General features: G+C 32.5%; 1 protein-coding gene and 1 non-coding gene across 9 annotated transcripts; both read left to right on the top strand.

Annotated features, from left to right (window-relative positions):
* Positions 1 to 1,271: 1,271 nt before the first annotated feature.
* LOC144366416 (U6 spliceosomal RNA) lies at positions 1,272 to 1,378 on the top strand. The gene has a single exon (XR_013425519.1). It is a non-coding gene; the product is annotated as a U6 spliceosomal RNA (small nuclear RNA).
* A 19,964-nt stretch (positions 1,379 to 21,342) lies between these two features.
* On the top strand, positions 21,343 to 52,869 carry Manea (mannosidase endo-alpha). 8 transcript variants are annotated; one of them, XM_005338012.5, is made up of 5 exons: positions 21,343 to 21,524; positions 26,138 to 26,719; positions 38,546 to 38,655; positions 48,032 to 48,108; positions 49,137 to 52,869. In XM_005338012.5, exons 2-5 carry the CDS (start codon positions 26,176 to 26,178, stop codon positions 49,786 to 49,788), a joined length of 1,383 nt encoding a protein of 460 aa, XP_005338069.2. In that variant the 5' UTR covers positions 21,343 to 21,524; positions 26,138 to 26,175; the 3' UTR covers positions 49,789 to 52,869. The 8 variants fall into 8 exon arrangements, 7 of the variants coding, with proteins under 7 accessions (XP_005338069.2, XP_077875726.1, XP_077875724.1 ...); XM_078019597.1 differs by lacking the exon at positions 21,343 to 21,524 and adding an exon at positions 21,540 to 21,713; XM_013364125.4 differs by lacking the exon at positions 21,343 to 21,524 and adding an exon at positions 21,541 to 21,750.
* The last annotated feature ends 19,220 nt before the right edge of the window (positions 52,870 to 72,089 follow it).

The raw sequence follows: 72,089 nt of genomic DNA, 5'->3' as shown, positions 1-72,089 counted from the left end.
ATATATTTGTATCTGGCAATTGGAAATCTCTCTGTTTTCTGATCATCATGTGAGCCACTTACTTCCACACTCTCCTGCCATGATGTTTATCCTTACCTGGAGCCCTGGGGAAATGGAGCTGGCTGTACATGGACTGAGACCTCTGAAACTACAAGCCCTCATATAAACCTTTCCTTCTCTGCAGTTCTTGTCAGGTCTTTTAGTCACAGCAGTAAAAAAGCTGACTAAAACAGTGCTCCACAATGGAAATTATAGAAAACCAAAGAAAGAAATTGAAGACCTTAGAAGATGGAAAGAGATCTATGTTCTTGAATAGGTGGAATTAATACTGTCAAAATGGCCATTCTACCAAAAGCAATGTACAGACAGATTCATTGCAATCCCATCAAAATTACAAAATGACATTCATCACACAATTAGAAAAATAAGAAAGACTCATTTAATTCATTTGGAAAAGCCAGATACCCTGAATAGCTAAAACAATACTAAGCAAGAATATGAAGCAGGAGGCATCACAATACCTGATCTGAAACGATGCTACAGAGCTGTAGTAACAAAAACAGTGTGGTGTTTGCATCAGAATAGGCATGAAGACCAGTGGAACAGAATATAAGACCTGAAGAAAATTACACATATCTACAGTCTTCTGATATTTGACGAAGACAACAAGAATATATTTTGAAGAAAAGACTAATTTTTTTGGCTAAAAAAGAAAGAAAAAATACAGTTGATTTAAATACATCAATGATATTGGGGAAGCTAGATACCTGTATATAGAAAAATAAAACTAGACCCCCAGCTCTCACACTGCACAAAAGTCAAATCAAAATGAATCAAAGACATAGGAATTAGACTAGAAACTTTTCCACTGCTAGAAGGAAACATACAATCAACTTCTACCATATAGATACTGGCACCGACTTTCTTAGCAAGAACTTCAAAGTATAAGAAATTAAATCAGAAATCAATAAATGGGATACCATCAAATTAAAAAGCTTCTGCACAGCAAAGGAAATGGTTAAAAGCATGAAGAGAGAGCCTATGGAATGGGAAAAAATCTTACCCAGCTACTACCCAAATAGGATATTAATATCCAAAATAAACAAAGCACCCTAAAATTTTAACACCAAAAAAAGTAAACAAATTAATAAATGGGCAAAACAACTAGACAGAAACTTCTCAAAAGAGGAAACACAAATGGCCAATAAATGTATGAAAAAATGATCAACATCTGTAGCAACCAGAGAAATTCAAATCAAAACTACACTAAGGTGCTCACTTTGGCAGCACATATACTAAAGTTGGAACCATACAGGGAATATTAGCATGGCCCCTGCGCAAGGATGGCATGCAAATTCGTGAAGCATTCCATATTTTTTACAGAGCCACATCCACATAATTACAGTTATGTCATATTAGGAAAAGGCACCAAAAACACATTGGAGAAAAAGATAGCCTCTTCAACAAATGCTGCTTGGAAATCTGGAAATCCACATGTGACAAAATGAAGTTAAACCTTTATCTCTCACCATGCACAAAACTCAATTCAAAGTGGATCAAGGACCTATGAATCAAATCAGAGACCTTGAGCCTAATGCAAGAAAAAGTAGGCCAAAATCTCTGTCATGTCAGATTAGGCCCCAACTTCCTTAATAAGACAGCTATAGTGCAAAAATTAAAACATTTTTAAAATCTATTTATTGCCTTTTGCCTAGTGTTTTTCATAAATATTCTGGAATTGTCTCATTTGCCAAGAATAATGAAATAAAAATAAATACCTTGGTCAGGGAGGGCTACACCAAGATCTCATCTCATTCCAGTCTGAATGGCAATGATCAAGAAAATGAACAATAAATGCTGGTGAGGTAGTGGGAAGAAAGGTACACTTGTATATTGTTGGTGGGACGGCAGACTAGTACAACCAGTCTGGAAAGCAGTGAGGAGATTCCTCAAAAAAATTAGGGATGGAACCACCTTATAACCCAGTATCCCACGCCTTAGTATTTTCCCAAAATATCTAATTCAGTTTTTAAAAAGTAAATTTTAACAGCTCAAACACAACAGATAAAATTTGACTTTCATATTGTCCTGGATTGCCTTGAAGAGACCCCTTTTCAATAAAAATGATGATAGAAATGTGATATTTCATATCAGACTCTTGACTAAAATATCTCTAATCATCAGACTTCAGAGAATCACACTGCAGGTGGTCTTGCATTTATTTTAGATGCCTGCTATTTTCCTCCATTTTAAATCTCTTTCAAGTAAAACAACTTAAAGGAATATCAGGAAGCAATTTATTGGAGATTATGTATTTATTTTAATCAACAGAGAATCAGCTCTACAACTGTAACACATCATCTGGATTCAGCTACATTCTCTGTGTTCTTCTTTCAGATGAAATACCAAAACTTTCTACAGTTTACAAAGTATGGTATGATTTTCTCTCCAATTAAGTTTGAATCCAAATAAATTATTTTGGATTCATTAAGTTCTGTTCTTCACTTTAGTTTCAGATATATTACCTTGTTTTTATATCAAATCAGGTACTAATATAATATTTCATATTTCTCAGAATCTTCATAAACTACCTCCTTTATGGTTTGCAAAACCAAATGAAACCCTATACTCTATTTCTCTAATCATGTACATGAGAGCTGAAATCAGTATACATTTATTTGTTCCTTTCTTGAGAAAATCAGTATGCTTTTACTTCCACTTCCCAGCTTTTAGGTGCATTACTTGCAAGCTTGAAATAACTTAAAACTTTTTTTTTAAAGAGAGAGAGAGAGAGAGAGAGAGAGAGAGAGAGAGAGAATTTTTTAATATTTATTTTTTAGTTTTCGGCGGACACAACATCTTTGTTTATATATGGTGCTGAGGATCGAACCTGGGCCGCATGCTTGCCAGGCGAGCACGCTACGACTTGAGCCATATCCCCAGCCCCAACTTAAAACTTTTTATATTGCTTATTTCAAAATTTTTGCAAAGTTTAGTTTATCTTGCATTTTACCAAACTTAAATTATTTTTTCAATTATTTATTTAAATATTGTAATTGTAAAATCTCACAATTTTTATTTATTGATATTCAATTTGCTGATCTTAACATAAATAAAAGCTCATTGTCAAAGGATTATTTAAAAATGTAACAAAAAAATGAAAATTTCCTGTAATTCCAAAGAAAACTATCTTTACACTTTTGTTTTTCAAACATTTGTATGTGTATGTATAAAATTCTTCTAGGGCTACCTACAGCATTTCATTCTTCTTTGCTGTTACGCAGCCTGATTCTTTCTTAACCATGAATCATGGATATCTCTCCATAACCTATTCATCTTTACATTCCATTTTTTTTGTATGTGTATACAATTTATTGAGGTCTTGACACTGAAATATAAAATCACATAAATGTGTCCTTCAATTCATAAACAATATTTATGGACACTTACATTGGTTTATTATTTTTTGTAATCATGACCATTTTGTATATGTGTTTAATTAGTTCCCACAGATATATTCCTGGACAGAAACTGGGTAGGGCAAAAATATTTGTTCTAAATTTTGATATATGGTGTTTGCAATTACTTGAACTAAGTATGAGAGTGTTCCTTGATCTATACTCTTGATGTAATATCTTCAGGGTTTTTTAAATGAAATTTTAACTTGTACAGTCAGGTACTTTTGTTCAAAAATTATTTAAATTTCAAGAATGTGACATCAGAGGATTAATAAAACATGGGGCCTTTATCTACTTGGGGCCCTGTGTGACTCTATAGGTTGCTCATTCATGAAACTGATCCTGAATTTAGTATTTTTGTTGCATATTGGTCCTTTGAATTTTATGTCTGGCTACTCTTTATGAGTGTCTTTCATCCATTTAAAAAATACTCTAGTTTATCCCTTTTTTTCCACTGTTAAAGTATTTTTAATTGAGATGAATAGAAGATATTTTTATTCTTTAACTTTTTACATTTAAATTTTTAATTACAACTTTTCCAATTTCAGAACTAATTTTTTAAAAAAATCATTGCTAATTTTACAAAAAAAAATTTATTGGTTCTTTTTAGTTATACATGACAATATAATTCACTTTGACATAATTATAAAAGCATGGAATGTACCTGTTCTAATTCAGTCCCCAGTACCTCCCCTCCCAGCCTTCTACCCGCTGCTCTCTTCCCTCTATTCTACTATCTTTCTACCATATGCCCATAGTTAGTTTTTTTGTAATTAATTTCTTGTGGATGTAAATGATAGTGAGATTCACTATATATTCATATATGTACATAGAAAAATTATGTCAGATTCATTCCACTGTCTTTTCATTTTAGTTTGCCTTTTTTTTTTTGGTCTATTAAAAAATATTTTATAAACTTCACACTCAAGTAAATTGGATAATTACATTTATCCAATTGTAATTTTGTATTTGAAGTTTTTGGTTTACATTTAAAATACACTGAAATATTAATCTAATTGCAATGTTCTTACTTGAGATAAGATATTAACTGCATTTTCTTTTTCCCAAATTGATTACTCAATTTACATAGCATCATTTATCTGTAATCTATATTTTCCCAAATGATTAGAAATGTTACATTTTCCCTAAGAATATAGAAGTCAATTTCTGTATTCTCTGTTCAGTTTCATTGATCTAACTGACTGATATTTCCCCCCCGAAAAAAAAAAAAAACTATTTTGAATACTGTACTTTTAGGATTATATTAATTCTTCTTCTTTCAGAATATTTCTAGTTATTTTCTTACCAGTTAATATTCTAACCTGTATGTGTGTGTTATATCATTCAGTTGTGAAATGGAGCCCTTGAGATTTTAATTGCAAAAATAATGAATGTTTGTATTCAGCTGGACAAATTGATGTATTCAACACTAATTTTTCAAATTTCAAAACAAGACAAACCTCCATTTTTGTTTTCTTTAAAAAATAGCCTCAGTAGAATATAGCTTTCTTTTTTAAAATTTGTTTTAATTAGTTACACATGACAGCACAATGATCTTGACATATCATACATTTGAATCAAATGGGGTATAATTACTCCTTTTTTCTGAGTGTACAGGTTGCTGAATCACATTGGTCGTTCAGTCATGTATATACATACAGCAATACTAGTGTCTATTTTATTCTGCTCTCCTTCCTATCCCCCATTCTCCTCCCCTCCTCTCACTTCTCTCTACCCAATCTAATGTGACACACTAATTTTTTTTTATCCCTCACATCCTCATACATATAATCTGTATAACGATGAGGGTCTCCTTCCATCTTCCATGCAATTCCCCTTCTCCCTCCCTTTCCCTCCTACCTCTCTTCCCTATCTAAAGGTAATTTTCTTCTCATGCTCTTCCTCCCTATCCCATTTTGAATCACCTCCCTTGTATCAGAGAAAACGTTTGGCATTTGTTTTTTGGGGATTAGCTAACTTCACTTAGCATAATCTGCTCTAATGCCATCCATTTCCCTGCAAATGCCATGATCTTGTTATTTTTAAGTGCTGAGTAATATTCCATTGTGTATAAATGCCACATTTTTTTTATCCATTCATCCATTGAAGGACATCTAGGTTGACTCCACAGTCTAGCTATTGTGAATTGTGGTTCTATAAATGGCATACTATAGTTTTCTTTATATTCCTGCATATTCAGATGTTTATTCTGCATTTTTACGCTTGATTTAAAATAATTGTTAATTGTGTGAATTAATCATGTTACTGGTTACTAGACTGCTTTCTTTAGATGTACTTTCCACCTCTTCCCACTCTGCTCTTGCCATAGGAAGAGGTCCTCTGGGGGCTGAATCAAGCAGATTAAGGAAAATTGCTTCTGGTTTCTGATTGAATTTAGTCAATGGGAGACTTCAACACAAAATTGGGGGACAAGATAAAAGGAGAGTGAGGTCAGATGAAAGCCTGAATTAGTCCAGAGGAATGAATTTCCTTTAATATCATATCAGTCCAGAGAGCAGAGCATTTCTAATTTGCAGAAAAATGACTTTGTCCTAAAATATATTGGTTAAATTATCTTTAATACTTCCATTGGCTAGAACCCATTTAATCACTCACTTAGAATACAGTTGAATATATGGCAGAGTTTAAGGCTTTATTACCTATCCAATCGTTTAATTTCCTGAGGAGAGTGAGACCTAATATCTAAGACCACCAGAGCAAAGGAATTTTTATTATTAAAATGACTTCATCAGGTACTATATCTACTGTTTATTGCAGGGATGTGTAATTTGCCTTTCTCTTCTGTTTAGGGTAAATTTTTCACACACCTAAGAAATTTGGAGAAGTGAAATCATAATAATAATAATAATAATAATAATAATAATTTTCTCTTTGGTGCCTAACTGCCTTTTCCCTTTAATCGTGAACCTTTTCACCCATAAGTCCCCATTGCTGGGTTCCGGTCTTAGCAATTTGGGTTTCTTGTTTTATTCTTGGTTTACACATTCCTTAGTTCAGTGAGTGAAACTCCCTATTATTAACTGCTCACTAGCTCAGAGGAAAATAACCATAGGAGTCCCCTGGAGAATTTTCCTCTCTTGTCACTTATATAGTAGTGAACAAGGCTTCAATTAAATATATTCAGTCCAAATCTCCCAAGACTAAGAGATATTAAGAGAGTTTTATAGAGTTAGAATTTATCATTTTAATTGTCATTTCATATTGTATCTCTTTTTTCAAGAGTCCTTATTGAAAGGAAAGTGACCACAACACTCAGAGCAACTAAGAGATCTTTACTGCAGCAGTGCAACAGAGGAGAAAAGAAAGAAAGAGAGAGAGAGAGAGACAGAGAGAGAGCAAAAGAGAGACAGAGAAAGCAAGAGAGAGAGGGGCCCCACAGGAGGGAGTTTTTATAGCCCAAATATAATGAGGTCTCTGGTCTGCAAGCTGCCTTGTTGACACAAGGGGGGTTATGTGTTCCGCCTTGAGCAGGGGGGCGAAGCGCTCAGCCTTGAGGGGAGGCTTGGGTGTTTGGGCTTGAAGCAAACAGGTGATAAAGAGCCAGACACAAGTTTTGAGTCACCACGTCATCCTGCAGCTAACTTTGTTTGGCATGCCCTGCAGACAACTTACTCAGCCTGTCCTGCACCTAACACTTATGAATTTTTTTACAACATAAGATAGATTTTTTTTATACTTTCATTGGTTTCTCAAGAAATTTTTTAAATTTTTCTTCAAGAATATCTTTAAGCAGTTGTGCTCTAGTACTTTTATTAAAAAGTATATTTCTGTTTATTTTTTCTCATGTTGATTTCTCCTTCTTGAATGCAGAGAGGTCATTTATGGATGGTATGTGCCTAGATATCACATGGGAATAGACAAATGTCTTTATTGACACCTCAGTATATGTATCAAACTATTTCTCTAATATTTTAAATTAAAAAGACAATTGGCTTATGCTTAATAATCTGTCATTACAGAAAGAATTGGAAGGAGGTTAGGGCATGAGCATGGATAATGGAATAATTTAATCTATGCATGAGTTTCTTTCCATAGTTTAAAAATAAGAATTTTGGTGGAGGCTACTAAGGATTGAACTCAGGAACACTCAACCACTGAGCCATATCCCCAGCCCTTTTTTTGTATTTTATTTAGAGACAGGATCTCACTGAGTTTTTAGCGCCTTGCTTTTCGCTGAGGCTGGCTTTGAACTCTTTTCTGTCTCAGGCTCCAGAGCCTAGGGGATTACCACCATGTGTCTCTGTGCCCAGCTAAAATAAGTATTTTAATGAGAACTTCTCTGTGTCTCATTTCCATTTTTCCCAGCCTTCAGTCTTGGTGCACCATATACCTACTTGTGTTTCTAGAGTTACTGCCTGATTTAGTATTTTGTCGCTGTGACTAAAGTAGCTTATAAGAACAACTTAGAGGAGGGAAATTTATTTGGAACTTATAGTTTCAGAGGTCTCAGTCCATAGAAGGCTAAGAGCCTTCTAAGACCTTATGTTGGGCCAAGACTAATGAGTCTTGGCCCAACATAAGGTAGAACATCATGGTAGAAGGGCATGGTTATCATTGCCTCTTTGTCATTGCTCCCAAAAGAGTCACTCCTGTTAATTCCTGAATTTATACTCCCACACCACTCAAGGACTTGTTCAGAGAAAATCACAGCATTGCTATCATCTAAGACCCAGTTCAAATACTACTTGTTTGACATGAACTCTCACTTCATGACAACAATAAAGTAGACAGGTGAGGAAGGGGCTACAGGGAAAAATGTACCCTTCCAAGACACACCCCAGTGATACACCTCCTCCAGCCATGCCCCATTGGCCTACATTTCCCACTCAGGCACTTAAATTAGGATGTGCTGAGATGAAGTTACGGCTTCCACAATCCAATTATTTTACATCTGAGCATTCCTAAATTAACTCAGGAGATTTGGAGGCACCTGTTACCCAAAATATATAACTGCCCAAATCAACAAGAAAGTCACTATTTGCTGGTTTCCTCTTTGAGTATCTTTCTTTCTTACATATCCCTTAATGCAGATAACTCTGACTGATGGTTTTCAGAGGAAATAAAGGGATTTAGAGAAGTACCTCCCATTTGTTCTGCTTTGTGTATGTGATTGCCTTTATCGTTCTCTACTGGAAATTATAAAGTGCCAGAATTTCTTATTTATTTCTATAATGACACACTACTCTTAGGAAGAAGCAATATACCTTTCCTATTTTATTCCAAGTAAATTCCTTCATAGTCAAAGAAGACTGAGTGGCCATGTTTCCTAACACTTTGCAGGTTTTTCATTGTTTTCATATTTTTTTGGACAGCATTATCATTGATTATTAGGTAATTAAGAGCACTGGGTTTTCAAAGTGACCAGATATACCAAAGATCAAGTTTTTTATTTATCTGGAAGTCACCATCAACAATTTCTCATTCGCAGTCATAAACTTTTATCACTTTTTATTAGTCTGAAGTCCTTCATAGAGTTTTTTACTCACATGATTTATGGCTCACTATATTTTTACTTTAAAAATGGACATATGGCCAGGTGCGATGGCGCATGCCTATAATCCCAGCAGCTTGGGAGGCTGAGGCAGGAGAATCTTGAGTTCAAAGCCAGCCTCTGCAATGGCAAGGCGCTAAGCAACTTAGTGAGCCTCTATCTCTAAATAAAATACAAAATAGGACTGGAGATGTGGCTCAGTGGCCGAATGCCCCTGAGTTCAATCCCTGGTAACCACCCCCCCAATAAAATGGACATAGGTAGGTTTTAACTAATATTTCACCCTTAGTTCTCCTTTTCTTAAATATATATTTCTTATACCCAATTTCATCCAGTCTTGTGACTTCAATCATCTCTACTCTGTGGACAACTGTCAGATCCACATCCCAGCTTTTGCATTTCACATAAGCTCTGGTTCAACCATTCCCATGATTGCCTGCTCCTGCCTTGAAAATTCTGATGATGCCTCAAGTCATAGATATATGTCCAACACTAAACTCAATCATTTTTTTACCTTCTCAAATATTTCTACTTGTTCCTTCTTATTTTCCTTTGTTCAGCCATTTTTTTATTATATTCATTGAATATCTGCTTTTGTATCAGTTGTTATTATATGAAGTAATTAATGAATATGGAAGATAAGGTCATTTTCTTGAGGAAATATACATAGAATTATGAGACACTCATGATGAGTTTGGGAATGAACAACATGAGGAACGTATTGTCAACTTGAGTGTCAGAAAAATCTTCTTAAAAGGAATTAATGTTTAGAGTGATTGATGCAATTTGAAATTAATTAGCATTGTAAAGGGAGAAAGAGAGGGTTTAGGCAAAGAGAACAGTAGTGTGGAAATAAGAAAGAACATGTTACACAAGCAAGTCTGGGAATAGAAAACAGTTCATGACAGCTAGATGAAGGGGGTATTATGTTGTGAGTTTTGAGACTAAAAGAGGTAATCACCAGCCAAATCCTAAAGGGCTCTTTAAGTTGTGTTACAGAGTCTGGATTCTATCCTCAGGGACAGAGAATGTATCAGAGGGTTATAAAGATGGTAATTACATGCAAATTTGAATTTAGATCATTTTGACTGCAGTGTACAGGTTGAATTGAAAGGCCAAAGGCATGTAAAAAATAAATTAGGATCAAATGAGAAGTGGTAAAATCTTTAATTGGAGTAGTGAGTGGTGTCTTACCCTATTTTCTATTGCCATAGTAAAATACTTGAGGCTTTTATTTTATAAAGACATTTATTTAGTTCACATTTTTGGAAGCTGAATGTCCCCTGAGTGGTTCCATCTTGTCATTCTCTGGTGAAGCCCTCCTGACTGCATGACAAGATGCTGAGGGGGATGGCAGAAAAGGAATCAGCTGGGTACAGAGAGAATAAGTTTGTGCAGTGTCCTCATTTTACAACATGCTACTCTCTGGAGAATTAATTCACTCTGTGACCAGCATTAATTCTATTTGAGGGGGATGTCCCACCTCATAAAAATCTCACCATTTCTCAACATCACCACACTAGATATCAAAGCTCTCAGCACATGATTTTGGAGAGAGCACGTTCAAATTCTATGCAAAACAAAGAAAGTGGTGATATTAGATATTAAGAAGATAAAAAATAAATGTTATTTTGAAATACTTGGTAATTTATTTTATTATGACTCAAGGGGGGGAAAAGACCAAAATTTATGTCTTAGGCAATGGGATATGTAATTCTTTACACTGTGGTATGGAACATAAGAAAAGGGACAGATTTAGGAGGAAACATAAATTTAATCTTTTACATGATGCATTTGTGGTTCTATGGTACTTATAACTATTTAAAAGAAAGTTAATGGTTTAGAGGACAAAAGAAAAGCCTAAACTGGAAAATTCAATTTGGTAATCCTCAGGGCTTAGATAGTTACTGAAGCTATGAAACTGAATAGAGATAGCCAACAGTGAGTATATAACATAAGAAGATAAAGTACCAAGACAGAAAATGATCTATTTAGATGCTAGAATGAAAACAAAAACCTACAAAAGAAATTGTGGTGTCATCAGAAAAGTAGGTGTACTAATAGCAGAACTAATGCAAATACATTCAGAGTATGTGTTTGCAGCAAACATCAAGTGCAGTAGGCATTTTATATAGATTGCCTAGTGTCAAATCAGAGAGTGTAGGATCAAGAAAATCAAAGAAAGTGTTCAAGACAGATGGAGCCAACAAACTACAAAGCTAAATGTAGCCAAAACATGAAATATGAACTGAACTGGACTTACTATGTTGAGTGAAAAGAAATCACTGGAGACATGGAACAAAGCAATTTCTGAGGAGTGTTAGGGGCAGTTAGAGGTAGAGTAAGCTTAGGCAGTAATGGAAGGTGAGGAAATATTTACCATGCCTAAGGTTAGCAATCCCACTTTTCCATGTATATGAAAAAGAAAATATGCAATAACCTTTGATTCTTTTTTTCATTTGTCCTCTGATATTAAGTCAGACTATCCAATGCCTCTTGCTTTGCCATTGCCTCCCAAAGAGTCACTCCTGTTTAATCCTGAATTTATACTCCACACTACTCAAGGATTTGTTCAGAGAAAACCACAGCATTGCTATCATCTAAGACTCAGTTCAAATACTACTTGTTTGACATGAACCTGACAAGAACAATTTTAGAGGCTAAAAAGTTTATTTTGGGGCCATGGTTTCAGAGGTCTCAGTCTACAGATAGCCAACTCCATTACTCAGGTCCTGGCATGAAGCCAAACAGCATGGCAGAAAAGTGTGATGGAGGAAAGCAGTTCAGGACTTTACCACCAAGGGAGATCAGGTATGGAGGGAAGGGAGAGGAACTTCTTTCACCACTGACAAAATATATACTCCAAAGATAAGTTCTCAATGACCCACCTCTTCCAGCCACACTCAGGTGTCACCCAGTTAATCCTCATTGGTCAACTAATGTACTGATTAGATTAAAGCTATTATAACCCAATATGTCACCTCTAAACTTTCTCAGATTGTCTCACACATGAGCTTTTGGAGGACACCTCACATCCAAACCATACCATTTCCCTAATAATTTCACACCCAAGCAATTTTATTTCCTTTCAATTGATAACACTTCATTTCACCCTGTTTAATAATACTTATGACTTTGCCTTTATGGCTAAACATATATATATATATATATATATATATATATATATATATATATCTGATCTCCTTTCCTATACCATCAACTTCATAAGGGCATAAATTTTGTGTATTTTTTATATTTTATATATTTCTTAAAACTAACATAAATACATATTTTGGTTTTGTATTTTTTTTTATTTCACAAAATTTTGAGCTACTGAACCTGGATGAAATCTTATGTAGTACCTCCGAATACTCTTTCTTTTAAAGTGATGAAAATATTTTCTATTCTGTCAATTTAGTATTCACGGTGGTCTTAACAATTTAGAAAATGCATTTGAACATGCTTGGAAAATTATAAAATATAAATCAGCAGAATATAAATCAGCCTATTATTTGTATTTTTATAAGGTTGGAGAAGTTTCTATTAGTAGTAGCAGTATTATGATTATTCTTTGCTAAGTATTAGCACTCTATTTAGACATTCAGCATTTCAACCAATCAGTAATTTAAAAGTTAATTTCTTCAGTTCAGACCATATGACACCTGTGGTGAAGTATCTCTAATTTATTTTGATGAATAATTCAAAGAACATATATTTTACTCAGACTGATTCTTTCCCTAAGTGATTTTATGAAGAAACATGGCAAGTGAATTAGATCAAGCATATGAGCTTAATTGATCAATTTATTGTTCCTGTACTTTAAGTGCTGAATGAATCATATTTATCACACATATACAAACCATTCTTATAGTACTTACAAAACTGAAATCTTAATCCTAGAAATAGAAGTTTTAAATTGTTTGATATATTTATACAAATTTATGCCACACACATACTTGGTTTGGTTATTAATATCTTCTCATTTTTCTTAACACTTTTATGTATGCATTTTTATTTGCATCAAATAATTTAGGTATTTAAATGCACATACAGATACTGTGGTTGGCAGAACAATGGGCACCCAAAGATGTTCACAACCCACTAATGATTACCTGTATGCTATCTTACAAGACAATGGGGCTTTGCAAATGCAGTTAAAGTTAAGGGTCTTGAGATAGGGTGATTATCTTTAAGTTTTCAATACAGTCTTATATTCTTAAAAATGGAAGAGGAAAGCAGAAAAATCATATGAAAAGAACTTGAAAAGAACTGTCGTTTATGACTGTGAAAATGGAAGAGAAGACTCACCAGCTAGAGAATGTCCAGGTTTCTGGAACCTAGGAACTGTCCTCAATTACAGCCATCAAAAAAACATAGACCTCTGTTTAAAAACTTCAAGGCAGTGAATTAAGCCAATAACTTGAATTAACAAGGAAGCAGAATCTCTCCTAAAGCCTTCAATAAGGCAACTAATGTGATGCTCTGATTTTAGTCTCAGGAGACCCATATCTGACATATAACCTATAGAATTGTGAGATAATAAAGTTGTGTTTTAGAAGCTTAAGCTACTAAATTTATGGTAATTTATGGGGCCAGCAGTGGAAAACTAATACAACTATAAATATCTTTATATAGCTATCCATATAGTTTTGTAACTTCCTTTTCCCTAAATATTACATGGATACCTTTTCATGCCATTTCTAAAGAGAGTTAATTTACTTGCACAATTTACATATTATGGGTGTAGCTATATAGAAGAGATTGCTAAAAATAGAATAGCTTACTCAAACAGTAGACATGATACTTGTTTCCACTGTCAATCCAATAACTTTAGATTAAAAGATATAGTTTTATTGTTTAGCTAGCAAAGAAGAAACTCAGGGTTCTCGTCTCACAGAGGCTGTGATTCTTGCTGTGAGGGGGAATACAAGGCTTTTAAAAGAGGAATACAATGACTCGGGTAAAATATCATCAGTAAATATAATTAATTAGTGTCCATCAGGTATCATTGTGAGACCTATCACATGCTCCAATTTCCAGGTTTGGAGTTTCTTTATTCTTGTGGGCAGTGAAAATCTTCCAGGCAGTGAAAGACATAATAGCTTAGCCTAGAACAGGAAAAATGTTAGTCTTGTTTCCCCCTCACTCTTAGGGAACAGGAGAGAGGAAAGAGGAAGAAAAGAAGAAAAAGAAAGTTTTTTAGTAAAGTTCCATCAGGAAGGTTATACTGGGAGTATAAAATGGACCCCCATTACAGATACAATTTATCAGATTCAGCCCATATGTCCTTCAAGAAGATCCCACCAATTAATATACCCACTGTAATATGTGAGAATGCCTATATTCCACATCCTTTCCCAGACTGAAAATAATACCTGTTTTTATGTCATGGTCTGTCCCCTTTCCAGGAGGCAAAATTGCTTTTATATTGAATGTCATTATTTTTTCTGGCCTTGATCCTCACATGTACCCAATAAAACACATTAGGGATCAAATAGGGTTTTATAAATCTTCTCTTTATCTATTAGATTTTCTTAGCATCTATAATGAATTGGCGGCATAAAAAATCATTAATTCAGAAAATATTTAACTAAAATTTTGAATTAAAAATCCATACTCCTGAGTTTCAAAACTTTGTACTCAGAATTAAATGCCTGGGCTGTTACCTATACAGGTTCAGCATAACACTTACCATTCCACCGTTGATGTTACTGACACTTACCCAAGAGTTCAGTTTCACTCTTCAGTCTATTTCTGCAACCACTCTACCTATTTTATGTTCTGAGAGTATCAGTTCCTAAACAATTTGAGTGAAAACATGGAGGTATCTGCCTTCCCATATTTTATAAAACACAAAAGCAATATGCAGTAAGTGAGTCAAAGTCATCCTTTAAACAAATCTGACTCATGGAACCTTTTCAGGGAGAATTTAAAATTACATTTGCTTACTAAATGTCCCCAAATTTATCTTAGATTTTTAAAAATATTTTAAATTAAAAATATTTTAATATATTAATAGAAAATTATAAAATTCTTGTATTCACAAGTCAATTAAAATTTAGTAATAATTGCTGAGATGTAAGAGGTTTTTTGTTTGTTTGTTTGTTTTGTTTTGTACTTTGAATACTTTATTACCACTTCTAAAACTTTTTATTCCTAATGATTTTTACTATTTGTATATTTACTAATGTTTAGATATTGGCTTTATAACTAATGGTACTATAATTACTATTTTGATTATTGTGAGTATATTTTTTATTAATAATCTAAAATTTTAATAATGATTCATTTGTTCAGGTTACCCACCCTTGAACATATTTTGATAATTTAAAAACTATTAATTCTGACCTAAATTTTAAAATGTGCTGGCACTTAGTTATTCTTTGATGACTATTTACTTATTAGTACTGGGTATTGAACTCAGGGCACTCTCCAAATGAGCTACATCCCCACATCAACTTTTTTTTTTTTTTTTTTTTTGGTTCCAGGTATTGAACCTGGTATTGTGGCTTAACCACTGAGCCACATCCCCAGCCCTTCTTATGTTGTATTTTGAAACAGGTCTCGATTAGTTGCTTAAGGCCTCACTAAATTGCAAGCCTTGCTTTGAACTTGGGATCCTCCTGTCTCAGGTCCCAGAGTCTATGGAATTACTGGTGTGAATACTATATTTTTCCCTAATTCACAAATTAGGTACAGTAAAGAGATCAACAATAAGCAATTACAAAATGGAATGACTATAAAATATAGTATAATAAAATTCATGTGTCACAGTTTGTGAGTTTGTGTAGGATAGATTTACAATAGATCCCATGCTGACAGAATTCTGGTAGATCTTTAGCTCTCTGGCTGCATATGACAAAAGGATGAGGGCATTAGGGAGAACAGTGTTGCTCTCAGAGGGTGGAAACTTTCCTGTTCTACTCAGGGGAATACTTGGAGTTACATTGTTTGAATGTCAAACTGTGTCAAGGGATGCTCTAGCCACACTTTCATAAAGCAAGATGTGATACAGAGAAAAACTTTAAATATTGAAGAAATTATAAATGTAATTGGGATGAAAAGAATAAAACAGTGTGTAATAGAACTGCCATGGTGAAAGCAGATCAGACATGGACAATGCAGCATACTATAATGAATAAATGCAACTTATTTATGGATTTATTTTTGTTCAGTGGTTTTGTTGATACTAAGCATCCAGAAAAACAAACAAACAAAACACCCTCTGAGTTTGGAAGAATGCTCTATTGTGTTTCACATTGTGTCTTCCTTTAAAGAAGAAAAAAAGTGCCAGTACCCATTTAAAGGTAGCCAAGGAGGCTTAGAAATACAGTGTAGGTTTAGGCAGCAAAATTATCTCAATAAAAAATATGGATTTTGAAGGAGACTGATAATATGGTCAGAGTTGAGAAATTATTCTTGGTGGATCACAGTGTTAGAAAGAGTTCAGTGAAACCAAGAATATAGCAGTGCCCTAATCCATACTGTTGTGTGAGGTTATGCTCCCAATTTTCCAGGCCCTTTTGGTTCCTCATTATTGCTATGACCTAATGTACTATCCTTCACCCTCATGCTGCATCCAACTCTGTAACCTTTGGTGCATTTTGTTTGTGCACAGGTTTGCCAGATTCGGTTTCTATTATTTAACAAAAGGACTCTGATTAATGCAAATGTAGATGATATGAATAAATAATTAAATTAAATAGTAAGGCCCACTGAAATAGAGGCTAGAAAAAATACTAAAAGTATAAACATTCGCCTATGTTTGAGAAATAAGGAAACACATTTTCATTTCTAAGGGCAAAAGAAAAATACAAGACTGCTGCTTTCTAGTAGCAAGATGAAAACATATCTAACGAAGCCTGTGTAGTGGGAGCTATTATAATAATAAATGGTACTTAGGAGACAGCAAAGGTTGCTAGTTTGTTGTTAGAATTTGATGAGAAAAATTTGTAGCTTTCCCTGTAGAATCTTCCCATTTCAAATTATTATCCTTTGCATTCAGTGACTGATCACCTTTGATGCAACATATTTAAGGTATCTATTTAATAAAAATCAATTTACACACAGCTCTATTTACTTCTAAGAACTCCTTTATTAAATGAATGGCATATTTCTCCAGTGCTATATTTTTAATTAAACACATAAATATGTGCTAACAGAAAAAAATCCTATAGAATTACAGTAAACAGAAATCCCTTCTTAATCCCCTTTTCCACAGATTATAAGTCACAGTGCATGTATCCTTTCAGATATTTTATGTATAAGATGTATACATATGTAGACATAGATATTTTAAATGTATGCAAATGGACTTCTCTTTTAAGCATTAGCTTGCAAAGTATTCACTCATCTTGAAGACTTTTCTAATCAGTACTTACATACCTTCCAAATCCTAAACTGTGTTTATTCAGAAAACTATTTAGCCAGTTAAAAAATGAGAAATAGAAAACTAGATTATAATAGAAAACTAGACTATAAAAGAAAACTTGTCATTAATTATGGCTACCACATATTTGAAAAATGGCAAGACTAATCATGTAATATTACATATGTGAAAATAACAACACAACATTGCTTTGCTATCTACCAGGGATGTTGAAGGAGAAAAAATACATAAACACATATAATCTATGCTAAAAACTATGTGGAATAGGGGCTGGGGTTGTGGCTCAGTGGTAGAATGCTAGCCTCAAAAGTGTGGGACCCTGGGTTTGATCCTCCGCACCACATAAAAATAAATAAGTGAAATAAAGGTATTGTGTCCAACTACAACTAAAAAATAAATATTAAAAAAAACTTTGTGAAATATAAAACAATATTGTAAACATTGTCTCTGTCAATGCCATGTCAAAATTCCTGGACAACAACAGGATATATGAGCAGAACAGTCAAATTTAGAGGCTAGAGCATTAGCTGCAATCCCAACTCAGTTTAGAAACAATACTGTGCAACATATCTGACTTTCTAAGATGATGCAATGAGAATCTACTTAGTCTATTTACACTGATAGTAATAATCGATACAGTTTTTAAGCGAGTGGGCATGAATTAACATATTTATAAAGTGATATAACCTTCCTCTTATTAAACATCAGAATATTCACTGAGTTCCCAAATGGCATTAAAATAGGAAAAAAATTATTTTCTCAATAGAACAGAGAAAACATTTCATCAAGTAAACAGTCACTTGTGGTTAAAAAAATTAAGTAAATAAAGCACTTAGGAATTGGAAATAAAACAATTAATAATCTTTATAAGGTTGCTAGCAAAAACCACAGAAATCATTGTATTTCATGACAAAATTTAAACAGTAATGAAATCAAGTAAAAATAACAATTCTATCAATACTTCCATTAAACACTATACTGAGGTAATGTTAATGAACAGGAGAAAATGAATAAGTGATTTTAAACGTGAAGAAGTAGGAAAAATTCTCATTTACAAATGATAGAAATGTCTATATAGACTCTAGAGATATAATAAAAATAAAGCAAAAAAATCATCACAGCTTTTTCATATGAGTCCAATGTGTAAAACTTAGTGCTCTTTTAATAGAATACCATAACAAATTAGAAAATGTAATTTTTTTTTTGTGGTTCTGGGGATTGAATCCAGGGCCCTGCACATGCTACCACTGAGCAATGCCCTCTAGAAAATGCAATTTAAAGAACGCTCTTCAATTTTAGCAATAAAAAGGTCACTTTATAATGATAAACATTCAAATTTTAATAAAAGGGATTACAAAGAGTTATGGAACATAAAAGACCTGAACATAAATCAACAAATATAAATATTCATGAATAAGAAGATATTTTTCTAAATTAATTTATAAATTCAAAGTTTGAATTAATCAAAAAAGTCAAATAGAAACCCAAATAGGTGTCCTGCTGCAGTTACAGGAAAGTGATTTTCAATTTGCCTGTAATTCAAGCATACATGGAGCTAAAGCAGGAGGATCTCAAGTTTGAGGTCAGCCTCTTTATCTTAATGAGACCTTGTGCCTCAATGATAGACCTGCCCTAAGTTCAATGCCCCCTACCATGCAAGTATGCATTAGTGTGTGTGCATGTGTGCATGTGCATGTGCACATGCACACATACACATACACACACAAACACAGACTTTTAATACATCCTGGATGGCCATAATAAAATTTATATGAAAGAGAAGATTGAAATCTAGCTAAAGTAAAATTGTTTAACATATTTTCATTAGTGCATTAAAATTATACATAACAGTGGGATTCATTATACCACATTTGTACAAGCACAAAATTTGCTCAATCACATTCCCCACTATCTCTGATTTCCCTCTCCTCTTTTCTCCTCTAATATTGGCTACTCTACTGGTCTCCCTTCTATTAGTATTATTTTTAATTATTGTTTTGCAATTATATATGAAGGTGGGATTCATTATGGTGTATTTGTATACATGGACACAGCATAATTTAGTAGATTTTCTTCCCAGTTTTTCCCCATCCCTTTCCTCCTCCTTCCCTTTTGATCCCTTTCCTCTACTTGATTGTAATGGATATGAAATCTCTGTGCAATTTTGATTTGCATTTCTGATCTGCTAAGGATGTTGAACAAATGTTTCAAGTATTTGTTGGAAATTTGTATTTCTTCTTTTGAAAAATGTCTGCTTAGATCACTTTCTCATTTACTGATTGGATTTTTCTTTTAGTTTATTATAAGCAATATCCCTTGTTGAAAGGGTAGCTGGATAAGATTTTCTCCCATTTCATAGGCTCTCACTTCATGCTTTCACTTCCCTTGCTCTGCAGAAGGTTCTTAATTAATTCCATCCCACTTATTGATTCTTAGTTATATTCCTTGAGCTTAAAGAATCTCATTAAGAAAGTCAGTGCCTATGCCAATAAGTTAGAGTGCTGACCCTATGTTTTCTCTTAGTACTTGCAGAAATTCTGGTCTAATCCCTAGGTCCTTAATCCACTCTGAGTTTCATTTTGTTCAGGGTGAGAGAGAGGGATCTAGTTTCATTCTAGTTTCATATATATATATATATATATATATATATATATATATATATATATATATCCAGTTTTCTTGCACCATTTGTTAAAAATGCTACCTTTTCTTTAGTGTGTTTTTGGTACTTTTATCAAGTTATCAGATGGCAGTGTCTGTGTAGATCTGTTTTTGTATCGTCCCAGAAAATTTATTACCCATAGAATACAAAAAGATCAATATCTTCAATAGGAAGGGAGAAAATGCAAATTAAAAGAAATGTAATTAGATGCTATTTTCAGGTGAAAAATTAAGGTTGACAATAGCAGATGCTATGGATAAGGATGCACCAAAGTAGCTGATGTGAAACATATCTGTGTATTGTTGAATTTCAAAATCTGAATGTGCAGTGAGACAAAAAAGGTTACAAGTGGGATGGATGGAGTGTTTCAGTAACATAAAATGCAAAACCAGGAAAATTATTTTTTATGGAATTACATGTATATAACTACTTTATTAAAGAAATGGAATGACAAATACAAAATTCACCATAATGGTGATGTAAAGTCTAAGTACGCTTTCTGAGAAGACTACTTAGAAGGCTTCAAAACTACAGATATTTTTGAATTTCTTAAGCTTTGTAGTGGGTTATGTAAAAAAAAAAATATATATATATATATATATAACATATATATGTATATATATATTCTTTAAAATGTGCAATTATATGATACACGCATTTGTGTATGCTTCACAAGTATAGTTGTTTTTTAAAAAGCCAGTGAGTTTTACGGAGAGCCCTTAGAAAAGTTTTCATATCATAGTTACAATCTGTGAGTTAAAATTACCCCGTTACTATGTAACCAAAACAAAACATTGAATTCTCTTGGCTTTTGAGGCTGATGCAAGATGGAAACCCTCTGCTGTAACATTTATTCCAAAAATTTCTGTTCTTTATATTGCCTTATTTTCAACTGTTTCAATTGATTTCACTACAAATGTGATTTAGATAATTGATTTGCAAGTTTAAAAATGTCATTTTTATCTGTCTACTTTGGCTTTCAAGTAAAGAGCATTTAAAAAAAAAAAGAGGTAAAACCATTTCTCAAGTTAAAACTTTGAAAACAAGCAGTATACTCGAGTTAAAAGTTGAATGCCTCATACTGGAAAACAAAAATCCAAACCAAAACAACAACAAAAAATCAAAACGGCTCTCCGAGCTGAGCCATAGAAGACAATTTCTAATTGCCATCTCTACTTGCTGAAACTGTCTGGGAGTTCAGCCTCACTCAACTTCTTCCCTTTCCTTTACTTGCAGGGGTCGCCCTTTAAAACACCGGAGCCTCTTTTTATCTAGGCCCCTCCCACAGACGGACTCCAGACTCGCGCTGGGAGAACTGAGCCCCGCCCACCCTCGTGCGCCCCGCCCCGCCGGCCCAGCCCGCAGGGCTCCCGGAACGCCCTGCGCCAGCCTTTTGGGCCGTGGCACTGGCTGCGCTGTCAGGAGGAAGCTGTCAGCTTTCTCAGTCTTGTGGGCTACCGCTTTTCCAGCTAAGTCCCCACTGGTGGGCGAACCTAGACCTTGGTGAGTAGCTGCAAGAGTTCCGGACCCAGTGACGCGGCTGCGGCGGGCGCGGGGTCCACAGTGGGCGCCTGCGCACGCTTACGGCAGCCAATCTGCTCGCGGCTTTCCTGCCGAAGCCCTTTGACCCCGCGTCCCTCGGCCGGCAGCGGGAGGCTCTGAGCGTTGAACCCGGGCCCTCGGCCACCTGAGGTCTGCCCTGTCACTCTCACCCCCGATTCTTGTTTAGGTTAGTTACTTTCATTGCTTCTGATCCTGTTTGATCTGGACCCCACCTGCTTTCTCTCCAGTCTTTTCGCAGGGGAATCCTTCTGTCGCCTTGGTTTTCTCTTCTCTTCCCAGAAAGTTGGAAATTTCGGTTTAGGTGGAACTTTTCTCAGTCCCTTGCCCTTATAACTCTCATACCGCATCTTGGCCTTGAAGCGACTGAGAGGACAAGCCTCAAGTCCTAAAGTCCTGGGGTTCAGCAGGAAGGTCGCCCTACTGTCTCCTGGCGCCCTTGGGCATCTGGAGAGGCTAGCAGGATGGGGAGGCCACCGTGCAGATGTTTTTTTTTTTTTTTTCCCCCAGGTCTATTAAAGTGTTTGGCGCTGCCATTGTAGACTTTATCCTTTGCTAAGACTCAGAGACCAACTATGGAGCATGAATACCTTTGTTTTTCTCTTCAGTGAAGAGAACTTGAAATATAGGCAGTTATATCAGTTTGTTTCGTTTTATTGTTACGAAACCCTACAGATAACCATTAAGGGAACCTGGAAAGACTCCAAAAAAAAAAAAAAAAAAAAAAACAAGTGCAAGGGAAAGACTGTTTATTAGATGAGAATGGGGATGAGGGGTTGTTTACATTGAAGGGTGTAGGCAGTAGGCTGAAAGAAAAATACGAAACCAAATCTAGGTATTGCAAGTTGTTTGCAAATCACTTTCATGACAGTCAAGTTGGTTACTCCACTCTCATTGTGGTATATGTAAACCTGACAAAAAAACTGGCGTTGCTGTAAATTTTGTGGATTTTCAGACTCTATGCTTAACACATTTGCAAAGCTGCTTCTCTTATTCATGTGAGTAAATAGTGTATGCTCAGAATAAATAAAAATACGCTGTCTTCAGATTGTGTGCTACAGTTCATGAAGCAGGTAACAGTCATTGTTTCTTAAAACCGTAATTTTAAATGAACACATGACTATGTTTTTCATCCATGTCTTAAAAAGTGATAATTCTCTAAACTTGATATCTGTAATACCTTGTAGAAAGGCAAAATAGTATGGGAGCAAGAGCTTAACTACTAGGTCAGAACTTGCTCTTCTTGATCTAGTAAGTTGCTTACTCTGAAGCAGATTGCTTAGCCATAGACTATCCTAGACCATAGACTTTGAAAAAGTTAGTAGTGTTAAAATGAAGTTCTAATTCACAGATTGGAAGGATGAGATTATGCATAACTGAATTTCTGTTGACCAAAAGGTATGAATGTTTACGGTAGAACTGATCTGAGCAAGGAAGCCTTAGTACAGAAACTGATTCTGAGAGTTCCAGATGTGTCTTATTAGTTGTATTTATCTCCACGGATTTCCTACAGAATAACATTAGAAGCAAACAATAGCAGGAAAAAAACATCCCTCCACCAAGAGAAAGCATGAAGAGTTTGTATAAATTAATTTGATAACAATAACTAAAAGAGACTTTGGCTTTTCTGAGTTATGTGATTATTAGCAAATATTTTTAAAATAATGACAGTATAGTGCTTCAAGATCTGATTTCTTAGCTGTCTGAATGTGGGACCTCCAAGTAAACTAACATTTTAAGAGATTGAAAGCATAACAAAAACATAAAACAAATTCAAAAGAACCTATTATGTATAACTTTAGAATAATGTAAATTGTCCTTTCATGAGAACACATTATCAGTAGCCAATACCTGCTTTGAGAACTTGTGCATCTGCAATTAACTTGTTTTTTTATTCTCAAATAATGTCTGAAACTTATTATTATTATTTTTTTGGTTGAAATTGAATAAGTAGTTCTCCTTTCCTGCAAGATTAGCAAATATTTTAGGTATCTCAAGAGTCACTATAGTGTTACAATTTTGAAGGTGATAATTTTTTTGAAAATGGGTTTATAAAATTATTGAATCTTTATAATTCTTCCTGTATAGTATGATCAATATAGACTATAAACATATGAAATGTATATGTAATCAGTAGAATCTGAACACATACATACCAATGTCAAAAGCAAGAGGTCCAGAAATTAAATAAGCTGAAAAACTAATGATCACTGACTGTGTAAGATATGTTGATCTCTACTGGAGTGTAAAGGTAAAGACTGCATTTCTTGTGGATATGACTTGTATGTAAATAACATGTTGTAATACATAATGTAAGAATTGCCAATTTGAGAAGTGGATAATGCTAAAATAATAGACTATTTCACTCTGGAATCCAGAATTATCAAGAAGGCTGCATTGTATCTTTGGAAATACTCATTGCTTTTTTTTTTTAAGTCAGACATTATTCTAGGAATGTTGTTAAACCATTTATTCCTGATCCTCACAAAAATCTTGTGGTTGAGATAACTCATAGTGGAGAGAAGTAGTACAGAAAGATCAGGTTATTTGTACAGATCAAACCAAATATCTTGCACAGTTGGAATTTGAAGTCCTACATTGCAACTGCGGAGCTGAAACTTTAATCACAATATCTGATGCTTTTATTTAGGTTGAGATGACTTATTCTTAATTGAAATATGGAGGTTGGGTTACAGCCAGTAAGTCATCTCTAAAGATTTATCTGGTACATTATCTGTAATGATATGGATTTTAAACATTTTAAGTGAATGAATTAAGTTATGTATAAAGAGAAAGGGATCAGCTTCAGAAATTATATTTATAGTCAAGAGAAAGAAAATAGAAGACAGCCTCCATAGTTCAAATTTTATATTCTGTTTCATGGGTGGATCTAGGAGATGAACCTGAAAAATGTAAAAAAGTTTCAGTATTATTTGTGACTTTCCATTCAGCTGAAGTCAGCATTCCAAAAATACATTTCATAGTAATTTGGTTATTTCTTTCTTTCTCTGCCTTCTCAATATTCATTGCCATCAATTAACTCTTTTTTTCCTGTTTCTATTTTCTTTTTTAATTGATTTTTTAAAAAATAAATGACAGCGGAATGCATTACAATTCTTATTATACATATACAGCACAATTTTTCATATCTCTGGTTGTATATAAAGTATGTTGACACCAATTTGTGTCTTCATACATGTGCTTTGGATAATGATGTCTATCACATAATTCTTTATAAAATAAAACTATTATAATTGTAGTAGACATATGAAAAGATTACTGTTTTCTCACCTAGAGGTAACTATCACATGTTTTAAATATATTCCTTGCCTCTATGTATATGGTTAATATAGTTGAAATCATATCAACAAAAATGTTTTTCTGACTCATGTCTTGTCAGAATGCTCACTTTTTTTAAGCACAAAAAGGATTTATTGTTATCTCAATAACTTGGAAATGTCAGGACAAGTTTCAGAGGCAGACCAAAATGGTTATCTTGTTTAATTGTTCCTAGTCAGTGAACAGGCTCACTATGTTCCACACACTGAGTTTTCAGTTCCTGGAGTTATGGAGTGCAGAGCTTGAAGGACTGTAGGAGTTGTCCCTTCCCAGAAATGAACAGATACTATGTTAATAGCAGAAATGAACAGATACTATGTTAATAGCAGAAATGAACAGATACTATGTTAATAGCAGAAATGAACAGATACTATGTTAATAGCAGAAATGAACAGATAATATGTTAATAGCTTGAGCCCTCTCATTTGCTGGTGGTATTCTCTTCATCTTTTTATTTTTGAATTACTGTAGTCTTATAGAAAAAAATGCACATTCAACCATTTTTACATATCTTGCATATTACCCAATGATAATTTTTACATCTATATATACTTAAATATTATATTACATGTAAATACAGTTGTGCCTCAGTATCTACATGGAATTAGTTCTATGATTTCCCTTGGATACCAGAATTCATGAATGCTCAAATTTCTTATATCAACTTTTGATTCTTTTTTCTTTACTGTCATTTTTTAAAAAAATGTTTGATTCTATTTCATTTCCAAACATCATTTTAAATATATAATTATTTCCTCCTTACAATATTGTAATTTCAATTAAAAATGATTTATTTTAAATCCAATTTATGATTCAACTTTAATGTACATCATACATATTTCTTTTTATTATGTTTTTTAAAGTCTATGTTTAAAATTAGAAAATTTTAGTTCCTATACACAGAAAAATTCCTTTCTTTACTCAATATTCATAAAATCTGTTAAAATGATGAAAAATATATTTTATTTTATTAAATGAAATTCCTAAAAGGTTTATTTAACAGAATATAATTGGCATGCTAATGGTAATATTTCCAGATCAGTACTGCCACTTAGTTTATGTATGTATTGATTATTTTACAGATACTAATACTTGATAACATAATATTGCATTTTCTTAACTTTAATGTAATCACTATGGATTTAGTTTTCATTTTGAATACATTAGAAAATATTATTGATACCTCTTACTAATTTTCTTTTCTCAATAAATTACAGCAAAGCATTTGCTATCTTGGACTTTAAAGTATGTCATCATGGCAAAATTTCGGAGAAGGACTTGCATCATTTTGTCGCTTTTTATTCTATTTATTTTCTCTCTGATGATGGGTTTAAAATTGCTGAGACCAAATACAGCTACTTTTGGAGCTACTTTTGGACTTGACCTTCTTCCAGAACTTCATCAACAAACTATTCATTTGGGGAAAAAAGTTGATTTTCAAAAGAGTGACAGAATCAACAGTGAAACAAATACCAAGAATTTAAAAAGTGTTGAAATCACTATGAAACCTTCCAAAACTTCTGAACTTAACCTGGAAGAACTGCCACCTCTGAATTATTTTTTGCATGTATTTTATTATAGTTGGTATGGAAACCCACAATTTGATGGTAAATATATACATTGGAATCATCCAGTCTTGGAGCATTGGGACCCTAGAATAGCCAAGAATTATCCACAGGGGAGACACAGTCCTCCAGATGACATTGGCTCCAGCTTTTATCCTGAGTTGGGAAGTTACAGCTCTCGGGATCCCACTGTCATAGAAACTCACATGAGACAGATGCGTTCAGCTTCTATTGGTAATTAATTTATATTATTTATGTGTTTATGTATATAAGCAAATTTTGGTGGAAGATTAAATTACTGAGTTGGTCTCCCCATTGTTATTAATTACATTATTAAACTCATACCTACAAATTAAACTATATATGTATTATTAAAAATCCAGGTAGCCACCTTTTTACTTTTAACATTTTTAAAAATTTTTAGTTATAGATGAACACAGTACCTTTATTTTATAATTATTTTATTTATTTATGTGGTGCTGAGGATCAAACCCAGTGCCCCTAAAATGCGAGGCAAGCTTTCTAACACTAGCCACGACCCCAGACCCCAGAACAGTAACTACCTTTTAACACTGCCTTTAATGTATGTTGTTTAATTTCTAAATTTTGGGGTATTTCTGTACATATTGTTTTTACTGATTTCTTAATAAAAATAATATATTAAATAATAATTTAATATATATATATCATGTATTAAATTTAGATATATTTTAATATATGTAAAATAATTTAGTTCTCTTTCTCAATTGTATTATTTATGCTTTACATGAAATACAATACTTAATTATGTTTCTTAAAGGTATGCATGCACCTGTATAAATATCATCAGTCAAGTGGTAAGGTACTTCTGTAGTCCAGAAAGTTTCATCGTTATTGCCTTACTTACCCACTATGATACAGACCCTGTGCATCTGATTTGTATCACTGTCAAGTAGTTCTGAATGTTCTATTACTTCATGAAAATAGAACCAGCCATCATTTGTGTGTCTTATTTCACTTACCACAATGTTTTCAAATGTACCTATGTTAACATAGCATATATCTACAGTTTAGTCTTTTTGTTGCTGAATAATATTTAATTATATAATTATAGAAATTTTTCTTCTATACTCACCTGTTAAAAGACATATGTGTTGTTTCACATGTAGCATATTATTTGGCTTTGTGTTTCTGTTTGTTTAAACTACTTTCATAGTCTTTTTAAATTTTTTGTGTTTATTTTGTTTATATATCATGCAATGATATGGTTTTTTAATATTCTATTTTGTTATTTATTTTTCATTTGTTCTAATCATCTTTGTTCCTTTCTTTTTCATCTCTTACATTTTTATGTATATTGTATTTTCTCTAGCCTAGTACAATATATTTATTCATTTTATTTATTTTGTAATTGCTCTAAAGTTCAAAATATGCCCCTTGAACTTAACTAATGTTAAGTCATTGGTTGATCTTACTGTTCTTAGAAATCTCCATCAGCTTTCTCTTCCCTTTCCTCCTTGTATTACAGTTATACTTATTTATTTAGATAGTTCTATTTTCTTAATAGTCAGTTTTATTAAAAAAATAATTTGATGTCTGAAAATTCTTCAGTTTTATTTTATAACCTTTGTAAACTTTTCAGTTTCAGTTCTATCTCATTAGTGCCCTTTGTAGAAGGAACACAAGGAAAAATGGTTGTTCTCTACATAAAGGCATGAACTCAATTAATGAGTTGATAAGTATATAGAAAAATGCAAGTTTCTTTTGTGAACAAAACAATGTAGAATTCTCTGAGTCTACACTAAACATGTAAGATGATGATTTTTTTTCCTATGGAGTGCCTTTTTTCAGTTACTTATGATATCTTATTTTTTAGAATAAACTTACAACTCTAGTTTCTATATTCTGTTCATATTATGCCATAAACAGATATGGTAAAGCCTATTTAGACTATATTAGCTTCTGTGTGGTATATGTATCTGTCTTTATTTCCAGATTTTTATTAGAGGGAAAAACTTTCTCAAAAGACTTTTCCCTTATTACCACAAACAAACAAACAAATAAACCAGTAGCAGATCCAAGTCTTCTTTGTAATTTTAAGACTACACTGTTGTTTAAAAAGCTGAGTTTAGCAGAGAAAATGGTTATTGTTCAAAGTGTTAATTCTCTTTATACATATTGAACTGTATACAATGATTTTTCCCCTCAATTATAAATGTAGCTGTTATATTTTATATATTCATACTATAAAACATGTCTCTATTTTATAAGATAAATAAATATGAATATTACTTAGTTACATAGCTAATATATAAGTGTCATAGTATGATTGTGGTTAAGAAAAATACTTTTATTTCATGTTTGGCTTTATGTCTTTATGTTTATAAAACTTTTTATTTCTCATTATTTTACTACCAAATTATATATGAATATGAATTATTTCTAAACATTGACAATAGTATAATTATTGTTATTTTAAATATTGGTAATTTTACTACTGATGCAAATATTTTACTTTTTGTTGGATTCTTTTACTGTATCAAATCTTTTAGCTAAAGGATAACACATCATATTGTCTGTTATACTGATACCTAAAAATTATAGAAGTACCCAATGGATAATTTTTTATTTTTTTAAAAAATTTTAGAAATATTCAGGAGTCAAAATAAGGGCTCTTAGTAGAAAAACATTCTAATCCCTTGAGTCTGTAGATATCCTATTTTACATGACAAAAGAAAATTAGAATTACTGTTGCAAAGGTTTCTATAATCCATTGACTGAGATTATCTCAGATTATTTATATTACATTAATTATGGGTCCTTATAAGGAAGAAGGAAAAGGAAAAGTCCGAGGTATGTGATGTGCAAACGACTCAACCCACTGTTGCTGTTGTTGAAGATGGCAAAAGGAGTTCATGAGCAAAAGTATGTGGTGGCCTCTATAAACTTCAGTGACCCATAATTAGATTCTTCCCTAAACCCTACAGAAATAAACGTAGTCTAGTCCAACACCTTTATTTTAGTTGCAAATATCTGACCTATAAAACTTTTAAGATAATACATTTATATTGTTTAAAACAAGTAAATTGTAATATTGAGGGGTTTTTGTTGTTGTTGTTGTTATTGTCATTGTTGTTGCTGTTGCTGTTTTTCCTGATACTAGGGACTGAACCTGGACCCTCATGTATGCTAGTCAAGTACTCTACCACTAAACTATAACACCAGTTCATAAATATAAATAATGTCTTTGAGTTAGGAATGTTCAAAATCCTCTCTGCTGGCTAGTCTGAAATGTTGTATTAATTGTTGTCAACCATAGTTATCTTACTTTGCTGATATTAGAATTCATCTACACCCCTCTACCTACTATATATCTTCTTCCTTCCAACCCTAAAAATCTTCTCAGAGTCTGCTAAACACTATTCTATACTTCTTTGAGGTCAATTTTTTTAACTTCCACATATAAGTGAGAACATGTGGTATTTGTCTTTCAGTGCCTGACTTATTTCATGTAATATAATGTATTCCAGTAACATCTGCACTCTGATTTTATTCCTTTTTATGAATGAATGATATATGATATATATATCTCCAAATCACTCCTATCCCCCACTAGACACATTTTCCTTATCCAGTCATCCATTGATGGACACATAGGTTGATAAGTCCTGCCCATGTCCTGCGAGAGTGTTGGAAATGGAGTTCCTCTTCGTATAATGGGCTGGCTGAGAGATAAAAGCTAAGAGAAAGCAGCAGAAAAACTATAGGGGACAAAAAGTAATTTTAAAAAGTAGGGGTGGAGCTAGCCGATCTTAGGGATGGAGCATCCACATAAAAGAGGCAAGGTGGAGTCCACCCTTGCTTTATTTATATCGGATAACATCAAAGGTTTTCCATAGCAATGAATTACACCCAACTCTAGAGCAACAAGAGTGGTCTTTCCTAGTAAAGTGGAGATAGATGCTATGTGCCTTGGGTAATCTAATGTACATGGGAGAACAGGGATAGTTCCTAAGGGAAAAACCTAAGTCTCCATAGCTTGATACTGAGCAAAGACCCTCAAGTAATTCATGGTAGCTCCCTGCAGATTTCATCTTTGGCTTTTATTGTGCTGCAATAAATATGCAACTGCAGATGTCCCTTCATACTTCAATTCCTTTGGGTATATACTCAATATGGGATTGCAGGATCATATGGTATTTCTATTTCTAGTGATTTGATGAAATCCCATATGATTTTCCATAATGATCGTACTAATTTACATTTGTACTAACAGTATATAAGAATTCCCTTTTCTTCATATTAGATCATCATTTGTTATGTTTTGTCTTTTCTGTAATATTGTGACTGAGGTAAGTTCATATCTACCTCAATGTGTTTTTTTCTTTGTTTGTTTTGCAGGGGGGGCAGTACTGGGGATTGAGCTCAGAGGCACTTGACCACTGAGCCACATCCCTAGCCCTATTTTGTATTTTATTTAGACACAAGGTCTCACTGAGTTGCCTAGCATTTTGCTTTTGCAGAGGCTGGCTTGAACTCACAATCCTCTTGCCTCCTTAGCCTCCATAGTTGCTGGGATTACAGGTGTGCGCCACCATGCCCAGTTTCAATGTGCTTTTGATTTGCATTTTTTTTTAATGTTAACTAATGCTAAACATTTCATGTTTTTTGGTCTTATGTGTAGCCTATTTTTAGAAATATCTTTGTAGTCCATTGGCTTATTATTGTTATTAGTGTTACTATTATTTCTTTTGAGGTGTTTGAATTCTTTATATGTTCTGGAAACTAATTCTTTATCAGGGCAAAACTTTTTAAATACATTCTGCCCGGCTCCTCATTCTGTGATTGTTTCTTTTGATGTACAGGAATCTTTTATTTTGGTGTAATTCCATTTGTCAATTTTTGCATCTGCACCCTCTGCTATTGGGGTCATATTGAAAATATCTGTTCCCAGACCAATGTCCGGAAGCATGTGTCCTATATTTTCTTTGAGTAGATTCATGGGTTTGATCTTATATTTAAATCTTTGGTCCATTTTAGTTAATATTTTTTTTTCCTTTGGTGACAGATAAAAGTCTGGTTTCTTCTACATGTGAATATCTAGTTTTCCCAGTATCATTTATTTATCATTTGTTAAATGGTTTTATATGGTGAATTTTCTATCTTCATCTAAAATTCACTGTAAAAATTTGAACATATTTCTGGATTCTCTATTCTATTCCATTAGTCTGTGTCTATTTTTATCCAATATCATGCTGTTCTGTTTACTATCATTTTGTAGTTTATTTTGAATTCAGTCCAGGTAATATCTCCAAATCACTCCTATCCCCAATTGAATAGCTTTGCTGTTCAAGGTCTTTTGTGCTATATACAAATATCATTTTGTGGGGGGTAAGGAATGTCCCTGGTATTTTGATAGAAATTGCATTTAATTTGTGGACTCTTTTGGTTAGTGTGACCACTGTAACAATACTGATTTTTCCAGCATGTAAACACAGGATGTCCTCTTTAATATCAGCAGTGTTTTCTAATTTCCACTGTATAGATTGTTTATTTTCTTGGTTAAGTTTTTTCCCATGTATATTTATCTACCTATTTGTTTATTTATGTATGGTTTTTCTAGCTATTGTGACTGCAGTTGCCTTCTTAATTTCTTAGCAATTTGGTTGTTTTAGTATAAAAAGCTACTATTTTTTTATGTTGGTTTTGTGGCCTACAATTTTAATAAATTCCTTTATCATCTGTAACAGTTTTTCTTTTCTCATGTGTATGGGTGCATATGTGTGTGTGTGTGTGTGTGTGTATTCTTTAGGTTTTTTCTATATATGTGAAACCATGTCATCTGCAAAAGAGGGATAATTTGATATCCTTTTGCATATGGATGTCCTTTAGAGTAATGAAAATAGAAATCCTTATTTTACTCCTGATCTTAGAGGAATTGCTTTATGATTTTTATTATGAAGGAATGTTAAACTTTATCAAATTATTTTTCTGCATCTATTCAGATATTCATATGGTTTTTATTCTTCATTCTGTTGATGTGTTATGTTATGTTTATTGCTTTGCATATGTTGAAACATCCTTGCATCCTTGAGACAAACTCAGATTTATCATATTGTATAATCATTTTGATGTGCTCTTGGCTTTTATTTATATATTGAGAATTTTTCATGTGTGTTTATCTGGAATGTTGAACTGTAGTTTTCTTTTTTAATTACATCCTACTTTGATTTTGGAATTAGACTAATGCTGGCCTTGTAGAATGAGGTTGGAGGAGTTTTCTTCTTTTCACTTTGAAATAGTTTGAGAAGTATTGTTGTTTCTTCTTTAAAGCTTTACAAAATTCAACAGTGAAGCCCTCCAGTCTTTGGCCTTTCTTGGCTAGGAGACTTTTTATTATTGATTTATTCTCATTTGTCTTTTCAGGTTATCTGTGTCTTCATGGCTCAGTTTTGTTTGCTTATGTGTCCAAAAATTTATATTTGTTTCTAAGTTACCCAATTTGCCAGTGTATTGTTGTTTATGACATTCCTAGTGATATTTGCATTCCTTTGTTATTGGTTGTGATGTCTCCTTTTTCATCTCATTTTGATTTGTTTTCTGTCTCCTTCCTGATTTCATGTCTGTTTAGTCTAGTTTTATCAATGATTTTTATCTTTACAAAAGACTATTTGTTTTCATTAGTCTTTTGTATTGTTTTTTAATCTCCATTTCATTTATTGCTGCTCTGATCTTTGCTGTTTCTTTTCCTTCTACTAATTTTGGATTTGCTTTGTTTTTGCCTTTATAATTTCTTGAGTTGCATAATTAGATTGTTTGCTTGAAATTTTCTTGTTTTTTGATGTAGGCATTTATTACTGTAAATTTTCCTGTTAGTACTGCTTTTGCTGTATCCTATATTTTTGGGCATATTTTTTTTCAATTTCATTAATTCAGGAAATTTTTATTTTCCTTTTGCTTTTTGCATTGGCTATAAGTCATTCAAGAGAATGTTGTTGATTTCTCTAATTTCTAAAATACATCTTATTATTGATCTGATTTTACTCCATTGTGGCCAAAGAAGATACTTATTATACTTGGAATTTTCTTAAATTTGTCAAAACTTGTTTTTGTTCTAACATGTGGTCCATCAAGAAAATGTTCATGTGCTGATGCAGAGAATGCGTATTTTGTGGCTGTTGGGTGAAATATTTGTAAATGCCCATTAGGTCCATTTAGTCCACAGGTTAGTTAACCTGCGGATGTTCTCTGTGTGTGTGTGTGTGTGTGTGTGTGTGTGTGTGTGTGTGTCTGTCTGTCTGTCTGTCTGTGCCTGTGTGTAAGGTATATCCATATACAGAAGTGAGGTTTTGAAGACCCTGCTCTTATTTTATTAGAATTTCATTGTTTAGATCTAATAACTTTGCTTTATATAATTGGGTCCTTCATTGTTAGCTGCATATATATTTATAATTGTTTCCTATGCTGAATTGATCCTTTTATCACTGTACAGTGGCCTTCCTTGTTTATTTTTAAAGTTCTTGCTTTGAAATCTGTTTTATTTGATATAAGTACAGCTACTCTTGCTCACTTTTGTTTTTTGTTTTTTTTTTTTAGAGAGAGAATTTTTTAATATTTATTTTTTAGTTTTCGATGGACACATCTTTATTTTATTTTTATGTGGTGCTGAGGATCGAACCCCGTGTCCCGCTCATGCCAGATGAGCGCGTTACAGCTTGAGCCACATCCCAGCCCCTCACTTTTGGTTTTCATGGTTTACCTTTTTTCATTCCTTCACTTTCAGTCTATGTATGTCTTTACTATTTAAGTGAGTTTCTTGTAGGCAGCACATGTTCAGTCTGGTTTGTTGTTTGTTTGCTTTTAGTCTATTCAGTCTGTTTGTATCTTTTAATTAGGGAATTTATTCCACTTACATTTAAGATTTTTAATGTAAGTAAAGATACACTCCTGCCATTCTATTTTTTTTTCCTATTCTTTTGTATATCCTTTTCCTTTTGTCCTGTCTTGTTCATTTTTGTGAATTGGTTTTGGGATTTTTTGTTTGTTTGTTTGTTTTTGTTAAGTTTTTTGGCATTGATAGGGCTCAATTTTCTTCTTTCTTTTTCATGTATGTTCTTTTCTTGAATTTTGTGCTTGTTAGTGCATTTCTTATGGTACTTGTTGTCTTTTTGTTTCTAGTATAGGACTCCTTTAAGCAGTTATAGAACCACTCTGGAGCTAATAAATTAGCTTGACTTCTTCTTGTCTTGGAAAGTCTTAATTTTTTCCTTACTTCTGAAGGAAAGTTTTGGTGGGTGTAGTATTCTTAATTAGCTTCCCCTGCCCCAGAAGTTTGGATATATCATACTATTCTCTTTGGCCTATAAGATTTCTACTACAAAGTCTGCTTTTAGTTTAATGGTGATTCTATTATAAGGGACTTATTAATTTTCAAAAAAAAATTCGCTAATTTTATAGGTGTGAAATTAAGTAATTTAAGTAGAATGTAAGTAATTTAAGTAAAATGATCTACAAATATGAGTCTATCTAGTGAGAAAATCAGTACTTGATTCTCTAGGTGTATCTGATTTTATAATGTATTATTAACTATTACTCCACTTAGAGGCATCATTTAACTTTAAAAATCATTGCATATGAGTTATATTAAAGGTTATATGATAATTGCTTTGAAGGGATGGCATGAATATGACATGGGTTTTTCTATCTTGTATATTAATATTCCTAGAATCAATTTCAGAGAATTTCCTAGTTGAATAAGTAGTTGGAATGATAGAGTGTAATAAATTTTACATATAAATAATACAGATATTCAGTTGGCTTCTTTTAGTTAGATAGTTTTTTTTCCCCTTTTTATGTCACTAGCAATAAAACCCAAGGCCTCACATGTGCTAGGCAAGTATTCCACCACTGAGCTTTATTTCTTGCTCAATTGGCTTACTGTAGAGGTTACTATCATGGAGTCATTATCATTGTAAATTTTCTAATCCTCTTCTGGAATTGGACCATAAATGGTTTCCCAACCCTTTTGTATTCAGATTTTTTAAGAACCAGACTGTACAAACATAAATTGAACTGTGAAGCACAGTATGAAGATAGAATTAGATATATTGAATCCATAATCAATGCAATAGAGAATCTGAAACATAATAACAGTAAAAGAGAAAAAAAATTCTTCCCAAGCCATGGATTATACCAGTAGAGAGAATGTGAGAGGAAGAGAAGTCACTAGCTAGGGTTGAAGTGGTTAGCATAATTGTAGTATAACCAGAATTGTTTGGTAGTTCTATCCAATAGAACTTTCTGTGATGATGAAAATGTTGTATATAAGTACTATCTATTACAGTAGATATTACTGACCATATATGGCTAGTGGACACTGGAAATGTGGTTAGTTAAGTGAACAACATATTTTTAAAATTTTAAGTTATTTGATAAGTGTGTATCAAGTTGGACAGCATGAGACTAGAGTGTAATGAAGATGAGGAAAAAGTACAGAAATAATTTGGAGACTATTGTATTAAGATACAAAACTATCCTATGTGGTAGAAGGCACACTGAGGTTGGAGTGAGGGATCAAAGTGAGAAATAACAGCATGATAGGAAAAGGAAACAAAATTTATTGAGCAGTGTACTAGAAATTGGAATTTTATGTTCATATTTAAAATACACCTTTGTGAGTAAAACTTATGTGTTTGGTGATAAAGCTACAGAAACAAGAAAGGTTAATGTATCATTTGCTCATGTAACTGAAAGTGAGATATTTAAATACATCTTCAAAGCCCACCCCACTGTCTGAAGGACATATGACAATATTTTGAAATTTTTGAAGTGAATGTTTATCTTTTAAGCTATGAAGATAGTTGTTTTAAATATCTGTAATGCTGAAATCTTAAGTTTTTCATGTTAATTTCTATTGACTTTTGGGTTTTGTTGATTCTTGTATTTGATGCTTTATTTCCTTGTGCTCTTTATTATTTGTTAAAGCATTACTATTTTTTATTCTTTAAAAAATACTTTTCACAGTAGTTTGAAACTCAGGGGGAAGATCCCTTCCTCCTGAGAAAATTTACTTTTTGTTTTTGCCTGGCAATTATTGAGAATGCCAAGTCATGACTCATCTTAATTTGAGTTTAAAGATATAGAACTACATAAGCATTGTGAACCTGGAATGTAATCCCCTGACTTTGAGAACCAGTTTGCTTCTGTTATCTGTGCTTGGGACACACTGGCCTTGCTAATTTACCTCCCTGGCTTTCCAGTCACCCTTCAGTTTGGCTAGGTAGTTCTTCCTTCAGTTTCTTGGCTTTAAGAAATTTATTGTTACTCATGTTTTACCTAGTAATTTTGGTTGTTTTCATGGGAGTATTGGTTTACTTTTACAGCATTTTTAGAAATTATTCCACTGTCATTAGAAACAGGAACCTTGTTTAATTTTATGGAAGAATGCTTTGCTCATAATTTTAACATGGTTTGTGGCATAATCTTTCTATTGTGTGATCTTTATTATTTTTTCATATTCTTTTTCACTTTTTATCTTTTGTAAATTTTTTTAATAGGCCACATGTTGGAAGTTTTTTACTGTCATTCTTTATTGATGGTATTACTAATGGGGCTAGTAGGCAACTCAAATATTTGATCAGTTTTTTCCTACATTTTTCTCACAAACATCCTTTTCTAGATTGCGATGCCCTCTTTGGCTAGACAGAGCTTTCCTGCAACCCCATGTGTTTTAGGTTCCCTTTTCTGTCTTTCATTTTTTTGCTATTTGTAGTTTCAGAAAGGACAGAAGACATAGACTTTTTTTTTTTTTTTGGTCAACTTTAAAGAAAATACTATTTTGTTCCTCTAATGGAACTTCTTTTTTACATAGTACTTATACCATAATTCAAATCTTTAAATTTAGCTTTCTCGTATTTTCTAAACATTCATTTCCTAATTTCCACAAACTTCTCTTTTGACTCCCTATATTAAAAAGTCTATTGATTGATTAAATAATCAGTGTCATCTTTCTAATAGCCTCATATTACTTTATATGTGAAACTTTGGATAAGTTGATCTTAAACATTCTCTCTATACTTAGTGATTTCTGTGCAAACTGATATTTCTAACAGTTTGTAATTTATCAGTGCAAAATGAATCAGGTGTTACAGGGAGAAATTATAATTTTTTTAAATCTGCTGTTAACAGATAATATAAACACAAAACCTAGCATGTGAATGTTTATAGAAGCTGTATTCATAATTGCCCAGAATTGGAAGCAACCAAGATGCCCATCAATAGGTAAATGGATAAACATCCATTTGATGGATATTATGCAGTAGTAAAAGGAAATGAGCTATCAAGCCATGAAAAGACATGAAGAAAACTAAAATGCAAATTGCTAAGTGAATGAAGCCATTTGGGGAAAGCTACATATCTTATGATTTCAACTATATGACATTGTAGAAAAGGCAAAATTATAGACAGTATTAAAAGTTCAATTATTGCCCTGAGTGAAAGGAAGATGGAGGGGGAATAAATAGACGGAGTACAGGAGATTTATAGTAAAATTAATTTGTCTGATACTATAATGGTGAGCATGTGACATTATACATTTGTTCAAGATGCATAGAATTGTACAAACAGTGAATACTAATATAAACTATGGTGTTTTGTTAAAAATGATGTGTCAGTATTAGTTTATTAGTTATTACAAATGTATCACAATAATGTAAGATGCTAAGTAGGAAAACTGGGAAGGGGATATTGAAGGCTGGTAGCAGGTATATATGAGCACTTTGTACTTTTTGTTTTATTTTCCTGTAAAACTTAAACTTATTGTGAAAATAAAAGTGTATTAATTAAAAACATTGATATTAAAAAGAATTTGTTGATAAAGAGTTCATAAATATTGGCTAAACAAACTAACATATTATGTGGCCTGAAGAAAGTAATAAGCTCTTTTGAATATGTTTCTTTTTTATTATTAATTATCCTTTCATACTGTTAACTATTTGAAACTTATTTTGCCTTTTTTAGACTACTTGCAATCATCTTGTTTCCCGTTTTGTTTTTTTTTCCCTCCTCCTTTTTTTCTATTAGGTGTACTAGCTCTATCTTGGTACCCACCTGATTCAAGTGATGAGAATGGAGAAGCTACTGATAACTTGGTACCAACTATTTTGGATAAAGCTCATAAATATAATCTGAAGGTATTTAATTTATTTTCAAGATATATGTAAGTTAACTTTTGTACAAGAAGATAGTAAAGCAATTTTTGGAGTGATAATTAAGAACTTAATATGCATGAAAGTAATGATTGAGGATCTTTTAAAATATTACTGCTTCATAAAAAAATTTCTATTTCAGTTTCAACATTGTCCAAATTATAATAATTTAAAAATCCCTTGCTAATTTTCTAGTCATGTTTTATGTAAATCTTTGTTTATTTTAGCAGAAAGAGGACAGAAAGATTCTTTGTTAAAGATAATGCAGAAATTGTAGATAATTTATAGGTTATAGATGTCAAAAATCTAAAAAAAGTATTATTAATCATATGACTTTACATCTTTATAAAGTAGTTATAAAATAAATTACTGCTCAAATATTTTCCCAAATCTGATTTTTTCTTAAGGTCTGTTTATTATGCATAAACACACAATCCTGTATACATTTAGAACAGGTGAAAGTTGGAAGACAGCTGTTAGTGTAAATATATTCTACTCAAATATTAAGGTATATCCAAACGAGGGAAAGTTTTTCACAAGGTAGGATATTACTTATTTTAGAAATTAATTAGTTATGGAAACAAGAATGAGTGTTGATTAAAGGGATTTAAATAGAAATTACAAGAGGAAATTTTTTACTGAATAACAAGAAAGTAAGCATTATTTTAAAATTCAAGTATAATTAATTTGTGTATTGGTAGCAACATTAATTATAATATTCACAAAATTATAGTCATAGAATCTATATTTTCTAACCACTTTCAATATAAAGTTGATTAAAGTAAAACTATTTTAAAAACACAAAATTGTATAAAATTTAAATAGTACCTGCTGTAAACAAAAAATCAAACTTTCATTGAAGATGTTATAAAATAGATAATAAAGATTATTTTATGATCAATATCAATGGGACATGGATAATAAAATTAAATAGAAGAAATAACAATAATGATGATATGAAAAATTAATCAAAACTGAATTATGGCACACTCCTATAATTTTAGCTATTCAGCAGGATGAAATACGAGGATTGGAAGTTCAAGGCCAGCCTGGGCAACATAAGGAGACCTTCTTAAAATAATAATACTAATTAAATAAGATCCAAATCTTTAAAATCAGTATGCTACATAGATTCATTATAATTGTTTCCATGTTGGGGAGAGAGGGAATAGGTGAACCACTTGTGAGTTGAAAAATTAATTTTAAAAAATGGAGAAAACAATATCAAAAATTAGAAGGTAATATATTTATAGATATAAATGAAAGTTTTAAATTATATATTGGAATTTTTGAAATTCAGAAGAAATTGATGTTTTTGGAAAATGCCCAAGGTTTTGTCTTCTTTTTTTTTTTTTGATTTTTAAATTTAGAGGTTTAAAAAATTCTAAATTAATTTTCCTATTAAATAATCTAAAAGTTAGTTAAATAAATGTCTTCCCCAAAGCACTAGATTTTCTTATTAGTTATTGATTCTTTGGATATTGAAATATTGATATTGTAAAGTATACTATTTATGCATAAAAAATTGCCCCTGGGTAGCTTAAAGCAATACACATTTATTATCTCTCACATTTTCTAAGGGTGAAGAATCCAAAAGTGTGTTAACTAGGTTGTTCAGTTCAGGAACTCACAAGGAGGTTACAGGCCAGTTGTTGATTGGTGTTATTATCAGTGGAGACTGGAGCATCCACTTATAAACTTTCTCTTATAGTAGTTGACAACAGTCAGTTCCTTCCAGCTGAAGTACGAGGAGTTTTAAGTTTTCCTCTTCGTACACCTCTTCACAAGACTACTAGAGTCACTTTAAGACATGGCATCTGGATTCTCCAGAATACATTGAATGATTTGACAGAAAGAGGGTACAATAAAGAAGTTACACTCTTTGTTGTTGTTGTCATTGATCTAAGTTTGGAAATGATGTATTATCACTTTTGCCCTTTACTATTTGTTTGTATATTTATAAACTAGTTCTGTCATAATATGGGAAAGATTACAAAGGTTGTAAATACCAGGAGATGAGGGTCAATGTGGGCTACCTTTGGGATGCAATCTCAGAAAACTTTCTAATTTATTCTATAAAGTTTACACAATCCTTTTTCAGAACTTAACAAAAAATAGTACAAAAAAGAGACTTCCAGATTGATCTAATAAAAATTCCTAAAGAAAATTTGGGTGAAAGTGTTTAATATATTAGTGTGATCTAAGAATAGTTCCAAGTATATGAAATCCAATTTCAAATCTGTATTCAAACCTGGCTTTAGATTTATATACAACTCTTGTGTCTTAGTTCCTTCATCTCCTAAGAAGAAATATTTATAGAACCTACCTTATTGAGTGTTAAGAAGAATTCATAAGGTAATACATGTAAAATCCCTGAGGTTAGTATCTGACACAGAATAAGAAATCTATAAGTGTTATTAAATAAAATTTCATTGACTATTTAAAGAAGATAAAACAGGATCATCTTAATGGATACTGTAAATTCAAGGCAATAATTCCTTGATAATAATGGTCTATAAAATTCTCAATAAGCAAAATTCTTTAACTTGGCAAAGGATATCTTTAATAACTGATATCAATAATTTTACCGATAGGAAAAGAGTAGCATCATGAAAATTACCTAGACTCTATTAGAAATACTTTAACTGACCTAGGTGTCCTTCAACAGATGAATGGGTAAAGATAAGGATATATATATATATATATATATATATATATATATATATATATATATATATATATATATTATATGAATTTCATGTAACCCCATATATACTTACATATATATATTTAAGTATATATATATATATTTTATACACACACAGGAATGTTATATTATTCAGCCACAAAGAAGAATGAAATTATAGCATTTCCTGGTAATGGAATGGAACCGGAGTCTATCATGCTTCAAGAAATAAGCCAATCCCCAAAAGACAAGGCCTGAATATTCTCTCTGAAATGCAGATGCTAACACACAATAACAGGGAAGAGGGTAGAATAGAAGTTCATTGGATTAGGAAAAAGGGGAATGAAGGGAAGGGAGGAGGATGGGAATATGAAAGACAGAATCAAACATAATTTTTCTGTTTGTATATTAATACACTACCAGTAAAACTCCAAATTATATATAGCCACAAGAATGGGATCCTAATTAGAATAAGTTTTACTCCATGTATGTATAATAAGTCAAAATATACTCTACTATCATGTGTATATAAAAAGAACAAATCTTAAAAAAATTGTTTTAAATAATAATTATTTCAGTAAGGTGGCTGGTGCCAAAAAGTGTACAATTCAATAGGATTCCTAAATTATGGAAGAAAATTGAAAAATTTACATTGAAGATAAAATAAGTAGATATACAAAAAAACTTCAGTACTTTATTGAGGGAAATATAGAATATGCATAAATAAATAATCATGAATTTGATGAGAAATTATAAAAGTTTATAAATATCTTTGATTCAAGTAAGACTTTTAAAGAATGGTAAATGAAGGAAAATTATCTTCCAGATAACAAAATGTATTATAAAATGGCAGGAATTAAAGAGCATGACATTTGCCTAAGTATAGAGAAAGAATTCAATGAAACAATACAAAAAAGGCACAAGTCATGTCATGTGGTAACCTGATAATGTAATTTAAGAAGCACTTAAATTCAATATAAAACTAATGCTTATTCTTGCTCTTGTGCTCATGATACCATTTTTTCCTCCTTTTTCTTTCTTTTTTTATATCATCTATTCTGTTCTTTGTATTTGGGCCGTAATATTTCATGTCTGATACTTCTTACTTTTTCTTCAGGTTGCTCATATGTCGTTCAGTTTATTCTTGTTAAGTTCAGTGTGTTTGCAAATCTTAATGAAAATGTGCAGTGGAGTGGCTTTTAACAAGGAACCCTTTACTTTGAGTTTTCACATTACTAATTTGTTGAGGTTTTTTTTAACCTGGTCTCTAACTTCTTAGAGTTCATATACCCTAATTGAGCATAGACTGGTTTGTCCAAAACTTGTCATTGAATTGTGTAAAAGATTATTTGAATCACAGTCAATTTTTTTTCAAAATAAATATATGAAAAATTAGTTTTGTTTTAATTTTCTTTTTGCAATTTAAAAATTCAGTAGTTACTAGGGAACAGAAGTGAAACTCTAGGGAGACAGAAATAGCTAAATAGGCACACATTTTATTGTATACTTTTTCATAAAGCTGCTTCCTCTTGAATTTAAAGTCCTGAAACTCAGGATAGCATCTCTCAAATAAGCTGACTAGGAAGAGTTGTCAACTGCTGTGTCTCTCAGTGCCATTTAGTGAGTTTTCATTGCTATCTGAAATCTGCAAATAGGCGAGCCCCAGGCTCTGATACCATCTCTGAGACTGGATAAGTTATTGATGTCACTTCTACAAAACAAAATTCAAGGGCCACTCTTCTGATCAGTCCCTGAAATAGTCCTAGGAAATGAGAGCTCAAGAAACTGTTTTTATACTTTCATGTGGTTTTTAAAATGTGTTGGGGGCTGTGAATGAATTATGAGTTTGTTTGAGCCATCTCAAGGCAGGTGGGTTGCTTTTCTGAGAACTCTTGTGTGAAATTCCCCCAATTTGAGACTGCTAAGATTATGCGACACCATGTCCATTAGCTCAGACAGCCCTAGGTTCAAATGCAGCTGTCTGGCAGTAGGAGTGAGCTCAACCTGCTAAGCCCCAACCAAGTTGTCTTTGCCATGTTTTTCCTCAGGAAGTTCTTCACTCTTAATCCCATTGGCCTTCCTCCCCATTTAAATAAAGGGACTGTGCTCCATTCTGTTATTAGATTCAGTCTCCAAAACAGCTGGATCTTCCCTAAATATTTGCTAGAACAGGGGCTTTAGCACTTGTAATTCAGTAAGCTGATTTTGAAAAGAATATAAAAATCAGAGTAGGATTGTTTCTACTCACAATATCCTCCCTATCCTACATCATGAAGAATAATATATCAGTGGTGAACCAGTTTTTTTTTTTTGAGTGAGAAATGATAAATTTTTTAATTGCTGTTGATAAATAAGTAAAATTAGGGATAAACGTGAAAATTGTTATATTTTTTCTTTTAAAATATTAAATTGATTGTAATTTATGGGAAGTCATCATCTGTATTGTTTACCTTATAATTTGAAGTGGCCTACAAGATAATTTTATTAGTCATAGTCAGATTTTCTAGATTTATGTATAATCGTTTTGGGGTAGAAAATTTAAATCTCTTCACAGTACATTTAAAAGCATTTTCTTTTAAAGAGAGAGAGAGAGAATTTTTTAATATTTATTTTTCAGTTTTCAGTGGAAACAACATCTTTATTTTATTTTATGTGGTTCTGAGGATCGAACCCAGTGTCCCGCTCATGCCAGGCGAGTGCATTACCGCTTGAGCCACATCCCCAGCCAAAAGAATTTTAATTACTGCTTTCTATTATTATAGAGACTTAAGATATAAACAGCATAAGCACTATGAAAGTTATTGTTCTATATCACTATTAGATATTACTTTGTCAGTAATTTGTTATAATAGTACAGGTTAATTGGACATTTAAAGAAAGATATCAGTCTTATCATTTAAAATAATTCTGTATTTCTTTGATCTATTATATTTATTTTTTACTCTCAATTTCATCTCTGATCTTAATTATTTAATTATTTCCTGTATTCTACTGATTTTGAAATTAGTTTGTTCTTCTTTTCCTAGGGATTTGAAGTGTAACATTAGATTATTTATTTTGGAGCTTTCTGATTTTTTTTTTTTTAATGTAGGAATTGAATGCTATAAACTTTCCTCTTAGAATTGCCTTCGTACTGCCCGAGATATTTTGTTATGTTCTTTTTGATCTAATTCATTGCCAAGAATCTTTTCATTTCTCCTTAGGTCTCTTCTAAAACCCATTCCTCCTTCAAAAGCATTTTATTTAATCTACAAGTGTTAAAATGATTTCTTCTTCTTTATCTTCTTATTGATTTCTAATTCCATTCATTATGATCTGTTAGAATACAAGGATTAATCTCTGTGTTTTTGTTGTTTGTTTGTTAAGATTTGTTTTCTGTCCAAAAATATGATCTAGTTTAGAGAAAATTCCATGTGCCATGGAGAAAAAAGTAATTCAGTTGTTACAGCTGAAATATTCTATAGATGTTTGTGAGGTCCATTTGATTAACAGTATTTTTTAGTTCTAATGTGTCTTAATTTATGTCTGGTGAGAGGGGTGTGTTGAAATCACCCAGTATTATTGTATAGTGGTCTCTTTATTTCTTTATATTGAAAAGGGTTTGTTTTGTGTACATAGGTGCATAAATACTTGAGCCATAATTATTTACAATTATTATATCTCATTGTTGAATGATTCTCTTATCTGGTATGCATTGACCTTCTTTGTCTCTTCTAACTAATTTTAACTTGGTATCTACATTGTCTAAGAGTAGCTACCCCTTCTTGTGCTTGTTCTCCATTTCCATGGTGTATCCTTTTTCATCTTTAATCTGTTTATGTCTTTGCCTGAAAATTAAGTCTCTTATAAACAACATATGTTTGTGTCTTATTTTTTAATGCTTTCTTCCTGTATGTATCTTTTGACTAGAGAGTTTAGATCATTTACATTCAATATTATTATAGAGACATGAGTTTTATTTCCTGCCAATTTGATATATTCTAATGCTTAAATATCCAATAATTAATCTGAGAGAGAAATCAGGTAAATTATCCCAATCGCAATAACCTAAAGAAAGAAATCCTTGGGAATAAATGTAACCAAAGAGGTAAAAGACCTCTACAATGACAACTGTAGAACACCAGAGAATGAAATTAAAGAAGACCTTAGAAGATAGAATGACCTCACATGTTCTTGACAGAATTAATATTGTCAAAATGGCTATACTATCAAAAGCAATGCAGATTCAATACAATGCCCATCAAAATACAATAACATTCTTCACAAAAAAAAATCATTTGGAAGAATAAGAATCAGAATAGCCAAAGTAATCCTGAGCAAGAAGAGTAATGGTGGAAACATCACAGTACCTAATCACAAATTATACTATAGAGCTATAGTAACAAAAATAGTATGGTATCAGCATAAAAACTGATAGGAATACCATTGGACTACAAGAGAAGACAGTCAAATCTACATGGATTCAGCATGAGATACTTAACAGAGGTGCCAAAGATATATGTTTGGGAAATATCATTTTTTAAAAATGGCTGGAAAATTGGATGTTTATATATATAAGAATGAAACTATATCCCTATCTTACCCAGCATAAAAATCAACTCAAAATAGATCAAAGATCTAGAAATTAGACCAAGTACTTTGCAACTGCTGGAAAAAAACATAGGGTCAACACTCTAATATATTGTTACTAACTTCCTTAACAAGACCCCTGAAGTAAAGTTCTAGAAGTAAGATTAGTAAATGAGACATCATCAAATTTAAAAAGCTGCTTCATGGCAAGGGAAATGAGCATGAAAAGAGAGACTACAGAATGGGAGAAAATCTTTGCCAGTTTCTCCTCTGTCAGAGGAATAATACCCAGAATATACGAAGGACTCAAAAAAACAACTCCAAAAAATAAAATAACCCAATCAATAAATGGACAAAAGAACTAAACAGTAACTTCTCAAAAGAAGCAATATAAATGACCAACAAATCAATGATAAAATGTTCAACATTCCTAATAGGGAAATGCAAATCAGAACTACATTGGGATGTTATCTCACTCCAGTTAGAATGACAGTCATTAAGAATATAATAATGAATGCTAGCATGAATATGAGAAAAAAGTTATACATTGTTAGTGGATTTGCAAATTACTACAACCACTGTGAGAAGCAGCATGAAGTTTCCTCAAAAGAGAATAGTAGGAGTGGAACTGCTATATGACCTACTTATCCCATGCCTTGGTATTTATCCTGAAGAATGAAATCAGCATAAATTATATTGATACAGGCATATCAGTATTTATAGCAGCACAATTCACAATATCCAAGTTGTGGAACCAGCCCACAATAGTGGCATTTGCTGGTAAATGGATGGAGCTGGAGACTATCATGCTAAGTGAAATAAGCCAGAATCAGAAAATTAAGAGTCAAATGTTTTATCTAATATTCAGAAAGTAGACAAACTAAGGAAAAATACAGATCAACAGAGTAGAGAAGGGATGGGCAGTGGAAAAAGGGAGGAACAGTGGAGTGAGTTTAGTGAAAATATGATATATACACACACACACAAACACATACATATACATACACACACACACACATGCAAATATAGTGAATTTCATCTTTGTGTATATCTATCAAACACGAATTTAAAACAACAACAACAACAAAAAAAAACCCTATAAGGAAATAGAAGGCAGACCAAAGAGTAGAGGAATGTGAACAGGAAGAGAGTAGGAAAGGGAAGAGGGAGTACTTGGGACTGAAGTAGAGATAATTATATTCTATATGCATGAGCCCCACTTTCATGAATAACTGTAATCCACTAGGAAAAACATTTAAAAATATGTATCTTAATATTGAGTGTGTGCCTATATATTTCATGTACGATGTAAAGATATATGTTATACATTTTATGATAAGATATTTTAATAAAGTATTGTACAGTGTTTGACGTGTTTCATAAAGTATTTGCACACTAAATTCAGTTCTGAATTCAGATTACCTATATTGCCCTCTACAAACTGGATGACCCTGGGGAGTAAATATGTAACAGAAATTGTATCAATAACATTCCTACACTTTGACACTTGTCAACAACAAAGGAATTCTTATTACTGATATAAAAAAGATCAGTTTATGATTTCCCTGTAGAAAATAATGGGCTTTTTATGGCATTTGTCACCATTCATAAACCTCAGTGTACTTAATATATTGTTTAGTAATGTAATATCTTATTTGATAATATGTCCAGTATTTTAATGTTTAAAAATAAAAATGCATTTTAATTATATTTTTATGACTAACTCCCAGAAGAACTTTTGTGTACTTAAACTGTACTTGATTACCTTCATTTTTGATACATTAACATTTTTTTCTATGTCAAACAAATTGTGAATATTACTGAACCTATATTAACTTTAAATTCCCTCATTTAGAAAATGGAGATAGTAACTACTTTATGGAACTCTGAAGGTTAACTGAAGTAATAAATATAGAGTTTCACATATTGATTAGCAGAAGAAACCCTTATTACTAAGAATTCTTTGGTATCTTCTAAGTACAAAAAATTGACCTTAAGATAAGGTTATTGAATCAGTCACTTTTAAAAATATATAAAATATAATTCATTTTTATTTTTACCTTATATAATTTTTTTTCTGTAATTGATTTTATTTTCTTTTTTTAGGTTACTTTTCACATAGAACCATATAGCAATCGAGATGATGAAAACATGTACAAAAATGTCAAGTACATTATAGACAAGTGAGTTTCTTCAATGTATATAATTACTGTTGTATTATCCTGTGATAGTTATTATAAGAAGGTCACATTTAAATTATACTTGAGAGATTTGAATGGTGTATGAACTTTGAATTTTAATAAAATTAATTTAGAGTATATTCACAATAAACGTCTCAAACTTTTTGAGGAATATTTCTGATTTTTTGTTCTCATTGTTGCCAGGGAATGAACTCAGGGGTGCTTGACAACCATGAGCCACATCCCCAGCCCTATTTTGTATTTTATTTAGAAATAGGGTCTCACTGATTTGCTTAGTGCCTCGCTTTTGCTAAAGCTGGCTTTGAACTTGTGAACCTCCTGTCTCAGCCTCCCAAGCCACTGGGTTTACAGGTGTGACCTAGAATGCCCAACCATTTCTGACATTTTTTACAAATTACTTTTGCAAAAATAAAGATTGTTGATTTCATTGTTTTACATTTATAAGATGATTTCTGTCATTGATTTTTAAGTTTATATTTTAAAAATCATTAAATATAGTTTTATCTTTTAAAAAAGGTTTAGATAATGTTACTTATACCAATGGACACTTACCTAATTTTGATTTCTATCTAGTATCATTAACAGGAAAGAATTTATTAAAATAGTTTCATTTTTTAAAGGATTTACCAATAGTAATCTTTGACAGATGCCATACTCTTACAAAAGACACTTGTCAACAACTAAGGAATGCTTATTACTGATATAAAATAATCAGTTTATGATTTTCCTGTAGAAAATAATGGGCTTTTTATGGCATTTGTCACCATTCGTAAACCTCAGTGTACTTAATATAGTGTTTAGTAAAGTAATATCTTGTTTGATAATATGTCCAGTATTTTAATGTTTAAAAATAAAAATGCATTTTAATTATATTTTTATGACTAACTCCCTGAAGAACAAGGGTGTACTTAAACTGTACTGATTACCCTCATTTTTGATACATTACCAGTTTTTTCTATGTCAAACAAATCATGAATATTAATTTTCTTTTAAATATGTTTGTGTTCTAGGTATGGAAATCACCCAGCCTTTTATAGGTATAAGACAAAGACTGGAAATGCTCTTCCTATGTTTTATGTCTATGATTCCTATATCACAAAACCTGAAAAATGGGCCAATCTGTTAACCACGTCAGGGTCTCAGAGTGTTCGCAATTCTCCTTATGATGGATTATTTATTGCACTTCTCGTAGAAGAAAAACATAAATATGACATTCTTAAAAGTGGCTTTGATGGAATTTACACATATTTTGCCACAAATGGATTTACTTATGGTTCATCACATCAGAATTGGGCCAACCTAAAATACTTTTGTGATAAATACAATTTAATATTTATTCCAAGTGTGGGCCCAGGATACATAGATACCAGCATTCGTCCCTGGAACTCTCAAAACACTCGGAACCGAATCAATGGGAAGTATTATGAAGTTTCGCTTAGTGCTGCTCTTCAGACACACCCCAGTTTAATTTCTATCACCTCTTTTAATGAGTGGCATGAAGGAACTCAAATTGAAAAAGCTATACCCAAAAGAACCAGTAATACAGTTTACCTGGATTATCGGCCTCATAAACCAAGTCTTTATCTGGAACTAACTCGCAAGTGGTCTGAAAAATACAGTAAGGATAGAACAACTTACACATCAGATCAACAGCAACATTGATTAAGGTTTAATAATTATAAGAAGCACCTCATTTCAATAAATGACTTTAGTTTTGAATTATGAAAAAAACTGTAAAAATCAATATGCATTTTTGCTGTTATAATTTTTACCTTTTTAAAAGAGTATTATCATTGCCACTTATTAACATACTGCACTGAGTAAATATGTAACAGAAATTGTGTAAATAACATTCCTGTGGCATTATTTATTACATGTCTGGCTTAAATTGAAGTTCTAATTTGATGGCAATTTTTTTCACATTAGATAAATGCTTGTGTTATAGAAATCAGTTAGCACAAGGTAAATTCCTGCTTGCCTCCTGTGCATTCAATGTGTCTAAAGAAAAACAAACAAAAACATGGTGTATGTATTTCATTTCTAATTTTGACCATGATTCAATCAACTTTATTGTATTAATATTCAGACTCTGGACAACTTTCCCATAGTGATGAAATGTTTAAGTATAATAATCACTCTTACAATTTTCCTGTGAACTTAAAATTGCTGTAAATAATAGTCTTGTTTTTTTTTTTTTATAAGATCTTAAGGCTTACTGTGAACCATATTGTGTTTGTAAGATTTCTTTTCCACAGCACAATCTGTATCACCATTTTAAGGTCTCTGATTACTTGTAGCTTGCTTGGTGTTTTGCATCTTATGAGTGTTTCTTATGCTGCATCCCAGATATTAGAAACTGTGGGAAATACTTTATAAAAGTAAGTGGTTGCCTCTCGATTATTAGGAAAGCATTCCTTTCCTGATTGTGATCAAGATATAGTGCCCCAAGTATTATTTTTGGGATTCTTTGCCAATCTTTAGTTACTGTTTATTATTCATGTCTCAAAATTTTATGTTAGAGACCAACTGTTAACTAAGAAAGCAAAAGTTAATACTATTATTGGATTGTTTTTAATATTTTAAATTGTTTTTTATCATAGACAATAGAACTCAGTGGTATTCTACTACTGAGCTACACACCTGCCCCTATCCAATCCCTATTCTTTTTTTTTTTTTTTTAAGACAGGGTCCAAATTACAATCCTCTTGCCTTAGTCCTCTAATTTTTAATCCTCTTGCCTCAGTCTCAGAATCCTTGGGATTATAAGCATGCATACTGGATCCAGTTACATATTACTTTAGATGTAAAAGAAACAAAAATTCTTTCATATTTAAAGTAATCTCTGAAAAATACAATACTTTGAATTCTTGTACATACTGATATTCCAATTGAAAAATATTATTATGGTATTTGTCTTGTGGTATCTGTCAGGTTAACATACTTATGATTAGTAAGTGTCAGATTGTGACAAATTGATTGCTATGTGCTAACAGGTGATCTTTTTAACTTTAAAAACAAAAGAATAATACAATGCACTCTAGTATTCTACTTAATATTTGTAACTACATACAATGAAAATCTAATATATATTCTTTTATATAAATGTTACTTGTTACATATTTAATTCTACAAAGAAGAAATAGGGAAATGCTAACAAATTTTGCATATGAATCTTCTGAGTATAAAAATATTCAGAAACAAATTAATACTGGAATTTATAATAAAATAATCCTTCAAATAAAAAGATTTTTTGAAGTAAAATTTCATATTTCTGAGAAAATGCATCATTAATGTTAAATTTATTTATAACTTAAAAGTTGTTATTTCCCAGAGAATAATCAGGCCACAGAAAATTAGATTCTCTGAGGAAATTATAAGAATTATAAGAATGAATCACTATAATGATATTTTGATACAAGCAAGCATCTTCAGAGCGATAGTCATACAAATGTAACCTGTTGACTTTTTTTCCTTCATATCCAGTTAACCACTATATATTATAATAAAGGTAAATTATAACATATATATTAATCTTTTATAATATACCATGTTTTATTAAAATTTTTTGGAGAAATAGCTGTTACAGAGGAAATTTCTCCATTTCTTACATTGTATCTTTGAAGCCTCCATGACAAAAAAATATAAACTTTGTTAAATAGTTGAGATTAAGAGAACATATGTAAAAATATGATCAACACATTCCCAAAAGGGATACCACCACTCTAAATACCTTCTTCCCACTGCAGACATAGATAATTAATGCTTTACCTCTATGCTTTGTTGGGATACCTCTATGCTTTGTTGTGATTTCCCAACACCTTTCTCCAACCAGAGAGTAGCAGTTAGATTTCAAAATATAGTAAAATATATTCTGTCTTCATTGTAAAAGTTATTCTCAATGCCAAAAACTGTTGAAGTATTTTTTTCATAATGGCTCATTTATACTTATCTGAATCTGTATCCATGGGTTTCACATCTGCAGATTCATCCATCTGTTGGTTGAAAATATTCAGGGAAAAGAGTTGCATATGTAGTGAATATATAAATTTTTTCTTATTATTATCCCCTGAATAATCTACCAATTATTGGCATACCATTTACATTGTATTAGGTATTATAAATAACCAAGAAATGCTTTAAAATACACAGAAGTAAGTGTGTAGGTTATATGCAAATACTATATAACTTTTTATATTAGGGACTCCAGCATTCACAGATTTGCTATTCATTGGGGGTCCTGCAATTAATTCCCCATAGATGCCAAGGGGTGACTGTATTTTAAATTGTTTCTAATAATTTTGTTAGTTCTTAAGGATGAATGCTTTCATAATCTTCTTCAGGTATCCATTACAATTCCCTTTGTCATTTGATTTTAATAGAATTCAGATTATAATGATCCCAATAAATAAAAGCAAAGAATTGATTTCTTGTTTTAAAAACTATGTGTTCAAATTTGATAAGCTAAAATAACCTTTAAAATACAAAGTGATATATGTAATACATGAATCATAAAGGGTTCTTTTATAAGATATTGTTTTTTATGATTTAGTCACTTAGTTTGATTATATAGACACCAAATATTTTATTGCCCCTTTTAAGGACTAATGTTGTCAAAAACTGCTGTTATTAATGTTTATCTGAGTTGTGTGTTACTTTTTTGTTTAAGATGGTATGATTTGAGAAACAACTATTTTCTTATATGGAATAGATAATTTTCACCTAATAAAAGCATACATGAAAATATTTTATTGTATATTAAAATGTATTCATTTTTATTTATGAAATGTTTTGATTTCTTATTAATAGATGATAGGTGGTATTGTCACCATTCACATATTTACATACAAAGATTTTCTTTTTAATTTTGGAAGATGTTTTTCCACTTTTTTTCCTGCTTCAGGTAAAATCATGTATTAACTCTAACATTTATTGGAAAACTTATCTCATAAAACAGCAAAGTCACCAGAGAATCTACCAATTCATCACCATGTGCTTTTTTAGAGTGATCAGTTATTAAGTAGGCATAATGACTCTTCCAAAACTCTACAATGCCTATAGAAACAATCTTTATTTATATCAAAATTTTGTAGCAATTTTAAATCAGATAGCTTTCTTGATTTCTTTTTCTGGTAACTTGCTATTGATGAATACAGAAACACTACTGAATCTGTATGTTAATATTGTACTCTGCAACTTTGAAGAATTTTAAAAATTATTTTAAATGCTTTTTTGTGTGTGGAATCTTCAGCGTTTACTATATTTAAGATTAAGTCATCTAGAAACAATGACAATTTGACTTTCTCCTTTTTGATATGGATATCTATTGATTTCTCATTTCTGATTGCTCTGGCTACGATATCTTGTACTGTGTTGAATAAAAGTAGGGTAAATGGAAAATTTTGAATTAAAGTCAAACACTCTCATACTACAGTGCCAAAAACAATATTTTCTTAAAGACCAGCAAAATTTTATTTATTCACATAAATATATACCATTTCCAAATGATAAATGGACCCAGTCACATGCAAAAGAGCTTATGGTACAGAGCATTCCTTTTTTAAAAAAAAAACTATGTACTCCAAATTAAATTTATCATTCCTTTGTTATATAGCTACTTAAAAGCTGAATTGTCAGTTTAGGGCAGTGTTTTTTTCCTTCAGAATTGAGGTACTACTTTGCCTTCATTATTTATAGATACTCATTCATCTTTTAGTCAAGTTTATATAAAAAATATGTTGTTTGTACATACTAAATTTGTATTTATTGAATGTGGCTCTTCTATAAATCTTTCTTTTTTCAGTACTACAAATGGAACCGAGTGTTTCATGCATAATGAGCTCTATCACTATGCTATGTCTCTTTTTAAATTTTATATTGAGATGGTAGCTGGAATTACAAGGATGAGTCACCACATGTGGCCTATATATTATACCTTGATTCCCCAAATTTATAATAACCACATTCCAGAATATTAAGTTATTAATAGTATAATGGAGCTGCCTAAATGTGAGCATGATCACACATGCCTGTCCCACGTACTCAGGAAGCTAGGCAGGAGGACTGCAATTTCCAGGCCAGCCTGAGAAATTTAGTGAGACCCTATCTCAAAAAATTTTAAAAATGGTTGAAAATGTAACTCAGTGGTTGAGCACTTTTCTAGCATGTGCAAGCTGATAGGTTCCATCCCAGTACCACAAAAAACAAAGTAAATACATATACACAAACATAAAATGGAGCTGTAAAAAGCCAACTGCAAATATGATTGCAAAATTCTTTAAAAATGCCTTTGTTGTAATATTTATTCAATTAAATGATTGAACATTACTCTCTCATCTTTTTAAATATTTTACAAAAAATATTTAGTGACAATGATTATATAGACAGTTGCTAAACCCAAATTCTCCTTTTACCTTTCTACATAAGTTTTATTTCTTTGTAATCAAAGTCATAATTTAATTCCCAAATAAAATATTCTGTTAATGTAGAACTATTTTCTCATTTCATGTTTATTTTTCCTTGATTCATCCTTAAAAAGATTTTAGGCATTTTTCTTCTAATTAGAATACAGGTATTGAGATTCTGTAGAAATGATTTTAAGTATTTTGCCACCAGAGGTAAATATTACAAGTTAATAAAGAATGGATTTTTTTTGGTACTAGGAGTTGAACCCAGGGGTGCTTAATCACTGAGCCACATCCTCAGCACCTATTTTTGTATTTTATTTAGAGACAGGGTCTCTTTGAGTTGCTTAGGACCTTGCTAATTTACTAAGGCTGGCTTTGAACTTGCAATCCTCTTGCCTCAGCCTCCCAAACCTAAAGAGTGAATTTTAAAAAAGAATGTCCACCTATATCCATATATAATTATGTTCTATTTATAACACGTTGGCAAGTATTGAAAAGTGTTTTTGAATGTAGGATGGCTACAGCTTAGAAGTTTTCTGGTGGAGTTTTTTTGGATCCTCTAAGTATAGAATCATGTTATCAGCAAATAGTGATAGTTTGAGTCCTTCTTTTCCTATTTGTACCCCTTTAATTTTTTCCTTCTAATTGCTGTGGCTAGAGTTTCAAGGTCTATGCTGAGTAGGAGTAGTAAGAGAGGGCATCCCTGTCTTGTTCCAGTTCTTAGAGGAAATGTCTCCAATTTTTCTCCATCTAAAATAATGTTGGCCTTGGGCTTAGCATCAATTGCTTTTACAATGTTGAGGTATGTTCCTATTATCCCTAGTTTTTGTAGTGTTCTGAACATGAAAGGATGTTGTATTTTATCAAATGCTTTTTCTGAATCAATTATTGAGATGATCGTATGATTTTTATCTTTTAAGTCTATTGATTTGATGAGTTACATTTATTGATTTCCATACATTGAACCAATCTTGCATCCCTGGGATGAACCCCACTTGATTATGGTGCACAATCTTTTTAATATGTTTATGCATGCAATCTGCCAGAATTTTATTGAGAATTTTTGCATCTATGTTCATCAGGGATATTGGTCTGAAGATTTCTTTCCTTGATGTGACTTTATCTGGCTTAGGTATCAGGGTGATACTAGCATCATAGAATGAGTTTGGAAAGGTTACGTCCAAAAACAAAAGAATGTAAAACTTTTATGATAAATGTCCTCAGTATTTTGTTACACTCAGGATTTTAAGATTATTTACTTATTGTGATGAATTGGATAAATTTCAAGCATATAACAATAATAGACAATTCCTGGGTTCATGAGGGGCATTGTGATAACTTACCCCAGAGCTTAACAGTTTTTAAGAGCAGAAATTAAACATCCAAAGAAGAAATCCAGGTATATATTTCTTAACTAATTTTCTCTATTATTGGTACTAATTTGACTTTTGGGTAGCTAGTTTGATTTTATACTCCCTGAAAAGGATCTGACATGTTTTTATTTTACATTTTTTATTAGATATAGTTCCATTTTTGAAGCTGAGAAGTAGGTAGAAAAAGATAAACATACCTACATTCGGTCTAAATCCCACTTTTGCAGTCTACTTTCTGTTCTTTTTGCCACATGTCTCTACTTGCCTACTTACTACTTAATCTTTATCTTTCTAGTTCTCAGTTTACCTGCTTTTCTTTCTTATCCATTTTGATTTGAAAAGTATATCAGAAATTTATTAGAATGGACAGAACATGAAAATACAATCTTAGAAGCACCACAAAATTAGGAATATACCTATTGAAACACATTGAGACCAGTACTGGATGAAAACTGGAGTATGACAACATGTATTGCTATGCTAATGGTCACAGATTCAATTCTAAAATTTTAATAGACAACATGAAAAAGTTATCTATATTGAACAGTGTTCATGGTTATAAGATAAAAGGAAATTTATCAACAAGTATGGCTACTTGTTGTTATTCAAGAAGAATTTCTTATAAGAATTTTTATAAAAATATTGTAATATAATGAAGTATCTTCAGCAGCAGCATCATAAAATTATACAATACTCTTTCTTATGAATGCAATGACTAAAGTTTACGACAAAGCCCAATTTGATACATATATCAAATGCATAAACACACACACACACTCACATACACACACGAGTGAACAAACCATGCATGTATCCTTCAAGCAGATTTCCTACAAATTATGGAGTATTTATATTAATTGCCTATTTCTTGAGTTTATGCCCCAGAATACACTGATGAATGAGATTTATTTGACTTAGACACTAGCTTTCTGCTTTCAAAATGCTTTTTAGTCTTTCTAGGTCTTACAACTTTATGTTTATTGAGTCCTTATGATTAATTAGATAAGTCTGTGTCATAATGCTTTTCATAAATGATCAAAGTTAAAGGAAATTAAAACAAACATAAGTTCCATAAAGTAAAATGAAATTACTTATATATGTCACAATTTTGTATAGAAAAAGGATTTACATTTGCTCAATTGTCAGAATATTAACCATAACTCATAAATTAGGAAAAAGAAGCCAAAATATTTATTTATGATTTACCTGTTACGTTTAAAATGAGGAGATTGGACTAGATATCTTCTAAGATTGCTATTTAACATTAATCATTTTTTATGTTATTGATATCTAGAAAAAAAATGCATTTCTATACCACTACCATAAAATTGTTATGGGAAAAGTAAATCTTATAAAGTCACATAAACCTTGCCAGGCCCAGTGGCACAAGCCTGTAATCCCAGCAGTTCAGGAGGCTGAGGCAAGAGGATCAGGAGTTCAAAGCCAACTTCATCAATTTAGCAAGGCCCTAAGAAACTTGGTGAGATGCTGTCTCAAAATAAATTTGAGGGGCCGGCGTTGTGGCTCAGTAGTAGAGCACTTGCCTACCATGAGTGAGACACTAGGTTCAATCCCCCAACACCATATAAAAATAAAAACAAATAAGATAAAGGTAATGTGTCCATCTACAACTAATAAATAAATAAATAAATAAAATTGAATAAATATAAAGGGCTGGGGATGTGGCTCAGTGGTTAAGTGTCCTGGCTTTAATCCACAGTACCCCTCTCCCTCAAATAAAAAAAAAAATCATAAAAACCTTGAGATTCACATTTGTCATTCACTCTGTATTTTGTCACTCTTAATCTTTGCCTTTTAAGTAACATTGTTGTGAAAATTATGTTAGTACATATTTTAAAAACCTAAAAAGTCTTTACCCATAGTATTGCTCAACAGATGTTAACTATCGCTTTTATACACATCTTAAAATAAATATTTCTCAATGGATGGATGACAAGTGAACTCTGCTACATTCATTCAGGGGAATACAGCCCAGCAATAAAAGGTAACACACTAGTCACATGTGCACAAAATGGGTGAATTTTAAATGTATTATGTTAAGTGAAAGACATCCTTTCAAAAATTATATACTGAATAACTCAATTTAAATAAAGTTCTGAAAAAAGTAAAATATAGGGAAAGAAAATAGATTATATAGATTTCCAAAAGTTGTGGAGAGAGCTGGTTTATTGCAATAATATAGTCCACTTTGGAAAGTGGAGCAACTGTTCTATATTCTGACTAAGGTAATGGCTATCTGACTATATATATACATTAGTCAAAACTCAGAGAACATACAACTACATGCCAAAATTAAAAACTGCCAAAATTCTTATACTTTGCTTATGATAATATATTTCTTTTGCTTTCCAAATATGTTTGGCGAGTTCTCATAAAACATATCTTTATTGTATGAACAACCATTCTATTCCCACTAGAAGTAGAATTTGTATATCTTTACTACATGAATAACAGTTCTATCCCCAGTAGTAGTAGAATTCTTATTTCCAATCATCATTCCCTTTTCCCTATCTCAGTTGATGACAGTATCTATCATATCATGCAACCAGAAGCTTGGAGTAATTCTCTGTAATTTCACACTCTCATACCCTACATCCTATGTAAATTTAAATACAGCTTCCTTTTCCCCAAGAATCTTTACTTATCATTCTCTCCATATTTTCTACCTCAGACCAAATCCAGGACACCATCACCTTTCTCCTGGCCTATGGCATCTTCCAAATAGTTTACACAGTTACAGTATTGCCTCATAAAGTGATCTCTGAAGTTGGAAATCTAGGTTTTTCCTTTGCTTCTTTTCCTTCATTAGTAGTCTTGAAATGACTACTAATGATTGTTAGGGTCTGTAAACAAGTCAAGATGGCGCTTGGCATTTTGCCAGGGGGAGTGGTTTGTGAAGTAACACCATCGAGCCATTAAGTGTGGAGATTCCTTATTGGTTGACTGCTATATCTAGTTTATGTTAATTAAGATAAGCTGTGTGGAATGTATATATACCCCTCCTGTCCTACAATAAACGGCTCCCACTCCTGCTGTATCAGTGTACACAAGTTGCTAGTCATCCCCCCATTATTTTGCTGCAGTTGGACTGCGGCAAATGATTAAGAAAACAAAGCACAAATATCTTCACAAAGAATATGACATGCCCTATTTCAGTTTCATTCCTTAATTAACAGGTTAATTAAATTATTACTTCCTTAAGTAACAGGTTTGCCTCCTGGTTCTTCTTCCACAAATTTATCATGACAATTATATTTTATTTCAAGTGGAGCACCAACACAATTTCTTATTTCATAACATCATGAAAAACTCCCTGTATGTCATATCCTTTCCATTGTTCTTCACTTAATTTACTTCTATTGGAAAGTGGGGGAAATGTGGGACAAAAAGTAAAGGAAGAAATGAAATAAACATTTTTAAAAAGTACCTAATGTGTATCAAGCACTGTTTGGTGTCATAGTTGTTATTTATTGAATGTAATATTCATACCACATTCTGAAGAAAGTTTTAAGTTTGTTGTATGATTAAGAAAACTGTACATGTAAACGTGCCAATGTCGTACACCTGAGAAAGGATGGATCTAAACAAACTATATTGTTACTTGATAGGATAAACTTATGTGATATATTTCCCTACATCTAAACTTTCTCCTACTTCCTCACAAGTGAGGCACACAGAGTGTACCCTATTCCAGCACTCACTGCTTGGTATCGAGATAAGCTTCTTCCATTACTATCTTCATCTCTATTTTTGATCACTTAGTAATTTTCATTGATTTATTTTAAATTTTTTACTTATATCTCAATTTTTGTTTATGTTCTTATTTTTTATTTTTTGAGCTATTTGCAAGAAGATTGTGCATATGTTTCATAACCTGATGTTTGTAGTTAAATAAGACTGTATGTACATATGTAATTTCCTTTCATCTGCATTAATTAAGATAATTTTTAAAAATAGCATTACCATCTCCATCTCTACTGAAAGCACCTTGAAGATAGGACACAGCTGTGGTTTCACATTTTCAGGACATAAAATATATCACATATAAAAAGAGAAAATCACAAATACGCACATTTTTTAAAAGACAGGTACCCAACCCTATGTTTAATGAAACAGCATTCCCTGTAGCTTGAGATTCTGTTTCCAACTGGTGACTATATCCTGCATCTTTACATGCTAAGTACTTCTACTTGAGTAGGATATGAATTAAATACCTGTTGAACTGAAAAAGAAAAAAAAATCTATAAGATGTTTTGCATATGCAAAAGATTGTGTTACATAGAGGTCTATTTATGAATACTTCTTATTAATTGTCATTAATTTTATTTTCTTGAGCTGCTTTCAAGAAGATCATAAATATATTCCATGAGTTGATATTTGTATTCAAATAATCTATGCTGACATATTTAATTTCCTTTTTGTTTTCATTAACTAAAATGTTTTTAATAGCAGTTATATTTTATGAGTTTTTTAATGAGCTTTTTATATATAGTAAATTTTAGGAAAGTTCTATAAAAACAAAAACAATAAGCAAACAAAAAAGACTTAATTGCTTACATAAAATACAAGCCTATTGTGTTGATTTAACATATTGGTGTCAGAAATTCTGCAAGTGTCCCATTTAAACTAACTTATAACTAGTCATTTATTCTAACAGTATAATGTTTGAGATAGTTATAGCTTCTGAGCTATTTGCATAATCCCTGTGCTCTTTCCACTAAATATTTTGCTAAATTTAATATGACTATTAAAACAGAATATGCACCAGAAGTTTTTAAGAAGTAAATATTGACATGCTTTTCAATCAATATGAAGATTTATAAAACCCTGTTTTGAATGCTAACTTCATTTCTCCATTAATCATCACTCCTGATACATCAATAAATTTTTAAAAAGCCAGTAGACTCAATCCTTGCAAACTACTTTTGACATAGTCATATAAATACCCTCAAAATATGTAATGATTGACTAAAGTACAAGAACTGGATTGGATAAACAGTTATCCTAAGAAACTCCCTGTTCAAGGAGCCCTACAAATTTCAAAGCGCTGTTTATCAAAAGGTACACTCATTTTTAGCTATATTCATACTTCCCCCATTTCCTGAAACATTTACTACCTTCTCCATTATCCTCATTGGCAAGTGTTGATTTTGCTTCCTACTCACCTGAGAAAGTAGAAGCAAATGAAGACCATACTGAGTCACACGTTTTCATAATTCCCTCACCTTGAGTTTGTGTGGTACCATAATTTGCTTTTAATGGAGATAGCAAAGGTGAAATGATTTTGAATATCTATTTGAGTCTAGGGGTTAAAGATAGGAAAAAATAAACAAAGATCCTCTCTTGCTGGCCTCAAAGAAGTCACCACACTTCCACAGCTTCAGGGAAGTGAATTCTATCAGTGACCACATAGGTTTGGAAGATATCCCTGCACTTCAGGTCCAATTAAGTCAGACCTGGAATCCTAACAATGGAATCTGGGAGATGTTTTTTAAACTGCTAAATTTGTGATGATTTGTACCATAAACACAGGAAACTAATACACAACCAAAAGAAAATATTCAGAAACCTCCACAAACACGTGTCCTCCTGCATACATCTGTTTTCATACACTCTGCCAGCCCTTCTTTTCTTATGAAAAAAAACTGTCCTTGTTTTCATCTAAGGCCAATACCTCCCCCTGGGTTTTAAATCCTATTTTCTCTTTTCTCCTCAAAGGCATTACTGTAAGAATGGTCCTCTCTCACTCCTACATCATTAATTCACTCTCTCTAGTGTATTGTTCCAGCCACACAGTTTTCTTCTGACTTCAAAAACTGAAATAAAAAAAATGCTGCTCCTTCTGTGATGTTCTTTCCAAAATCAAACAAAACAAAACTACAAAAGAAGAAACACCACACTCTAGTCAAACTTAAAAAAAAAAAATCATACCAACTCAATTTGAGTGATAGTTTGCAACATATCTGACCAGCAGCCCACAAAATTGTCAAGATAGAGAAATACAGGAAGATTGAGAAACTGTCATAGACCAGACATAAGCCTTAGACACATAACTCAGACTTAGTCTCCTGACTAAGAATATATGACAAGTAAATGCAATGTGGCATCTGAGATTGGATATAGGACAAGTAAACGCAACTTGGTTTCTGAGATTTAATTCTGAAACAGCAAGAACAATAAATGGAAAATGTTGAAATCTGAATAAAGTCTGAAGTAACCCATGATACTTTCTTAGCTTTTACAAATATGGTAGACCCTACTTTCTTCAGGTCTTTGTTCAGATATCATATTCTTTGACCATTTTTATACTAAGGAAAAGCTTACTTTCATTTAACAACAGTGTGCTTATTTTGAGATGATGAAGAAATAAAATGAACAATGTCTCCCAACCTAGGAGTTCACAGTTCAGAAGAAAAATAAAAATATAAAAATAAAAATATCTTCAGAAGATATCTGTTGTTTTTGTTTTGTTTTCAAAATGTCTCTTATACTTTCTAATAATAATTTTCTCCTTTAAATTTGAAGAATGATAACTTGTCTACTCAATGAAATCCATAAGAGTTATTAATCTGGTAGCTTTGGGTTGAATGCATGATATGGTTTGGAAAAATTGTTCCCACCTTTCTTGCTCCTGGGCTGAACATAAAAACCTATTCTTCTGAGCTTTCATAATGTAGGTTTGGAGCACTCCACAGATATATTTTGTCCCCCATGTAAAGTTTCTGCTTGAGAATAAAAGCAACATACAGAGGCAAACAAAGGTATGTATTGGAGGAGACCTTGATGACATTTCTAAACCTGCCTCATGTCTGCCTTCGAGTTTCTTCATTCATTGGCCAGTAAACATTTTTGTTTTTATTATTGTTTTATTAAACTAGCTTTAGTTGTTTTTTTTTTTGTCATGGAACTTAAAGAGGAATGACTAGTAAAATGGCATATATTAGTACAAGGCTCAAAACAGAGGTAGGCAGGGAAAGGTGTAAATAAGAGAGAGTAGATACTCTGAAACATCAAGGATACTTTCAAAGAACAGCCACTCTTGAGTTTTAAAGTCTCAGTGGAACAGATGGACAAGCACAGAGAAGCCTTATTGAACTAATGAGCTTTTCTCATGTGCCAGACACTATCTCAAGACTGTTCCATATGTTACAAAATAGATTGTATCATTTTACTCATTTACTAATACAGTGAGGAAGCAGTTTAAAAAATTGCTTCAATTTATACCTGAGAATTTAAACCTTGTCAATTCTTTGCAGGAAATAAGTTTTATGGTATATAATTTTTCAAATGTTTGCAAATCTCTTTTAAAAATTCATTATACTGGGACCAAGAATTTTATCATGAATTGAAATTTTCTAGAAAGGGGAATAATTGAAGCCTGAACCATCTAACTTTGGTCTACTTAAGATGAAGGATGTTCTAGAGACCAAAAGATAAAACAGAACTATGACACAGTTCAAAAGTGAAGAATAATATTTAATTTGTCAGTGGTCTACTACCCATTGGTGTCTAATCCCTAAATGGAACAGTTGTTGATGAGTATGTACAACTACATGCAATTGCCTGTTTATCCAAGAATTTTTTCTAGGGTAGCTAAAATATTGAGTCTTACGGTAAGCATTTTTAAATAGGTTGGTGTTAAGTAACAACAAGATTTTTTATAAAGTAGTATGTTAATTTCTATAATGAAATGTGACAATTATTTTTGAAGATGCATGGATATTCCTTTAAGATCTGACAATTCTGAGAGAACTTCAGAATTCCTTTACTTGCTTACAAAATTAATATCAGAAACTAGTTGACAAAGTTGTTTTACATGCTGAGGCTTCTTTAACCTCTCCTCTCATAAATATCCCTGTTATAGAATAAGCTATTCATTCTATTCAATATCCATATTCTGCATATGTGTTTGTAGCACCATAGATTGACCTATGTCATCTCTTTATCTATTTATCATTAATAAAAAAAACTTTTTTCTTTAATTAAGGCATCATTCACAGACAACTGTTGTATTGTTGCTCAGCACTGAGACATCATATATTATAAAGATGGCTGAGATAATATTGATTTTCTTTAATTATGCTCTGCAACATTTGGACTTTTTTTCAAATTTTAACTTTTAGAGTCACAAATCCAATAACTCAAATGCTATGATATTTTTTGTGCATAGGTTTCCAAGAACTCCAAAGAAATTGTGTTTTAATTTACCATTTAAAACTATCATGCCAGACTGAGGCTGGGGCTCAGCGGCAGAGTGCTTGCCCAGCGTGAGTGAGGCACTGGGTTTGATCCTCAGCACCACATAAAAATAAAATAAATTTGGGCTGGGGATGTGGCTCAAGCGGTAGCGCGCTCGCCTGGCATACGTGCGGCCCGGGTTCGATCCTCAGCACCACATACCAACAAAGATGTTGTGTCCGCCCAAAACTAAAAAATAAATATTGAAAAATTCTCTCTCTCTCTCTCTCTCCATTCTCACTCTAACTTTAAAAAAATAAAATAAATTAAATTAAATAAAGGCATCCTGTCCATCTACAACTACAAATTTTTTTAGATTAAAAAATAAAAGTATTATGCCATCTTAATGATATTTATTGTACTTGAAGAAATAGAACACTTTCAACTATGAATTTGAGAAACCTATTTTATCTAACTATCTTCTAGTGATCTGACAATATATTAGTGACACTTTGCTAAAAATCTCAATATGTACCTTACAAATAAGTTTAAATGTGGGATTTAGTTGTTTTCTTCCCATCCTTTCCTTCTTTCTCTTCATTCTTTGATTCCTATCTTTTTTCCTGCCTTCTCCCTTCTTCTCTTCCTTTTTCTCTAGTTTGTTGACTTTCTTTTTCAAAAGAGCCTAGTGTTACAAATGATATCTCTCTACCAACAGCATGTTTTTACAGTCAGAAAACTTGGAATGCAAACCAGGGTGCTATGTGTTTTCAGATTCTTTATTCAATTCTTTAAATTAAATACCAAAATAAAAATTGTATCTTATAAACTGCCCTGAACTTTGTGATCTTTGGAAGTTAACTTCAGTTGATATGATTTCTCAAGTGTTCTCATAAATTATAAAATCTAATTGAGAAAATAGTTTAAAATTGCATCACTCTTTCCATACATTTTGGTTAGGATATGTTGATTACTGATTCATCACTGATGAAGATAAAATTCGGGCTAGTATTTTTTGAGTACCTACTAACTGTTATTTAACTTTAGCTAGCCTTCAAAACATTCTTATAGAGCACAGGAATTATTTGTAGCTCCGTTTTTATTTTCCTTATCTGTGAATTGGAAATAAGCATAGTACGCACCACGTGTAATTTTGTGCAAGTAGGTGAAGTAAATGTTGCAGGGTGACTGAGCTGACAAGTGATTGAACCAGCATTTGAACCTGAACTGTCCAGCTCCAGAGCCTGATTGCTTAAGTCTTAGCTATTGTATGTGTTGAAAAACTAACTTCTGCTGGGAAGGGCACCCTTCCTAGCTCCTGAACCTGTTCATGTAACTAAATGGAAAATAACAGAACCTGACCTACTCTTAATTCTGACCATAGCTCCCATTCTCTAGTAACCCCAATTTTATTCCAATAAGTATCTGCAATTACACTGAATCATCTACCTTTCCATAAGATTTTATCAGAACTAAAAGCATTAGGTCCTATAATTTTGTTTATTCTAGTCCCCCCTGACAAGGAGTCCAAAACCCATATTCTTCCTCCACTTATTTCTAATAACTTTTAGCATTTCTTCATTTTATTTTCTTCTCTATATTGATGACTTATGGTGGTCCCCAACTATGTTAATCTTTGGTACTCAAGTATTTATACAATCATTTTCCTTTGAGTGGGTGGGGGACCTAGACTTGCTTCTAGCCAACAGAATACTGAAAAGGTGTCTGGATGTTACCTTCTGATTATTATCTTAAGACTGTAATGTCTGTTTTCCTAGAAGACTTCTCCTTTGCTGTTTTTAATGAAACAAACAATCTTCATGGGAAGGACTATATAGCAAAGAACTGAAGGTGACGTCTACTTGATGGCCAGCAAAAAAACTAAGGCCTTAAACGCATCAGTCTACAAGTGATATCATAGGTTATGGGTGACGAGTTTTGCTCCTTCACATGTTGAAGTATAACATTACAGATCCACATCAAGGCAAGCATATAAAGCAGGGTAACATAGACTATATTTTTATATAAAAAGGGGTAACATAGACTTCTCCTGGGAGGGAGAATGGGGCCATAGCTGGTATCTTGGTACCCCAAGAGGTGAGGGAGGGTGTTTTGCCTTTGTATATGTCCTAGGCTTTCTTTGTTCTCCTGCTGTCTTCCCCTTCCTGCTGCGTGGTGAGTTGACCCAAATATGGGAAAAGGTGGGAAAAGGTGGGCTGGAGGAGCTCCTGAGGAGTGATCTGGGCAGGAAGGGAGTGTAATTAACAATTCCCTTTAGGGAGTGACAATCCCTGGGACACATTACCTTAGCAACAGGTTGGCACAGGGTCAAGTTATCTTGATGAAGGTGAGGAAGGGCTCTGAAGGAATTAACACTTCAATTCCTCCATTCTGTGCATCAGACCCTTGGTAATCTGCCTGTCTAATTCTGGCTTCACAAGGATCTGAGTCTTTCCAACAACCCCATGAGTTTGGGAGTGAATCTAATCCCAGTCAGTCTTGAGAATATAGCTTTGGCTGGCATCTTGATTGTAGGCTATTAGAGGACCAGGTAGGCTATGCACGGACTCCTGAACCACTTAAAAATGAAAGATAATGTGTGTTGGTTTAAGCCTCCAAATTTGTGATAATACTATTATACAGCAATATGCAACTGATATGCTCCTAAATCCTCAAAACTCTGTTTTATTCTTGAATTTGCTAAGAGAATAGTAGTTATCAGAAGAGAATTTCTATATCTTCCCATCAGTATGTATTCAGTAAGTAATCTATTTACATTATTTTTCTTGACTATTCAACCTTCTCTCTGTTACATTCAGTGAAATTTTTGTGGCACCTAAGACCATCTAATGAATTGTGCCTTTTATCTCACTCCTTACCTCATCAAAAAGTTTACTTCTGGGATTATTTGTTACTCTCACTGCCATGAGTTTTTCCCTAAAGGATATTTCTTATTTGTGTAGAAGTTTTTAGTAATGTTCTCATCATAAGGCAAGAAAAAATCTTTTCATTGACCTCATCTCCCACCAAGTACATTACTCTGCTAACTTTTCAGCAAATATTTCATAAGAGTTTTGTATATTATTTTATATGATTCTCATTCCCTTCATCTTAGGACCCTAGAAATGTTTCTCTCCTACAATGTTTTGGTTTGGATTTGGAACTGCATCTTTCTCCTGGCTTCTTGCGCTCGCGCTCTCTCTCTCTCTCTCTCTCTCTCTCTCTCTCTCTCTCTCTCTCTCTCTCTCTTTCTGCTTTCTGGCTGCCATGAACTGAGCATCTTTCTTCTGCCATGCCTCCACCATGATATTTTTGCAATGGAGTTGACCAACCATGGACTGAGACCTCTGAAACCATAAGCCAAAATAAATATTTCCTCTAACTTGTTCTTGTCAGGTATTTTAGTCATAGTGATGAAAAGCTGACTAACACATTTTACTCTTGTAAGGATGTCTGATGACCTTCAAATTCCCATATGCAAAAGGTATTTCTCAATCCACATCTTAACCCACATCATATTCAAACTCCCCATAGCGATATAATTGATGAATTCCTATTCCTTGAACACTTTCTATCCCTAGTTTTGGTCATACATTCTTCTAGCTTTCCTTCCAACTCTTCTTTTTCTGTCTTCCTTTTTGCATCCACCTGACTTTCTTTACCACTAAGGTTTCATGATCCAGGGCTCTGTTTTTGTGCAACTTCTCTTTTCTGTTCATATTACAATCCTAGATGATTTTGTCTAATTACATGCTTTTAACAATTCTAGATACACATAGAGCTTCCAACACCATATCTGTACTCTGACTCTTCTCTGGTACTTCAGGTTCATATTTCTGATATGTACTTGGATTTCTAGTGGAAAATTCACATTTAATTTTGAAAAAAAATGAATTTCAAATTTCCCTCTCCCATGAACATTTTCTTCCCACAAAGAAGCATCAGCATACTTTTTGTTCCTTGTGAGTTCTTGAGATCAATCTTGGTTCTCCTCTTAACTTCACATCTTCTATTTATTTGTTCAAAACCTTCCAGTTCTATCTTCAAAGTATAATCTAAATATTAACCATTTTCACTGCATTCCTGAGGATTACTTTGGTTCTAATCAACATCTTCTCTTCCTTAGCTGTACAATAAACTTCTCCACTTGTTTCTATTTTTTGGACTTTTGTTTTCTACCACCCTTTTATGTAGATGTTTAATCCTTTTTAAAATGATAAGTGACATCCAGTTGTTTCAGTTGTTAAAGTCATCCAATGACCCTCCCCTGAACATTAGAAGTAATCGTCAAAGTATTCAGAGTAGCCAGTGAAGCCCAAGTAATCTAGCTCTTGCTCTGTCCACATCATTTTTTCATTATCTCTTGCACACTCCACCCCAGCTACACAAACTTTGTTGTTCCAGAGAAGATGAGTTCCTTAGATTCTTTTTTCTTTTGTCCTTTTTGTTCTGCCTTCTTCTCTTTGCTCTAGTATTTTCAAGGCTCACTACTTTCTCATTTCATTTAGGTCTTTGCCCAATAGCTTTAGAGTTCCTGCCCCCATGTACACAATGTAAAACAGCAGTCTCACACTGCTTTTTGTTTGTTTGTTTTGTTTTGTTTTTGGAATTCTTCTTCACTTTTCTTCAAGTTTCTTTACACCAAAGACAATATTCTGTAGCTAACTTTTAAGTCTGTCATCTGTTCTGGAATATTAGCTCCATGTCCTGGTGGGTCCTCATGTTGTATCACAATGAAGACAAGTTTATTGAGGGCAGGGTAGATAAAGCATGAGAGGCAAATCTTGAAAATGGAAATACGACAATATCATCATAGAAAAATAGTTTTCATTAAAATGTCTATAGTTGATGAAGAATCTACTGTTATGCACCATATCCTACATCTATTACTTTAGTGTCACAATGTATTTATAGTTGCTGTTTTGATGATCTTACCCCATTTCTGATACTTTCATTCTTTTTTTCATCAAGAAAATAGGAGGTTTTGTTTCCATTTGCTTGTCCCTGGCCACAATAATTCACTTAAAATAACCCCTCACTAAAGTCAACAAACTATCAGCAGTATAAACTCAGTCCTTTAAAAAACAAAAAACAAACAAACAAAAAAAAAAAACCTCAATCATTGATCCTTTTGTTCTCCAGGACTTTCTCTGAGGAAAAGTAATTGATTTGGAAATTTGAAAAATTTATTACCTAATCAGTATTTCTAAATAGCTTTGATCTTTTCCAGATATTACAAATATTGAAAGATCTTTCAAAACTTTTTAAAATAACCTTTCTTTGTCCAAACTGGAGAGATCTTCTAGCTCCTTCTAATTTCTCTGGAAATGTGCCAGATTACCTACGAACATTTTTTAAAATAACACAAAGCTTTTCCTTTTTTATTGCTTTTTTCATCTTAAATATTAGAAAAGAATGTGGTTTTCTTTTTTATTCAGAGTCCTTGTTTAACATATTCTCAAATACCAGAAAATTTCAAAGTAAGTTTTTAACAGTCATTCATCATTTAGTGCCTAGGAATAGTGTGCTTTCATGAAGATAAGTCTGTACCAATATATTTTGCATAATATATAATATATGGATAAACAAATATATTTTGTGTAAGATACAAAATATAGATACAAAATTGTCTCTTTGTATTACTGCTACTTTTAAATAGCTTTCAAAAATTCCCTCTAACAATGAAAATGTGAGACTCTTGAAAAATCTTTCATTTTCAGTGTGCCTGGACCTTTGATAAAATCAAAATCATAATCTAAAGTTATATATATATATATATAACTTTAGAAATAAGCTTTAAATTTTCAAAAGACAATCACTCTGTGCCTTCCAATTAGCATTTCCTCATTCCACTTCTTCATTTAGAAAGTGCAGGTCTGTGCTTCCTGCATTTGAGATTAAAATCTGGCACTACAAGTTGTTCTTATAACCGTAAGTGGTTTCCATGGAAACACAGCATGCTTCTCAAATGTCAGCTTTCTCAAACTAGCACTTGCAGTTTATGAAGGATTCTTCATTGAAGTGTGACAATCTCTTCCACCTCTGTAAAGTAGGAAATGCTGGAGCAAGAAAAAACACTGAGGTCAAAGTATATGCTTAAATAACATTTTTTGCATCTAAAAAATGAGATAAAATTCATAAATTAAAAATCAGTAGTGTAAGGAGGAATAATTACTCTCCTGCATACTAATAAAAAAGGGAAACTAACCCAGAAAGCATATTGATCTCCTTTTCCACAAAATATATTATGATAGCTGTAACTTCCACTGCTCTCAGATATTCTTCACCAACTAAGTCATTCTCTATAGCTGAGTGCCTGCACCTGGGGTAAAACCATGGAAAATATGCATTGCAGGATAGCCATTGTAAACTAAACAGAACTTTGGACAATTTGACCTGTGCCTGCATATTTTGAGCTGGGACCTTGTTTGGAAGGAAGTATGCAAAGTGATGACTTAGACCTGGGTCTTATATACACGCTCCATCCTCACCAATAATGCCACCAAGAATATTCTGAACACAGGCTCTTGTAAATATGAAAAAAAAAAAAAAGATGACTGGTTTGCCACATTTTATACCTGGATTTCTTTTTATGAACCTGGTTTGATATTTCCTTGCTAGGGCCCCAGACCATGGAATGAGTCCCTGTTTCATCACACCAGATGGTGACTGTGCTGTTGTATAAGAGTAAAGGATTCTGTTACAATCCTTTATGATTTCACCCCTCCAACATGCTCCTTCCCTCACCACAACATCCTATGACTGTCAAGGAGTAAATCAATGGTTCCACCAATGTATAAATGTAGCTCTGGCCTCAGGAATTGCCTCTGCAGATACTTCAGAGGATCTTTAGAGGAACACTGTGGAGGAATATCTGTGAAGAGGTGCACAAAGAACAGACACAGACAAAAATAGTTGAAACAGACAGACGGGATGGAGCAGAGAGGAGTGAAGTGAAGTGGTGAAGAAGAAATGCAGAAGTGAAGTGTCCACTTGCTCCTCCTTGCCTGGGAGTTTATTAACTCAAAGAACACATACCTCATATTACCATGATTATATTCTAATTAGTACTTCTTTAACCCTGAGTGCTAGTTAACTGAGATAAGGTCCAGGTTAGAATAAACATGGGTCTCCTATTCTCTTGGGCATTACCAAGGAGACCAGATAGTGCCTGCATAGTTGTCTTATTACCTCAGAGGGAGGAAGAGGCTGGTCATTCCAATCCTGGGAATCAGGGCGCCAGTCCCCTCCCCAACAGGAGTTTGCTCACTGGGGGACTGCTTTCCTGTCTATTTCCATGGTCAGAATACCTACACCCTTCAGAAAAAATGAAAAAAAATTCAACATATTTGTGTAACTTAGCCAGAATTCTGCTAGTAAAATTAAACAGAAAATTGAGAAAATTTGGGGGAAAAAAAGGAGACCCCAAAATGATTTTCTTTATGTGAACAATGCTAACGATTGAACTCAGTACCAGGGGCATAGCACGCAAGCTTCTGTGCTTCTGCTTTCCAGTTTATGTTAGGAAGATAGTTTAGCCATAGGCAGGAAGGTAGGAGAAGGACAATGAAGGGCAAGAACTTACAGGGAGACGTTAGACTTAAGCATTAAAATTCATGAGCTACAGGCCTGAAAGTACAGGGAACTTTATACAAGATGAAAAACAGGTATTCCTATGTCAAAACTTTCTCAACCTCAGCTAACTATAACCCTTTATGAGAGCTATCATTTCAAGGCCAGAAAATGGGGTCTGCTGGTTCTAGACTCTACCATCACTATCTTTTGTGACCTGGTCACCAGGAATCTTCCTTATTACAAAAATTATGTCACAACCGCCCCTTGGAACCATTCCATTAAGACTCTCATGTAAGAAATTCACTAAAGGCTATACCAAGGAAAAATTGACCCTTAACAGGGTATAGGAAACAGAATAAGGACAAAGGATCTCAAACACCTTAAAGACCTCCAGCTCTGTAAGGGCCATGTG

Source organism: Ictidomys tridecemlineatus, chromosome 8 (assembly GCF_052094955.1).
Source record: "Ictidomys tridecemlineatus isolate mIctTri1 chromosome 8, mIctTri1.hap1, whole genome shotgun sequence".
Taxonomy (NCBI): Eukaryota; Metazoa; Chordata; class Mammalia; order Rodentia; family Sciuridae; genus Ictidomys; species Ictidomys tridecemlineatus.
The sequence above is the reverse complement of the archived record's forward strand: the minus strand, read 5'-3'. Positions and strand labels throughout refer to the sequence as shown.

Excerpts from the sequence above, each read along its gene's own strand:
- Manea (XM_005338012.5), top strand. The coding sequence starts at position 26,176 with ATGGCAAAATTTCGGAGAAGGACTTGCATCATTTTGTCGCTTTTTATT. Across the intron at positions 26,720-38,545 it reads GATGCGTTCAGCTTCTATTG|GTGTACTAGCTCTATCTTGG; the intron begins GTAATTAATTTA and ends TTTTTCTATTAG. Across the intron at positions 38,656-48,031 it reads CTCATAAATATAATCTGAAG|GTTACTTTTCACATAGAACC; the intron begins GTATTTAATTTA and ends TTCTTTTTTTAG.